Genomic DNA, 72,089 nt, shown 5'->3' on the forward strand with positions numbered 1-72,089 from the left:
TCAAAAATAGCTTCTTCCCTGCTGCCGTCAGACTTTTGATTGGACCTACCTCGCATTAAGATGATCTTTCTCTACGTCCTAGCTATGACTGTAACACCACATTCTGCACTCTCTCGTTTCCTTCTCTATGAACGGTATGTTTTGTCTGTATAGCGCGCAAGAAACAATACTTTTCACTGTATGCTAATCCATGAGACAATAATAAATCAAATCAAATCTTTGGTGTCCACAGCCTCTGTGACTGGATACTGCAAGAAGTCTCACAACATCCTGGATACTGCAACAGTGGAGGTGGGGGAGGCACTTGGTAACGGTGTTATGACATGAATATGACTGTGTTGAATATGAATTTGAGGGTGGCACAGTGGTTAGCCCTGCTGCCTCACAGCGCCAGGGACTCGGGTTCGATTCCCGGCTTGGGTCACTGCATGCGTGGAATTTGCACATTCTCCCCATGTCTACGTGGGTTTCCTCCGGGTGATGCGGTTTCCTCCCACACAAAGATGTGCGGGTTAGGCAGATTGGCCATGCTAAATTGCCCCTTAGTGTCGGGGGGACAAGCTAGGGTAAATGCATGGGGTTACAGGGATAGGGCTTGGGTGGGACTGTTGTCAGGGCAGAATCGACGGGCCGAATGGCCTCCTTCTGCACTGTAGGGATTCTATAATGATTCTGTGACTGTGATAATGAATTTGACTGTTTAGTGTTTATGCCAATTTAGCTGTCGTCACATGACCTCAATTCCCCGCCCCCACACGGCCACCCAACCTGTCAATCATCACCGAGCCCCGCCTCGATAAGCTTCACAGCCTGTCCGGGCTTTGATGTTGACAATCTGCCCCCCCTGCTCCAGCCGGGGAGGTGATGTCTCCATCGCTGCTCCAGCCGGGGAGGTGATGTCTCCATCGCTGCTCCAGCCGGGGAGGTGATGTCTCCATCGCTGCTCCAGCCGGGGAGGTGATGTCTCCATCGCTGGCCCCTCGCAGCATTTCACCCATCTCCATGGCAACGCCAGCCAGACCCACAGGGGGCCTTGTCACAGGTTTGGCCCATTCAGGATCCCCGCCCGCTGCCTGAAATTAATGCATGTGGCGCTCGGTGCTTTACAATGCCATTTCTTTTTTTAAAAGCGTCCATTACAAAGAGTGATCCACGATATCAGTTTGCAGCGTGGTTTCTGAATGTTGCACAATTAGAGAGCGGCGTGAGGTAGCCAGCTCGATCGCGGGGTCCTTCCTTGTTGTCCATGTGCGGAGCGGCGCGGCGGTGATGGGGGGACTGGAGAAGAAGAAGGTACCGTGGCAGAGGGGGGCCGAGCCGGGAGAGAGGGGGGTACCCGGGCAGGGGGCGACCTCGGGGCGGGGGCTACCTCGGGGCGGGGGATTCCCAGGGGAGGGGGAATCGCGGGCCGCGCATCCCCTCCCTTTGCAACGCCAACTCCACAGCTTTTAATCGTGACAGGCCTCAGCCCAGCAGCTGGTATACTGACCCCCCCCCCCTCCAGAAACTGGTATACTGACCCCCCCCCCCCTCCAGAAACTGGTATACTGACCCCCCCCCCTCCAGAAACTGGTATACTGACCCCCCCCCCTCCAGAAACTGGTATACTGACCCCCCCCCCCCGAAACTGGTATACTGACCCCCCCCCCCCGAAACTGGTATACTGAACCCCCCCCCCCGAAACTGGTATACTGACCCCCCCCCCGAAACTGGTATACTGAACCCCCCCCCCCCCCGAAACTGGTATACTGACCCCCCCCCCGAAACTGGTATACTGACCCCCCCCCCCCCCGAAACTGGTATACTGACCCCCCCCCGAAACTGGTATACTGACCCCCCCCCCCCGAAACTGGTATACTGACCCCCCCCCCGAAACTGGTATACTGACCCCCCCCCCCCGAAACTGGTATACTGACCCCCCCCCCCCCCGAAACTGGTATACTGACCCCCCCCCCCCGAAACTGGTATACTGACCCCCCCCCCCCCCGGAAACTGGTATACTGACCCCCCCCCGAAACTGGTATACTGACCCCCCTCCCCTCCAGAAACTGGTATACTGACCCCCCCCCCGAAACTGGTATACTGACCCCCCCCCCTGAAACTGGTATACTGACCCCCCCCCCCCCCGAAACTGGTATACTGACCCCCCCCCCCCGAAACTGGTATACTGACCCCCCCCCGAAACTGGTATACTGACCCCCCCCCCCGAAACTGGTATACTGACCCCCCTCCCCTCCAGAAACTGGTATACTGACCCCCCCCCTCCAGAAACTGGTATACTGACCCCCCCCTCCAGAAACTGGTATACTGACCCCCCCCCCCCTCCAGAAACTGGTATACTGACCCCCCCCTCCAGAAACTGGTATACTGACCCCCCCCCCTCCAGAAACTGGTATACTGACCCCCCCCCCCCCTCCAGAAACTGGTATACTGACCCCCCCCCCCCTCCAGAAACTGGTATGCTGACCCCACCCCCCCCTCCAGAAACTGGTATACTGACCCCCCCCCTCCAGAAACTGGTATACTGACCCCCCTCCAGAAACTGGTATACTGACCCCCCCCCTCCAGGAACTGGTATACTGACCCCCCCCCCCCCCCCCCCCCCAGAAACTGGTATACTGCCCCCCCCCCCCAGAAACTGGTATACTGACCCCCCCCCCCCCCCCCCCCTCTCCAGAAACTGGTCTACTGACCCCCCCCCCCCCCCCTGGAAACTGGTATACTGGCCCAGCTCCCCCCACACCCCCCCCATACAAGAGGCATACAAGATGATCAGAGGATTAGATAGGGTGGATAGTGAGAGCCTTTTTCCTCGGATGGTGTTGGCTAACACAAGGGGACATAGCTTTAAATTGAGGGGTGAGAGATATAGGACAGATGTTAGAGGTAGGTTCTTTACTCAGAGAGTAGTAAGAAGTAGTAAGAATGCCCTGCCTGCAGCAGTAGTGGACTCGTCAACATTAAGAGCATTCAAATGATTATTGGATAAACATATGGATGACATTGGAATAGTGTAGATTAGAGGGGCTTTAGATTGGTTCCACTGGTCGGCGCAACACCGAGGGCCGAAGGGCCTGTACTGCGCTGTAATGTTCTTTCTGGACCCTTTTAGTTCTCTTATACTAATTGTGACCCTTGGTAGTTGACAAACTATCTGTGCCCTGCCCACATTGCAGTTGGTATGCTGACAATGCCCCCCCAAACTGTCTGTGCTTCTATAGTTGGTATTTTGATGGTGTGTGTTAATATTTTGTGTTCTGCGTGAAAATAAAACATTTCCTTTTTCATCAGCATGAAAGAGGAGCTGCCACAAACTACATTACCAGAAATAAAGCCAGGAAGAAGCTGCAGCTCAGTCTCGCAGATTTCAGGTAAAATACCTTGTGGAGTCAGGTTTAGAAGGGGGTGGAAGTTATTCAGAAGAACTGCATTATTTATTCCCCTGATTAAACAATTTTGAAAATGTTTTGCCTGAAGTAAATCAAGATAGGTCACATATGAGATAGCATTGAAACTACTTCCAAAGTGTCGTGTCTAATACTGGTCATCGTGCTGTCGATAGGATATTACTTTTTGTGAGGGTGTTTTTCAAAAGTTACATATCATAGAAACCCTACAGTGCGGAAAGAGGCCATTCGGCCCATCGAGTCTGCACCGACCATAATCCCACCCAGGCCCTACCCCCATATCCCCACATATTTACCCACCAATCCCTCCAACCTACGAATCCCGGGACACTAAGTGGCAATTTAGCATGGCCAATTAACCTAACCCGCACATCTTTGGACTGTGGGAGGAAACCGGAGCACCCGGAGGAAACATATCCTGGAGGAGAAGCAATGAGGCACACACTGTCTTTGCACTGCTGTCCTTTCTTTGATTGTTTGGGGTTTGCACGTTCTCCCCCTGCCTATGTGGGTTTCTTTACCCCAGTCCAGCACTGGCATCTCCACATTATGTGGGTTTCCTCCGGGTGCTCCGGTTTCCACCCACATCCCAAAGATGTGTGGGTTTGGTTGCTTGGCCATGCTCAATTGCCTCCTAGTGACAGGGAGAGTAGGAGGGTAAATACATGAGGTTATGGTGATAGGCCTGGGTGGGATTGTTGTTGTTGCAGGCTCGATGGGCCAAATGGCCTCCTACATAGTGGGGATTTTATGGTTTTAGTGGAGCTGAGTGGAAATGTGACTGGCAATTCAGAATTCACAAAAAAGTGTTTCTAATTTTATGCTAGAGGATTAGAAGGGATCATGTTGATGGTGAAGGGGAAGACCATGGAGGGATTTAAAAATAAGGATGAGAATTTTAAAATGCAATGTTACTGGAGCAAGAGCCAATGAAAGTAATGGATGAATGCAAGTTGGTGCATGTTAGGATATGGGTAGCAGAGTATGTTTGAGCTCTCATTTACATAGGGTGAAAGATGAGAGGGTGGCAAGGGGAGCATTGGAATAGTGTAGACAAAGGCATGAATGAGTGTTTCAGCAACAACTATTGCAAATGCCCATCAAAAAACATTGGCTTATTGAGCCAGTTAATTTTTGCAGTGATCCACTTCTATTTCTAAAAAAACAATTGGATCAAATGGGCGGCACGGTAGCACAGTGGTTAGCATTGCTGCTTCACAGCTCCAGGGACCTGGGTTCGAATCCCGGCTCGGGTTGCTGTCTGTGTGGAGTTTGCACATTCTCCCTGTGTCTGCGTGGGTTTCCTCCGGGTGCTCCGGTTTCCTCCCACAGTCCAAAGATGTGCGGGCTAGGTTGATTGGCCATTCTAAATTGCCCCTTAGTGTCCCGGGGTGCATAGGTTAGAGGGGTTAGTGCGTAAATATGTAGGGATATGTGGATAGGGCCTGGGTGGGATTGTGGTTGGTGCAGACCCGATGGGCCGAATGGCCTCTTTCTGCACTGTAGGATTCTATGATTCTAAGTATGCTTTATTTCTTTCGATAGGCGACTATGCATCCTGAAGGGTATTTATCCTCATGAACCTAAACACAAGAAAAAAGTTAACAAAGGTTCAACCGCTCCTCGTACTTTCTATCTCATCAAAGATATCCGGTTCCTGTTGCACGAGCCTATTGTGAACAAGTTTCGTGATTATAAAGTAAGTTTGCAATCTCTTGTTTCCAGTTTAGTTAAGTGAATCTTATGGAATATGCATGTTTTAGAAACACCCAGCGTAAAATTGTTTTCTGGTTGAATGAATCTTCAGATGCTGTGGTAAGTCTCCAATGATCTATTTGGAATCCAGTTTTTCTATTTTATTGCTGCTGCATCACTTTTTTCAGGCTTTTGGCTGAAAATTGTTCTTTCGGAGAAATAAACACTCAAATCATAAGGGCTGTTCTTGCTCATGTTTTTTAAATTCCTTACTCGGAAAATGTTTGTCTTCTCTGCATCCTATCAATGTGTTTCCTCTGTGCCTTCTATCTTCTGTTAAGTTACAATTTGTAGCGGGGAATTTTTTTCCTCTCTGTCATGCTATGATAGGCTAATGAGTCTGTGACAGCAGGTTTTCTGGTCTCAGTTAACACAGGCTTGGTATGAAACCAGTCGGCAAATTGCTCAAAGTACAGCAGTAATTTGCATTTTCACGTCCATTCTGCCATTCAAAAGTTTCAAACATGTTCTGGTATAGTTTGCGTGTACTTATAAGGTACCTGTAGTTGTAAATGTGAGTTTCGTATATTGTATTTTGTTGTGTTCTCTGGTTAAAAACTTGAAGCTTTGTTTTACTTCAGCCTACACCTTGAACATATTTTCATTTGAAATCTCCGTTTCTCCTAAAGTCCCTTGGATCACAAAGAGCCCAGTTGCCCTGTGTAACTTTTAACACTTTTCTCCTAAAATTATCCACCATTCCAGGATGGTCCTGCAAGTCAAAGATAATTGTTTGCATCTCTCCACAAGCAACTGTCTTCTTAAACCTCTCTCCTCCACCTATCCTTCCAATAACAAGTGCAAAGTCCATCTATCATTAAGATTGAGACCATCATTGAGCTTCAACCCCTTCCTCTAACACTCAGAAAAAAACTGCCTTAGCCTTGAGCTCTTGTCTTCTATTTTCTCTCCTGTTTCCTCCCCCCCCCCCCCCCCCCTGTCCGCGAGGCCCTGCTCCTGTTTCCCCGCCCTTACAAAATCTTCCGAGGTTTGTTTCACTTTTCCAATCCAGAAGGTATGCTTCAGACCTCGAGTTTCCTTTCATTCTTAACATTCCAGCTATTTCTCTGAGGTAAGATTTTTTTGGAGGCCCTTCTATTAACTTTCTACCTTTTCCTCTACCGATCTTGACTGTATTTGCCTCAACTCCCTTGTTTGGGTTGTTGGCAGATATCTAACTGCCTTCCCACAGCTTCCCAAACTAATTCTGCTAACTGTTTTCTGCCACACTGCTCTATGATGACCACTGTAAATTTCTTCCATTAGCTGCATATTAGGCAAATTTTCCATCAGGAAATCTAAACGGAAATAGAGTTTCACCCACAATCCATGTGGTGAATGATGAAGTTAGTATTTTCTCTGCTTGAAATTCAAGTCCAACTGACTATCACTGACTGTTGGCTCTCTCAATCTAGTGAATCACAACATTGTTACGGCACAGAAGGGGGCCATTTGGCTCATCATGTCTGCACAGCATTCCAAATGAACATCATGGCTTAGTGCCATTCTCCTGCCTTTTCCCATATCTCTGCACGTTGTTTCTATTCAAGTAATCATCTAATGCCCTCTCGAACGCCTCGATTGAGCCTGCGTGCATCATACTTCTAGGCAGTTCATTATAGACCCGAACCAATCATTGTGCACCTTTTTCAAATCACTTTAAATCTGTGCCCTCTCGTTTTCGATCCTTTTACGAGCAGGTAATTTCTCCCTATATACTACCTCCAGCCCCTTCATCTCTAACAAATCTCCTCTTGGCCTTCTTTGCACTGAAAACTGTTCCAACCTCTCCAATCTATCCTCATAACTGAAGTTTCTCATCCCTGGAACCACTTTTGTAAACCTTTCCTGCATTCTCCAATGCGTTCACATCCATCCTATAGTGTGGTGCCCAAAACTGTACAAAATATTCCAGCCGAGGTCTAATTGGTGTCTTATATAAGTTCAACATAACCTCCTTACTCTGTATTCTGTGCCCCTATTAATAAAGCCCAAAATACTATATGGTTTATTATCTGCTCTCTCCACCTGTTCTGAAATCTTCAGTGATCTATGCACATCTGCACCCAGATCCCTCTGCTTCTGCACTCTTTATGAATTTTGCCCCTTATTTTGTCTTGTCTCTCCATATTCTTCCTACCAAAATGCATCACATCACACTTCTCCACGTTGAACTTCATTTACCACCTATCATTCACTCCACCAACTTGTCTATGTCCCTTTGAAATTCTACACTGTCCTCTTCATAATGTACATAATGTCATCTACAAACTTTGAAATTGTTCCCTGCACACCAAGATCTAAATTAAGATGCAATTTTTACCACAGCAAAGCTACAACTGTCGCTGTTCCAAAACTGAACTGCTTGTGTCTGTCAGTCAACACGTACAGATAAATTAAATAAGAGAACATTCTAACCATGGTTCCTCCCTGAATCACTATCTCCATGGCAACATGACCTGCTTTGGGATGGTCCAACCAGAAATTCAAATAAATTATTTTACCTTCAACATGACTCTTTGATTCTGCAACTCATTTGAATAATTTCTGTCAGTAATGGTGTTTTACGCTTCTCTCCCAGAATTGCTAGCTTCTAACTTAAATGATAGACACATTGGCTCTGCTAAGAGGTCCAGAAATGGACCATGCATTGTACAAATGCTTACATCTCTCCCTCTCATCTTGTAAGGTAAACATCAGGGAGCTTTTAACTAATTAATTCCCAGCTAGCTGGAATTGCATTCACTTCTGAATTATTATCAGTTCCTCCACCAGGATTTTACATTTATCTTGCATTTAACACTTTAACCTCCAACCTAATAGTGATATTCCTAAAACTAAAAGTTATATTCTCAAACACACGAATCTTAAACTAGGTATTCACAACAATAGCCAGAGTATCTCTGGCAAGGGCTTTAGTTGTTATTTCTGCACTGTACCTCCAGATTCCCTCTCTACATCATCTAGCTTTAGCAAGGCCTTTGATAAGGTACCACATGTTAGGTTGTTGCATAAGATTAAATCTCATGGAATCCAGGATGAGGTAGCCAAATGGCTTGATGACAGAAGACAAAGGGTGGTTGTAGAGGGTTGTTTTTCAAACTGGAGGCCTGTGACCAGCGGTGTGCCTCAGGGATCAGTGCTGGGTCCACTGTTATTTGTCATTTATATTAATGATTTTAGATGAGAATTTAGGAGGCATGGTTAGTAAGTTTGCAGATGACACCAAGATTGGTGGCATAGTGGACAGTGAAGAAGGTTATCTCTGCAACAGGATCTTGATCAATTGGGCCAGTGGGCTGACAAATGGCTGATGTAGTTTAATTTGGATAAATGTGAGGTGATGCATTTTGGTAGATTGAACCAGGGCAGGACTTATTCAGTTAATGGTAGGGCATTGGGGAGAGTTCCAGAACAAAGCGATCTAGGGGTACAGGTTCATAGGTCATTGAAAGTGGAGTCACAGGTGGACAGAGTGGTGAAGAAGGCATTCGGCATGCTTGGTTTCATCGGTCAGAACATTGAATACAGGAGTTGGGATGTCTTGTTGAAGTTGTACAAGACATTGTTAAGGCCACACTTGGAATAATGTGTACAGTTCTGGTCACCCTATTATAGAAAGGATATTATTAAACTAGAAAGAGTGCAGAAAAGATTTACTAGGATGCTACCGGGACTTGATGGATTAAGTTATAAGGAGAGGCTGGATAGACTGGGACTTTTTTCCCTGCAGCGTAGGAGGCTGAGGGGCGATCTTATAGAGGTCTATAAAATAATGAGGGGCATAGATCAGCTAGATAGTCAATATCTTTTCCTAAAGGTAGGGGAGTCTAAAACTAGAGGGCAAACATTTAAGGTGAAAGGAGAGAGATACAAAAGGGTCCAGAGGGGCAATTTGTTCACACAGAAGGTGGCGAGTGTCTGGAACAAGCTGCCTCTAGTAGGAGAGGCAGGTAGAACTTTGTCTTTTGAAAAGCATTTAGACAGTTACATGAGTAAGATGGCTATTGAGGGATATGGGCCAAACATGGGCAATTGGGACTTAATCTTTTTTTTAAAAAAAGAGAGCGGCATGGACAAGCTGGGCCAAAGGGCATGTTTCCAGGATTGTAGCTGTTGCCCCTTAAAAATATCATCTGTATTTGTGTTTGAAAGGAGGGTATGCGCAGGTTCCACATGTCACTTCTGACTATACCCCGCCACTGCTTTTCTCAGTCCTTCTACAGCTTCTGTATTGTCAGATGTCCAGTCTTTATAAGGTGCAATTTCTTGTAGATAAACATTATGAATGAAGGTATTGTCGATGGCCCCCACCACAAACCTCCTACTCTCGCCACTGATTCCATCTTTTTCATGGTTATTAACCTCGGTTTGTAAGCGATTGTTCGGAACTTTAGCATCTTCTTCAACCCAGACTTCGGCTCTGACCTTTTAATCTTCTTTCCATAGACATCCTATTTCCATCTCGCATCGCCTACCTTGGCCGATTTGTTGCTTAAATACCCAACCATGCCTTTGGTATCTCGAGGGTCAACTAGTGCGATGCTCTCCCGGCCAAACACCCGCCCACCACCTTGTGTGAACTTCAGTGCAGCTGAAGCTCTCTTGCCCATATCCGATCCCACGCCAGCTCCTGTTCATCCATCGCCCATGTGCTGCATTCGTGCCTGGTTCCTCAATGCCTCCAGTTTAAAATTCTCCGACTTGGGCTTAAATCCCTGTGTGGCCTCTCCCCTCCCCTATCTCCGTGATCCCTGCTTGTACACCCTTCCCTAAAACCTTTCCGCTGCGATTCTCCATTCCTCCAACACCAGATGTCATGTCTGTTTTAATTCGGCTGGTTATAATGACCGTCTGATATTTCTAACCATTCTGGAATGTAACTGCAGCAAAGAACTTTTTCAAGTAGTTTGTTTTAGATCCGTTGTCCATTCTTTTGCTACCCCCGATGGACCTTTTTTATAAATGGATTTACAATTACTTTAACAGCAAAGTAATAAACTCTGAAGGGAAATTGGCAAATTGCAAAACAAATAAGGGAACAACTGTTCCAAGAACATTTCAGTTTTACTTTCCAGTTCCTTCAAATGCTATTGCTATCGTACAACTCTCTTGATGCTCTGGATTAAATTACATTCTGTTTCAAAGGAAACTTACATCTTGATTATTTTGTTGACTGATTATGACAAAGTAAAACTGTGATACGTGCTTCTGCCTTTTCAGGTATTTGTCAGGAAACTCCGTAAAGCCTATGGAAAAGCTGAATGGGGTACGGTTGAAAGGCTTAGGGACAATAAGCCTGTGTACAAACTAGATCACGTCGTCAAAGAAAGGTAATTTATGGAACAACTCATTCATGTTCATAAAGGCGATCCCTTTCTGTCATTTGCTTTGTTCCTATTGTGCATTAAATGTTTTTGAAATGACTTGAAAGGTGTGCTCCACTTTTTAGTCTTGGATGTGTTAGGTACAGTAAAATTAAAAAGCTGCTTCCCAGCCTCTCAAGGAAGTTCAACACAACTAAATAGGTTAAGTTTCTCCCTTTTTTTTGCTGGTATGAAGTAAATGCATTGGTATGCTGGCTATCCAGAACAAAGAAAACTGCACAGGAACAGACCCTTCGGCCCTCCAAACCTGCACCGACCATGCTGCCCATCTGAACTAAAAACCCCTACCCTTCCGGGGACCGTATCCCTCTATTCCCATTCATGTCATTTGTCCAGGTGCCCCATAAAAGTCACTATTGCATCTGCTTCCACTACCCCCCCCCCCCCCCCCCCCCCCGAGTTCCAGACACCCACCACCCTCTATGTAAATAAAAACTTGCCTCGTACATCTTCTTTAAACTTTGCCCCTCGCACCTTAAACCTATACCCCCTAGTAATTGACTCTTCTACCCTGGGAAAAAGTTTCTGACTATCCACTCTGTTCATGCTCCTATTAATCCCGTAGACTTCTATTGGGTCACCCCTCAATCAAATTTTCAAAAATATAATTTTGGATCCAATTTGATAAATAATGGTGTCGCTAATTTTTTTATGTTTTGCACATACATTACCTTAGGGGAACTCTTCACATGAATTTAGGGATTGTAGCCTGCATTTCAGAATATTATGGGTTTACACTCTGAGGTTTGGGATTTTGTGTTTGTTTTCGAGAAATTACCACATTCCTCAAAGCACAGCTTTTAGTGAAATAATTCTAAAAGGATTATGTTGAAGCATTGGCTCAGTTGTGCTTTACAGCCAGTGAAGTACTTCTCCAGTGTAGTCATGGACATGTCAGCCAATTTGTGCATCGCTAAATCCCACAATCTCCTAATTTTTAGGTAATGACCTCTTCAGCGTTCCACGAGTGTCAGGCTCAACCTTTGTATTCTGGTCCATAGAGTGGAACTTAAGCCCATAACTTTCAGATTTGGGTGAAGGTGCTGTCCACTGAGATACAACAGAAACCAATGAAGTAGTACAGGGCCACGCTTCTGACCTACCAGTGGAAGGGTGATAGTGAAGTGGGGGCGGGGTGCTGGCCTGGAGCTGTGTGCTCTTTGGACATGCACGTCGCTGATGAGGCAGGGTGGCACAGTGGTTAGCACTGCTACCTCAGAGCACTAGGGATCCAGATTCGATTCCCGGCTTGGGTCACTGTGCGGAGTTTGCACTTTCTCCCCGTGTCTGTGTGGGTTTCCTCCGGGTGCTCCAGTTTCCTTCCACTGTCCGAAAGATGTGCTGGTTAGGTGCATTGGCCATGGTAAATTCTCCCTCTGTGTACCCGAACAGGCACCAGAGTGTGGCAACTAGGGGATTTTCACAGTGACTCCATTGCAGTGTTAATGTAAGCCTATTTGTGACTAATAAATAAACTTTACTTTTAACTTTAAGGCGCTGCTAATTTGTTAGTTTTGAACTGAACAATAAGCTCCTTTTCAGGATGCTTTTTGCCTCCATGTTGAGCCTCAAAATTAAGAGTTTGAGGAGAACGTGATTATGAAAAATCGCATGCTAATTTTAGTATTCTTTATATGACTGACATGTGGAAACAGTGCTCAGTCAGCATTTTGGTCCTCTGAAGTATAACTCGAATGTCACTGAAATTTCTGGGATTTCTTTTGCATTGGTGTCCAAAAACTGTTTTTTCCTGGACTTTGCAAAATGTTAGAAACAATGAAAATAAAGAGAGAAGATATTGCAACCTTTAAGTAATAAAGGAATTTTCTATCATGCTTTGTTGTCTTGTATTCTATCTAAGAGCGGAAGAGAGTTGCTGGAAAAACTCCTTCAGATATTGGAGCAGTCTTCAAACAATGCATTTATTTGGACTTTCTAATAAGATTTTTTAAAGTAATATTTTGCAGAGGAAAGAGAAAAACGTGGAGAAAGTGTGGTGTTGACAAATTGAGCAGTGAAATGTTATTGCCATTTGATGGGTGTGGATGAGGTTAAGACATGTTCCTTCAGCCGGTACATTGCAACAAGAATGGAGGTTGTGTGAACGAGGGGGTGCCATTTGATATTAATGAATCCTTTTTAGAAGGAGCAGAGTGGGAGAGGGCAGAGCTCCTAGGAACTGTGCACCCAAATTAATGGACAAAATGTAAATAGACAGGCCAGCGAGTCTGTCACAAATGAAAGGAAACTTAACTATGAAAGAATTGGAGAGGGACCATATAACTGGTAATTTGTTAGAACCTGTTGCAATGTCAAAGCAATAATATCACACAGTTTTCAAAAGCAGAGCTGTAGATGTAATGCAAACCCTGATATCCTTGCAACAGATTAGGGTGAATTTTAAAATGTTTTTGATATTTTTGAAGCTCTTTTTAAAAATCAGCTTTTTTTTGTTAGCTATTTGGTTTATAGCTGTTGTAGTACCTCAGTTAGGTCATGGTGTGGCACTGTTACAGGTGGAATAACATAATTCCTACTACCCGGAGGGACCATTTACGCCTCCAATCAGTGAGTCTTTATTTAACAAAGCCAACAAAAGCATTTACAACTTTCCCACATGACCTCCAGAGCTGTTTAACAGGAAGAGCCATGGAAGGAGAGGTTTCATTGCCTTATGCATTTCCATGTGGCTCTGTATCTTCCTCTGCTTCAAATAATTGCCTACACATTTAAAAGATGGAATGGTTTCTGGCTAAGCCACGTTATTGGAAAAGAATTCCACAAACCATCAATCCTCACTGGAAGTTTTTCCAACCCGCTCCCCAATTCCCTGATCATTTTAAGTTCATGACCTCTTCTCGCTGACTACAAATCAGTAAAACCTTTCTCCGTTCAAAATTACTCATTTTTTAAAAATTCTTTCATGAGATGTGACGATCACTGGCAGGGGCAGCATTTGGTTCCCATCCTGAATTGTGTTTGAGAAAGTGCTGGTGAGCCACTTCGTTAAATCACTGCAGCCCATCTGTGATATAAAAGCCTTTATCAAATCATTTGAACTTCTCATCTGTGCAGTGGAAATAATCCCAGCATCATTTTCCTGAAAACTATAATTGCCAATTGCTGGTAACATCTTAATGAACCTGCACTGTATGCTTTCTGTAGCTTTAATAATGTTCTTTCTATAAGGAGTACTCAAAACTGCTCCGCAATGTGGATTAGCCATCGTCTTGTACAAATTTATTGGTCTCTTTTTGCCCTCAAGTTTTCTACCCTTATTTATAAACTCCATCATGTTGTTGGGCTTTGTTTCATCTCCCTGCAGTTTTAATCATTTCTGTATTTGAGCATAAGAATGAGTAGTAAAGAAAAGACCATGTTCAATCAATTAGCTTTTTGCCATCCAGGTAGTCAGTTAAAGGTTACAGTGAAAATGGAGTTGTTAATTCACCAACCACCTGGACGCCTCCTACACTAACCTGAAATAAAAAAGCTCCAACAACATTGTTGGCTTTACTCCTAAAACTTTTTAATGGCCAGAAAAAATTCCTAATTCAGCCCACTCGGAGAGCCAAGCTTCAAAGGGCAGACCTGAGCCTTTCTTCCTTTCAAATCTAATAATTTATCAATTTTATGAGTAAATTTGTTCCCCCCCCCCGCCCCCCCCATAAGTTTAGAAATGTTTTTAACTGTGTAGTTTAGACAGGCATCATGATCGGCACAGGCTTGGAGGGCCGAAGGGCCTGTTCCTGTGCTGTACTGTTCTTTGAGTGTGACATTCCTTTCTCATGCACTGCAAACATGGTCAAGATTTTTACTGATGTAGGTAAATTCATTGGAGCACTAAATTGTCATGCAATTCATGGTATATCTTTAGAGGAAGCCTTAAACATGGAAAAGCAGATAGAAATTTAATTGTCCCCATTTGTTACTCCTCCCACCCACGACCTAAAGAAAAAGCGAGTTAGTACCAGCAAAATGACAATGGATGAAGTTACTTTTACAATCACTTCTGTTCACTAATAAGATCATTATATTGTGTGTCAGTCTGGTCGTTTGAAGGGTCCACTCATTTAATTGGGAATATCTAAAAGTGGTCTATTCTCATTGACCAGTAAACCTAAAGCTCTTTCTCTCTGTTTTTACCCACGTCACTACCCCTACCCCTTCCCCTTTGACTCCCTGCCTCACTGCAAAAAGAAGCACCCTATTGCATTTCACTTTATAGTACTCAGTGAGTAGACAAGTTAGCTGTGAAAAGGCCTGGTAATTAAGACAGGAGGAAAAGACACACCTTGAGTTTCAGAACTGGCTGTTACTGATAATTCATGGTATATCAGGACTTTAACCTGGTGTTGTTAAACTTCTTACTGTGTTTACCCCAGTCCAACGCCGGCATCTCCACATCATGACTGATAATTAAAACAGGAATGGTTGAAATGGAAACAGTTGGTCAGTGTTTAGGGAGAAATTTAGGTTAATGGTGCTATCTCCTTTTGTTCAGTCATGAAAACAGGGTGAACTTGTTGCACACACAAAGTTCTGATCTTAAAAAAAACAAATGAAGGTGGTTAGGAACATTACAAAGCTGTAATAATCTCGGGGGTTTTGGATAAGCACAAAAGAGCAAAGCTCAAGTGACGTCAATCTGGTGTCCTCAAAGAGATTCCATTTTTGGAAAATCTAATTATCTCCTTGGTGTTTTTCTCTTTCTCTGTCTCTTCCTCCTCTCCCCACCACCCCCACCTCAACTATCATCCAACGTGATACTTCACCAACAGCTTAGCTGCGATTGAAAATGTACAAGTAGCATACCAGCGGTGTACACTTAGTTCCACTGCTCTATACTGCCACAGGTTGCAACACGCTACCTGTTCCAGACTGTCTGAGCTTTCACCTCTCTTGCTTAAACCCCCCCTGCCCTCCATCACCCCGCAGACAGTGAACTTTCCCATTCTAGTTTTTTTTACTGGGAATTGGGCATCTTCTGTTAACCAGCTCCTCTTCAGCACTGAATTTTTCCCATGTGGTATTAAATTACTTGATGCAGAAGGTGTTTTTGTTTTTCTAAAAAATGATTTTGATGCTAAACAAGCATCTCATGGTGTCAGCTGATGCGGAATAATTTTTTTAAAACAACTCTTTCTGGATACTTAATACTTTGTGTATATTTTATAGATTTTAAAAGACCTGTTCAAAATTGTCTTTGTTTTAATGGGGCATGTTGTTTCAATTGAAGGTGCTCTTCAAACTGTTAATGATTGACGAGCCATCTGTTAATATATCCTACATTTGCACGGTTATCTTGGTTTCTGTTTACATTTCAGACAAAAGGATTTGTAAGTATTTCAAACCTTTTAGAAACACAGACATCTCGTGTTTCCCAGTGCATTAAAGCCCACATCCTCACATGTAATTCCATCCATGACCTTGTCCTACCCTTTCTCTGCAATCTCCTCCAGCCACACGTTCCCTCGGATTCTGACCTTCTGTATCTTTTGCCCCACCCCTTCGCCCTGATGTTACTAGCAAAGTTTTCACCCCAGTCCTGCTCTTTCAAAAGCTTTCTCAAAACTATTTGTCCAAACTTTCTAACTCCTACACTTCCCCGTTGCTGCCTTCCAGATTTGGCAGCAATTGTTCCTCCGATTTGTGAAGCATTTTGAGATGTCATGGCTTATATAAATGTTAATAGTAGCAGTGCCATCTAGTTATATCCACAAATCCTATTGGCTCTGAAACTCCAGTCAGTCTTTCTTGTTTTCCAGTGATCTAGACTGTGGAAATCACTTGCCCTGTACCTCCCTCAGTCTTCCAACAATGTATTTGTTTTATTGAAATCATGTGATCGAGAGTTCACCTTCCTCTTTTTATAATCTGGCCCATGAAAAACACATGATTCATGAGAGAGAGACGGGCCTCTGCTAGATTTCTTCCAGTACGTACAACTGTTTTACACCTGACCCCACTCCTGCCCCTCTCTGCCCAGTCTGGATTTACAAGTGACCTGTCCTGGGGGGTGGAAGATGGATTTGGCTTGCTGGTCCCCTTGTAGAAAACTACACATGCTATCCACTCTTTTGATTTGATTTATTATTGTCACATGTATTAGTCTACAGTGAAAAGTATTGTTTCTTGCGCACTATACAGACCAAGCATACCATACATAGAGAAGGAAAGGAGAGAGTGCAGAATGTAGTGTTACAGTCATAGCTAGGGTGTAGAAAAAGGTCAACTTAATGTAAAGTAGGTCCATTCAAAAGTCTGATGACAGCAGGGAAAAGACTGTTCTTGAGTCGGTTGGTACGTGTCCTCAGACTTTTGTATCTTTTTCCCAATGGAAGAAGGTGGAAGAGAGCACTTCCGAGGCAGCAGGAAGTGTAGACAGAGTCAATGGCTGGGAGGCTGGTTTGCATGATGGACTGGACCTCGTTCACGACAATCTGTAGTTTCTTGCGGTCTTGGACAGAGCAGGAGGCGTACCAAACTATGATACATCCAGAAAGGGTGCATTTGTAAAAGTTGATGAGAGTCATAGCGGACATGCCAAATTTCCTTACCCTCCTGAGAAAGTAGAGGCGTTGGCGAGCTTTCTTAACTACAGCATCAGTGTGGAAGGATCAGGACAGGTTGTTGGTGATCTGGACACCTTGAATCTTGAAGCTCTCACCCATTTCTACTTCATCCCCATAGATGTAGACAGGGGCATGTCCTCCACTATGCTTCCTGAAGTCGATGACCATCTTCTTCGTTGACATTGAGGGAGAGATTATTGCCATCGCACCAGTTCACCAGATTCGCTATCTCATTCCTGTACTCTGTCTCATCATTGTTTGAGATCCAACCCACTCCGGTGGTATCATCAGCAAACTTGAAAATTGAGTTGGAGGGGAATTTGGCGCCACAGTGCAGGTGTAGTAAGGTGCTAAGGACACAGCCTTGGGGGTACCGGTGTTGAGGATGATCATGGAGGAGGTGTTGTTGCCTATCCTTACTGATTGCTATCCTTACTTCTCCTTTGTGTAGCAGCTTTAGATTCCTGCTTTCCCCATTCCGGGCGTCTGGCTTCTTCCTCCATTTCTCCCTCCCTTTCCTAACTTCCAATAAAGACTCCTGTTCTCTCTACACAATCAGATGCACTGTATGTACATTCTGGTCATGATGTCACTGCCTAATACGCCATCAATCTCCCCAAAATGTTTTAAACGGTTTTTCGAGATGAGGGCATCGCTTGCAATGCCAATATTCATTGCCCATTTCTAATTTCCTTTTGGCAAGGTGGTGGTGGGCCTACTCTTTGAACCACTGAAGTCCATATGGTGAAAGTGCTTGCACAATTTGTTGTTAGATCAAGATTCTGATCCAGTGACAATGAGAGAATGACAATACATGTCAGATTTAGGGTGGCACAGTGGTTAGCACTGCTGCCTCACAGCGCCCGGGTCCCAGGTTCAATTCCGGCCTTTGGTCACTGTCTGTGAGGAGTTTGCACATTTCCCCCATGTCCGCGTGGGTTTCCTCCGGTTTCTTCCCACAGTCCAAAGATGTGTGGTTTAGGTTGATTGGCCATGCTAAATTGACTCTAGTGTCAGGGGGATTCACAGGGTAAATGCGTGGGGTTGCGGGAATAGGGCCTGGGTGGAATTGTGTTCGGTACAGACTCGATGGGCCAAAGGTCATCCTCCTGTACTGTAGGGATTCTATGAATCAGGATTGTGCTGCTTTGACATTTGTGATTTATAAAGGCAGATTGTTCCTGATTGAGTCATAATAGCTTCAATTGGTAGATTAAACAGTGAACCCTTTCTGAAGGACAATCTCTGTTCATTTTACTTGACAAGTGATGGATACATGGAACACTGCTTTCAGACCTCAAAACAATCAGAACAGTTCCTCACCCCATTCTGACACTTCATTTGCATCCACTGATTTTGACTGTAGCATGAGCAGCAGCACAGACTTGGATTCCAATTTGAGTTGAACACGGGCACCTATCTCCCCTCATGTCCCAATAAGCAGATTCAAGCCTTTTTCTCTCTCCCCCCCCCCCCCCCAAATGTTCTTTGGGAAATGAGATGTGTGTTTTTTTTAACAAAGGTATTTTAGCTAAGAGAAATGTGTTATAATGAGGCCGTGTAAAAAATCTTACCGATATCTGATTTGGTGATCTACATGTTATTCATTAATCTCTTTGAATTTAATGGCTCCTGTTTGTCCCCAGTCACATTTTTTTTAAAAGTAAGACTAAGCTCTTTATTTCCTTTCTCCTTTAAGGTATCCTACCTTCATAGATGCACTCCGTGACTCGGATGATGCATTGTCCATGTGCTTCCTATTTGCCACATTCCCTCGTACGGGTAAATGCCATGTACAGACAATTCAGTTATGTCGACGCCTAACTGTGGAGTTTATGAATTTTGCTATTGCCTCCAGGTCGCTCCGCAAGGTGAGTCTTCACTAAACTGGTGTTGTATGGGATGGTTTCCTGGAATGTAGGCATTTTGAAAAGGGCAAGATGTTAAATTTTTTCCACTTCTGCTGCCAGTTTCACCGTGTACCATACACAGCCCAGCAGGGTGCATGTTCCCAATTTTAACCACATTCAGATGTATTGAGAGGGTGGAAGAACTCTGGCTGTATCAGAAGAAAGCCTTGTAAGTAAATGTGTATTATCGGTTGAAGAGTTCTGGAAAAATACCTGTGTCGTGATTATCAGCGAACATACCATTAAAAATGAGAACACAAGAAATAGGAGCAGGAGCAGACCGTATGGTCCTGTTCTGCCATTCAGTGCAATAATGGCTGATCTTAGACTTCAACTCCACCTTCCTGTTGAGGAACCACTGTACAGAGCTGGTGTTTGAATGCTGACAGCACTCAAACTCATGGAAAGATTTTGTGGAAAAGAAAAATTGGTTTCCTGCCAAAAGATGAAATTGCATTAATTCGGAATGTCAATTTCAAACACTTAATATATCTGAAAGGTCTTTTTTGTTCACCTGTTATATTTTTTTTCGATTGAAATCACTTTGGTAAGCCATGGTTTTACTAGCTATGAATTCAGTACGTTGATCATACAATTATGAATGGCAACATGATCCGACAGGAGAACCTGAGATGCTGGTCAGACTTGTTAGCAACACAAAAATAACAAAGGAGATGAGGTTTTAAATCTAATAGTGCAGATACATGACCGTATAAAGACAAAAAGTTTAAGTGCTGAATTAGCACAGATCCCACTGTCCATTGTGGTGAAGAAATCTAAAAAAGGTACCAGCAGAATTTTTGACCATGTGGAAAGAAAGAAAACCTGACGTGGCTTTCACTGCAATCTCAGGATGGCCTAAAGAATTTCATAGCAAATTAAGTGTTAGCTAAAACAAATTATGGAAACACAAGTGTTAGGCGACTTAGTGGTGACATCTTAGACTGTTGCATTATTATTCTTTGCACCTTGCCAGAAAAAAAACACTGGAAGAGGTGCAAAAAAGAGCAAATAAGATTGATCCCAAGGGTAAAGGATAACAATTTGATGGAAAAGCTAAAGATATTTGCAGGGGAAGAAAGGTGGAGAGAATACTTTTTTTGTTCAAAGTGTTACCCCCATTTCATACACAGATGAATTAAAGCAAATTGTTTTTAAAAGAATCAGAAAAAAATCGTTATCACTGCCCTGTTGGTTCCTGGTCTGCTCCACTGTTGACAGCAGAGAACTTTGGGTAGTTTCTGCCTCCTCGATACATTATTCTGATGGGGGCTATTATGAGGAACTGAGATTCTCCGTTGCAAACCGGGGGGAATGAGACTTCAGACTAGCCAGAGAATCACTTTGTAGGAGTCGCCTGGCTAACATTGCGTGTATTGGTCAATCAGACCCAGCTGCAACAGTCGGATGGGCCAGTATTCTATGAAGCTGTGGCTGTGGAACTACAGCATGGGTGCTTCTGTATAATGTGAAATAACCCACTGCTCTCTGCGATCAAGCGCATGTCAGCTGTGAAACCGTGCTTTCAGAAGCTAAGGACAATAAATTGGCAAAATAATTAAAACATGGTGTCGACAGGTTCTCCTGATGCTCCAAATTAGGACGCTCTTATTCTGTAACAATAGAATTTAACATCAGTCGATAGACGACCAATTAGCTAGCAGATCATTGGAACTGGGTGATTAGAAAAACGCCACAGGATCTGGAGATCGTTTTAAGAAAATTACACAAAGTAAAATTTAAATATAAGCAATTTAATTTACACACTTCAGTTTAATTGTCCCATCCACTCAAATGATGAAAATCGTTTATGAAGATTAATTGTAGTTTGTGCTGCTGAACCCAATATATATTAAAAAGCTGTAATTATATGCTACAATTATATACTAATATACTACTGTTGGAGGTTCAGTTGTGTTGTGTTTTCAAGAAGTCATCGTGCCAGATTTAATTGCGTAGCAATAAGCACATACTACATAATACGGACAAAAACAAGTTATTGTAAGTCACCAACACAGTCATGCTTTGCTCTTTTTTAGTGATGCAAGCTCTTTTCCTGTCGTTTTAATTTGAATATAATTTTTTGCCAGGTATTCATATCTATCAAAGGGATTTATTACCAGGCTGAAGTTCTTGGTCAGCTGATAACATGGATTGTGCCCTACTCATTTGCACACGATGTAAGTATCAAAGGCAGTGCACTGGCAGACTGCAGTTTTGCTATTCAGTAGCTCTTGATTGATCCTTAAAGTAATAACCAGTGGATACGCAGAAATGTGGTGTGTACTGTTGTTTCAGGCAGCCAGTGTTTCTGCTGAATGTCTATAGCATAATAAAAATCCATTAGCTAAGGTTTGTCAACGCTTAATATTTGATATTGAGCTGACCTTGTAAGTTCCATAGTGTTGCAATAATTTTATAACGGCCCCAGCAATGTTTCCTTTGGGGCAGAAAAACACACAGGTAACTGCAAAGTGGCAAAGAACAGGAATCATAGCCTCATATAATCCTAAAGGGCAGCAAGAGGCCATTTGACTCATCAAGCCTGGACCGACGACAATCCTCCCCCCCCCCCCCCTCCCCCCCCACCACCAACACACAACTTTATTTACCCTACAACTAAGGGGCATTTTAGCATGGCTAATCAACCTAACCAGCACATCTTTGAAGCGTGGGAGGGGAAACAGGAAACTAGGGGAGAATGTGCAAGCTCTGCACAGACAGTGACCCGAGGCCGGAATTGAACTCTGGTCCCTGGCGCTGTGAGGCAGCAGTGCCACCATGCCGCCCTTTGTTAGCATACTCTTCCACCTTTAAATGGAGTCTCATCCCAGGTTTAAATGTTCTTCGAGGGAACATGTTTGCCTCACGCATTGTGCACTTTATGGTTAAGTGCTGTATTTTGTTAAAAAAAGCATTAAGCCAATGTTTTGGTTTTGTAGAGAATTATTTTTTCTCCTTTTAAGGGTAGAGTTTGGAAGAAAGAGCTACTTCACGCCAGGTAGTGTGCGTTACGATGGCAGCCGTTCCTATTAAGAACATAAGAACATAAGAAATAGGAGCAGGAGTAGGCCATCTAGCCCCTCGAGCCTGCCCCGCCATTCAATAAGATCATGGCTGATCTGACGTGGATCAGTACCACTTACCCGCCTGATCCCCATAACCCTTAATTCCCTTACCGATCAGGAATCCATCCATCCGCGCTTTAAACATATTCAGCGAGGTAGCCTCCACCACCTCAGTGGGCAGAGAATTCCAGAGATTCACCACCCTCTGGGAGAAGAAGTTCCTCCTCAACTCTGTCTTAAACCGACCCCCCTTTATTTTGAGGCTGTGTCCTCTAGTTTTAACTTCCTTATTCATGTTTCACGTTGCCATATAGGGCATGGCAGGGTAATTGTGAATTAGTTCAGATCCTATATTATAGTTACCGCAATCCAAGTTCAAAAACAGACTGGCTAGATAACATTTGCCACTCCACTGCTAAAGTTGCAAGGTCACAAAGAATAAAAAGCTTGCACAAAAATCATTTTGTAGGGAAGGTCAAATTTGATTATAGTCATAGAATTTTACATGAGGCTATTCAGCTCATCATACCTACACCAGATCTCTGAAAGAACTGTGTTCAGTCCCATTGCCTAAACTTTGTTCAAACAAATATCCACTGATACTGCGCATTTGTGAGCATTTGCTGCCCCTCTTAATTTTTTTTATTCATTGGTCGCTGACTGGCCAGAATTTATTGCCCATCCCTCGTTCAGAGGGCAGTTGAGAATCGACCACATTGCTGTAGCTCTGGAGCCACATGTAGGCCAGACCAGGTAAGGACAGCAGATTTCCTTCCCTAAAGAACATTAGTGAACCAGATGGGTTTTATCAACAATGGTTTCGCGGTCGCCAGTGGATTCTTAATTCCAGATATTTTTTATTGAATTCAAATTCCACCATCTGCCGTGGCAGGATTCGAATCCAGGTCCCCTGAATATTAGCTGAGCTTCTGGATTAATAGTCTAGGATAATACCACTAGGCCATCGCCTCCCTCTTCCCCCAGTCTAAACTATTTTCTCCTGAAGGTTTAATACAAACACACAGTTTAGTGATTTAATTCATCAAGTATTGTTTGAAAATTAGGAAAAACTAACTAGTGTATTGTAAAGCTGAAAGAATGGGAAAGGTTTGGTAAATTCATTTTAGCACCAATTTGCAATGCGCATAAATGTTTGGATTGTATATTTTTTCCAGACCTTTCCAACTGCGCTTGTAGCACTAAGGTGTAGCTTTTCTTCATACGTGAAACTGTAATGTCTTAAAGTAGCCTAGCAGCAGCACTGTCTTGCTTGCTACCAGATGTCTGAAGAGTGCTGATTAATGGATTTCTTTTGATTCGGGAGAAACTACAGTCTCCCTGCAAACTTGCACATGTGCTGTCTGTGGGTTGAGTGGGAGTTCACACAAATCTTCATCTAGATACCAACGGCTGCTAAAATGTCTTGAAGCTGACTTTTTTGTATTATATCATTTATACCAAGTAAAAATGTACTCCAGTCTTTTTGTTCGGAACCTGGGATCCCAGTTGACCTTCAGAGTATGAGCAATTTTGTCTTAAGGTGATTTTGGGGTGGCACAATGGTTAGCACTGCTGCTTCACAGCGCCAGGGACCCAGGTTCAATTCCCAGCTTGGGTCACTGTCCGTGTGGAGTTTACACGTTCTCTCCGTGTCTGCATGGGGTTCTTCCGGGTGCTCCGGTTTCCTCTCACGTTCTGAAAGACGCGCGGGGGCACCGGACTGTGGTGACTAGGGGAATTTCACAGTAACTTCATTGCAGTGTTAATGTAAGCCTACTTGTGACTAATTAATTTTAACTTTAGCTTTCTTGATTTAAAAAAAATTGTAATAAAATTGATCAGAATTTTTCTCTCTTTTAAAAAAAATGATCGTATTAACAGCCAATGTACAATTCAGAATCTCTATCTATATTAGGCCTACATAAAGGGATTTTTGCATTTAAACCAGGAGCGACTTGTACAAATGGCATGGTCAAGTTTTAATTTAAATTCATTCTTTGCCCAAAACTACTGGGAAATTAAATTCTTGTGTTGCATTCTTCAGAGTGTTGGGCAGCTACTCAACTCAGACCACTATTTGCCTGTCGTTTGTTTAGCCAACTGCTATGCTGTAGGCGTTTTTTAATATTTTAAAAGCTTTCATTTATTGAAAAGGGTCCCTTGTAACATTGGAATGGGGCACTGCAGCTGGCTTCTAGCAATAAAGCCTCCATTATGCCCTGGTGGTAGATGAACAAAGAACTTTGTAATTCCTTCTATTCATTGTTTGAATGGTCCAATATTTAAATCATGTGATATTTCTTAAGCTTAGTGGAACTGCTGTTCCAAAAATGAGCAGTCTGTTTCTGGCAGCCCAGCTCATGAGATGGGGACATTAGTCTCCTTCTACCAAATTGAGGTCCGGTAGAATGAATAGTATTTCACTGAAATTGACATAATATGCTTTTCTTTAGGGGATTGGATTGCATTGTCAACGCACTTAGCCTTGTTTAACCAGTACCACTAACCAAATCTGTAGTTCAATGCAATGTCATATTTGCTCATTACCAAATGCTTAATCGCGATCTTCATGTTTTGATAGAGATTTGCCTGCTGTAAGGCTGATTCTCTCTAGGTTGCAGAATGATGGGTTGAAGCACTCCTGATTCTGGGTCTCCAAGTGAGCCAGAGGGATGTCTCCTACTGTATGATCAGGACCTTTGAATCACGAGGGAACACAGTTGGTCACATGCCACATACACCACAAATCTATCCTGATTTTTGTCATTGAAGAAAGACACAAAATAAATTTCAGAAGCTTTCCATCATAAATTGCGGCAGCTGTTTACAGCAGCCAAGTTTGAAAGTGAACAGTTCTGAAATTGTTAAAACAGTGCCAAATAAGTTGGTGCCATCTGGCAAGATCAAAGGATAAAGCTAGTTATGAGTAAAGAAGTTTCAAATTTCTTCTGCCCAGATGAACTGTTTGTTACAATTTCAAAGCCGCAAAATGGTAATCAGTCAATTTGCTGGTGGAGATTTTTTGTAGCAGTGCTAGCCAATTCTGTGGCATTGCTGAGGTTTAGGGCACAGATGTGGTATTTAGCTGTTACTCTGGTCACTGCTCAGTACTGACTTATTTAAGTAGATCCTAATGTCAATTTAAAGGCAAGTTTGCAGTTTGTAAATTCCTCACTCCTGGTCTTGCCTTTCCTTTACAGTTACACAGCAAATATCTGCAGCAGATGGCTTTGAAAGTAAAGTGTTTTGTTCTGCAATAATGCCTGTGAGAAAGCTGCAAACACTTTACTTCCAAACCTTGCATTGATCATAACCTTTCAATTTCTCTGATAATTTCAAAGAATTGAGGTTTGTAAATTGTGTTGTTTACTGCTAAACGTGGGGGCTGCTCATTGTTAACTTCCTTTGATTGATAAGTATTTCTGAGAGGCTGGATAATGCGGTCGCTCAGCTTACTTGCCTTTGCAATCCAGGTTAAAATCCAGCTAGGACTGATGGGATGAATGTCTTTCGTCTGACTCTAAGATTTCTGCATGAAATGACTTTTCCAACATGAAACCAGTACCTAATGTGTGTGGAGCAAAGCTGACCATGTTTTTGTGCTTGCGTGCTATTTCATTCAGGCCAAAAGGATGGCTAGTGTGACAAGTGGAAAAGTCCTCCTTGGTAGAATGGGATCATTCTCCTGTGAAGTGGCTGAAGCATAGCTGGAGCTTTGGTCTGCATTTAGTTGAGCTGTAAATTGCTTCAGAAAAAATTGGATGTTGATTCCAGATGCCCAAAATGACAACATTTTGTACCTTTATCCTGATTAACACAAACGTTCCAGAAGAAATGATTTATTATCTGCTTGTTTGAATAATTATTTTTAATTTGAGAGCATGACAGCAGTTTATTAAGACTGAAATTATTTTGGGCATTTTTTTGATTTATTTGGCTTTTTAAACCAAATTAGTGCTGTATTTGCACATGCTCATTTTGTTTATTCTGAGACAGTAGTATAGTTGACTGCATGGAAAACTGTTAACTTCCCTATTCCTCTGCTTTACATGCTTTTTGAAGTGTGACACTTCTTGATATGAGTATGATCTGGTTTGGTTTACAGCAGAGTCATGCAGGTGCTTTGGATGTTTTGCCCATTTCAGTATATTGTACACACCGCTGAACTTGTTATGAAAATCCCTTTTCACTTTTGGATTTTGCTGTTCCCAGGTGGAATCAAGTATACTGTTTTTTTTTATTTTTCAAAACAGATATTTTTATTTAATTTAAAAGGCTTTCTGGGCTGTCCAGTTTTAAGTTATGCGAATTAACTACAATTTCATCCTAGAAATTATTATTCTTGTGCCTGATAAGCTTCTTAACCTGAGCTCTAAAATTACGTTATGTGTTTCCAGCATCCAACAGATGTGGACTACAGAGTGATGGCGACCTTCACGGAGTTTTTCACAACCCTTCTCGGGTTTGTCAACTTTAGACTCTACCGGAGCCTCAATCTTCTTTATCCTCCAAAGGTAGATTACATTTCTGTTAAGTAATGTTAACATCTTTGCAAGTGCCCAGGAGATGATTTGGAACTTAAACATGTGTGAACAATCTGATTCAGATTATGCATGATCCCATTTTCCTCCTTCAGATTTCTTTCCACTGTGCATATTTCTGCTTTTGGTGCTTAGTAGGCCTAGTTTGATGATGGCTTTGCACAACGTCCATTATTAAATCATTGTGCATCATCAAGCATACAAAGTAATGTTATTCTCCATTTCACTAGCTTGAAGCCCAGAATGATAAAACTCCTGCTGAGTAAATGTTTCAAATAAGTAAAACTTTTTACTCGAAAATAAAATTGGAGAATTCTAATAAATCAACAAAGGTCAAGTCCTACCTTGACTTTCCACACATATAGCGGTTATCCATTAACTATACTGTTCATAATGGGTCTACTTTGGTATTTAATGTGGGCTAGTTCGAGAGCTTAAAAAAATATAGTGTAATTATACTTTTCAGATGCTGCCAGACCTGCTGAGATTTTCCAGCATTTTCTCTTTTGGTTTCAGATTCCAGCATCTGCAGTAATTTGCTTTTATACTTTTCTAATAGTGGCCGTTTTTCCAGAATAAACCCTTTTGGAATGTTAATTATAGTTGTAATGTTTGCCAGGTACACGTGGTATTCAGCACCTTGAGAAAATTTGTTGGCAGTTAGCCACCAAAACACTTCAGCACTGCCCTTAAATTGGCAGCTAATAGACAAATAACCAGTGTGGCCTGAGAGATGAGGGATTCTTCCTGTGGAAAGTTGCTTGCTACTTTGTAAGAAATGTCCACAGCTGCACAGAATTCAATAACCCACTATATGGGGAATCTTGAGCACGAAGCAGCATTCTGCTGCTTTGTGAAATAACCCCTTGAAAGACGTACTGCCTGATCCGGTTAAGTAAAAGTGTTTTGTTTTCACATTGAACTGTTGGATAGCACATACAAATACTGTTCTGTTGGAATATGATGCATTTCTTTCAGCCCCCTTATTGGATGTATGCACATTCCTCCTCATGTGCACAATATTCTTGTTTCACTTGCATTTGTGACCTTTTGAATTATGAGCTATTCACATTCATAAATTAGGAATATGCCGCTGCTGATGTTTGGTCAGATCGTCTGTTCTTTGAAATGTCCTCCACAAAATAAATCAGAACTGATTTGTCATTATTTTTAACACTACAATGGCTCAGAACCTTTTCACTAGTGACGTTCGATTCTTAATAAATTTCATCTTTTGGAGAAATTGCTATTTAATTTGCACATTAGCTCAAACAGTTTTGATTCAAAATACTAGAAAGGATTTAATAAATAGCTTCCCTATTTCCAAAATCATTCATCTATAATTCATGGACTAACTAAATTCGATGTAAGAATTTGGTAAATTTAAGTTTATTTCTAAATTCTGAATGTGTTATGTTAGTGGTCAGGTTAAATAAACTAAAGACAGGAAAGAAAGAAAATCTGATCTGGCTAATCAAAATGTAGAAACACTGTCTCAATTTGGGAAACTAATCACTGCAATCCAAAAAAGACTTGAACCATTTAAATGAAATTTTGAGCTATTGTCTGCAAACAAGAGAAATATCCAATATCATCATATATATTTATGCTTAAGGAACCATTTTAGCAATGCTGTATATTGCTCCTTGGGTATTTGTCAGTTTTCCCTGTCCTGCTGATACCCCATAAATGTGGCTCGTCTGTGTATGCGGCAGTATTCACTCTTAAAGCAGGAAGTTTTTGTTTGAGGTTGCTAATTATTTTACTATATCTGCGTGTCATTGTCACATACTTTGTAGTATTTTGCATGCTGCATACTATGTTGTAACTACCATAGTTTGTTTCTTCATTCCTTCATCGGATGTGGCAATGCCAGCACTTGTTGCCCATCTCTAATTGCCCTCCAACTGAATGGCTTGCAAGGCCATTTCCAAGTAGAGTTAAGAGTAAGCCACACTGCCATAAGTCTGGAGTCACATGTAGGCCAGACCAGGTAAGGCTGGCAGATTTCCTTCCCAAAAGGACATTCGAGAACCAGATGGGTTTTTATGACAATCGACAACGGAAACTCACTTTTGATTTCCAGATTTTATTAATTTAATTTCAGTTCCACCAAATGTCGTGGTGGGATTTGAACCCGTGTCCCGGGGGGCATTAGCTTGGGCCCCTGGATCACTAGTCTAATGACATTATCACTACACCACTATCCCCACAATTCACTAAAGTTTTGTGGTCTAAAATATCTGAAGGGTTTGTATCCTTTTATTTGTTTAGCATAACTAACTAAATTGAACATTTATTTTCAGCTTGAAAACAAGCCTGAAGAAAGCGGGCTGCAGCAAGATGATGATGAAAAATACGCAATGGACTCTGAAAGTTATATGGAGGTAAGTAGTGAACCTGACAGAAATCTCGCCTTCAAAAGATGAAATTATATCCATTGTGCTAATTTGAATTTCATGATTCCTGTAGAAACTGGCTGCCTTGGGTTCAAGTTTAGCTCGTGTGGTACCTTCCAATGAAGAGGATGATGTGGCACTCGATGAGTTCCCTACAGATGAAGTAAGTGTCAAACTATAGCGCTCATCATATTGAACAGTGTGCTTTTCAATGAGAGGGGAATCTTCTTTGTTGCTCAGCTAGATTTTTAAATAGTCTTGTAATCAGTTTGACTTTTGCTTCAGATGGTGGGGGAGTCTGGAACCAGAGGTCATTGTCTAAGGATACAGGGTAAACCTTTTAGGAATGAGATGGGGAGAAATTTCTTCAGCCAGGGAGTGGTAAGCCTGTGGAATTTTCTACTGCAGAAAGCAGTTGAGGCCAAATATTGTATGTTTTCAAGAAAGAGTTGGATATAGCTCTTGGGATAAAGGGGATCAAAGGATGGGGGGGGGGGAAGATGGGATCAGGCTATTGAGTTGGATGATCAACCGTGATCGTAATAAATGATGGAGCTTGCTCAAAGAGGTAAATGTCTGACTCCTGCTCCGAATTTCTATGTCTATCTTTCACTCTTATTTTCATGATGGAAAATTGGGTAGCTTGGTACACACACTACTGCTCCATGGGTGGCCATAAGAACTGTCCATCAATTCTATGGTTGTAGCCTAGACCCCTTTTATACTAGTACAGTCAGAAAATACATTTCTATCTGCAGGGCGAATTGTTAGTATTGTGTAGGTGGCATTCAAAATGGGAAAAATATAGGACAATGAATTTGTGGTTGTAGGCCATTCGTCAACAGTGATTCGCTAAATTGCCAGAACGTATCCTTACCGAATACACCAATTGCATGCTGAAAGAGAAAATACCTTACCAGCCATTTAAATGATGCAATGAACACGGATTTTAATCAGCTTTGAGTTATTCTATGAATCTTTCCCCTTCTAGCTTTTAAATTGCAAAGGATCTGAATTAACTTGAAGAGAATACTGCTGACTTTGATGCTGAAAGACTGTAGGATCAAGACAAAGCTGCTTGACTTTGTCCTTCTCAAGGGTAGTTGGGGCTAGGCAATAAATGCAGACCTGGCCAAAGACGCCCACATCCCATGAATGATTTTTTTTAAAAGAGCATTGGAGTGCCAATGAAAGGCAAACTTAGTTTAAGGTTTGGAGATTTTCAAAACCTCCGTGGTTCCGCCACAATAATTTGTGGATGTTCGCTGTTGAAAATGGAACACAAGTAGCAGCCGTTTGACTGAGGAACCCTAACAGAGCGTGAAGTCAAACCTTCAGGAGAGGTGGGAGGGAAATTTAAAGAAAAATAAAAAATATTGTTTAATTTCCCCAGGGCACAAAAACACAACAGAATAGTGCACAAACAAGCACGCTTACTCCAAAAATAGTACTTCCAAATAAAATTGCCTTTTTATTGCCAAAGAAAATTTGCATATCCTTTTATATGACCTTGTGACATTTTGAATGATTTGCACCTAGATTGTGCTCTTTTTCAGGACATTTTATGAGCTTCCACGTTTTCATTTGTTTGCACTGAACCGGTTTGTTTCTTAAAAATCCACTTTCAGCATGTGTTTAAACTTCCCTAAGTATTTCTATCAGCTTTCATCTCGTTTAAGCATTTGTGTTGTTACTAGGGAAAGGAATACTAAGTGCACTTTGAATTTTATTGCCGATTGACGTATCAAGAATAGACGGTGTAATACTGTTTTCAAACTTAGTTTGACCATGGGTTAGCGTTTTACACCACAAATGTATTAACAGTGAAATACAAAGTGATGCGTTCCTACCTTAATGGTATCTGTATTCCTCTTTCGGTTGAAGTTCAAACTGATATTTAAGTGTTTTGTCAATCTGCTAAAACAAAGTATTTACCAGGTCATCCAGCCAACGCGTTTGAGATTGTTATTTATGGACTTATTCTCAGCAGCAGCAATTAATAATGTACCCTGGAGTAACTTCTGTAATTTATTCAGGAAAATGCCATGCTGCTTGAAGAGAGGCAAAAAGAGCAACAAATGTTAGAAAAGCAGAAGAAATTGTTTGAGGGGATGAAGTTTTTCTTGAACAGAGAAGTGCCACGTGAATCACTGGCATTTGTCATAAGGTACGTGCACCAGGTTGTATAATAGACAAGTTTAAAACCTTCAGCCCCCTCCATTGCTGTCGGCTATTCTCTGCTGTTCTCTTCTACCTGTGCACATTTCCACCTGAAACCCTCACTGAATTTTCTTATCACCTCTCTCTGGCCCACCTTGCACCCATGGCCAAATGTGGCCCATGCTGCCCCAAATGAGACATCAAACCTGACATCTTCCTGCTCTGTGTGACTCTGCTGTTTGTCTGATAAAGTTGCTCAACCAGCCATTGACGTTCATTAGCTGCAATGACTGTCACTTCTTTCTAATTTCAACGCTGTTTTCCTTTTGGGGCCCCTCGATTTAGAATTTTGCTCGGGTATAGTTCCGCGGTCTGGCCATTTTTATATGTAATCAAGTCCAGGCTCTAAGGGTGCAATCTTAGGAGCTCGTCCTGCCCAACCTTCGGTGAGGTGGTAAGATCGGGCAAGCGGTGAAAAATGAGAAACGAGCCCGGTTTCTCACCTCCCTCGATTTGTACCAGCCCTGTTTTTGCCGGCGGAATCGGCTGCGTGCCCAGAGAGAGGGGGACGACCCCCCCCCCCCCCCCCCCCCCACTGGCAAGAATTGCACCCTGGCACTCTTTTTGCACTAAGTGCTATAAGATTGCTGCTCACCCAAAAAGCTGGCGCTATTCTCTCCTGTTCCCTCGCTCGTTCGACACTTAGAATTTTTTTCGTAACATTGCGCCCTGTTTGTCGGTGAGTTATTTGATTATGTAGGAGAGCGTAATCGAGCTCGGTCTGGTTCTTGCTCAGTATTCGCAAATACGCAATTTGCAGCAGGAGTGACTGGGTAGGAGGGTGAAATGGGAATTGTGACTGACGTTTCTCTCTCTTTGTATATTTATTCATCACTCAAGAGAATGCTGCTTTAGGGATTTTTCCAAACCATTTTCAACTGATTTGTTTTATCAATTCTTTTTTTAGGTGTTTTGGAGGAAAGGTATCGTGGGATAAGTCACTTTGTATAGGTGCATCTTATCCTGTTACAGATGAAACCATTACTCACCAGATAGTGGACAGGCCAAATCTTGATAAACAGCTTATCAACAGGTATGATTTTATGTGAAATTAAATTTTAGGTTCAGTAAGTATTGAGTTACGTTTTGTTACCAGTCCTAGCTCTGTTAAACCTGGTAATGAAAAACTCATTACATGTCCTCCACATGGCATAGGAGTAGCGTCTCAGTTGCTAGGTTAATAACTCGAGCACAAAATATTGCAGATGCTGGTGGTCAAAAGCAAAGGTTGTTCCCGATCATGGCACATACTTGCATTTTGCAGTACCAGGACATGTTACCCTGCTCCATTTTTCCATGCCAGAAGCTGTCACGTAGTTTTAGACATTGGCTGATCGCCCTAGAAACCATCAAGTAAAGAGCAAATTCCTCCTTTTCATGCCCCACCCCACACCAAAAGAAATGCAATTAATTATGTTGGCTTTGGTTCTTTCTGCATTGGCTGGCCAGGCTGAACTTGATTTAAAAATTATTACTTGTTTTGAACAATTTCATCCATTCTTTTAACTGAGATTTAATCGTTCGCTTTAAAATATAATGCAAAATACGTGTATTGTACCCTAACTGATTCTTCAGTGTCAGTTGTTTTCCTTGGACTTGCTGGGTAATTTAGTCAGTGATTGAATAACTGCCTGCAATTTTTAATTTCTGAAAAATAGCTAAATTCTTGCTAGTGATTTGAGGAAAATGTAGAAGTTAACCAGGGCACCATCTGCTTGCCTAGCATCACTCGTAATGAGCAGCACGTCATAAATATATGACTGAATCCCAACATCAACTTTTAAGATCAGCTAAGCAGTTTATTAAATAGTTTTCCCCTATTTATGTTCCTATATCTGCTTTTCACCTCCTTTCTTGAAATAGTTAGTCAAAGGTGTTGCAGTCATGATCATATTCCTCAGCCAGCAACTGAACTCAGATTATTGGATGTTAAAGCTTTAATTACTTTTCCTTTTCTCCTTCACGTCAAGTGTAACAAAACCTGCCCACCAAGGCTTGGAATTCAATATTGCAATGGAATTTAAATCTCTGTTCCTTCCTTTTGTTGCCGACGTTCTACGGTTACAAATGATGAGAGGCTCTGAAATAAGTCATTTGGAAAAGAAAAAGTGAAATGTTGTTGAATACAAGCATACCGCATTAGGAGCAGGAGTTCGCTCCTCGAGTCTGCTTCGCCATTAAATAAGATCATGGCTGATCTGACTGTAACGTCAACTCCTCATTACAAGGGGGTGTAAGGTTATACCCTCCCTATAACCTTACACACCCTTGCTTCTCAAGAATCTATCTACTTCTGCGTTACCATTCACGCCACACTCCTGCTGCAGCAAGGTTGGAGAATTTGGCACCCAGCCAAATCTCTGTTCAGTTTAACGCTTATTAGCTTCACAAGTAGGTTTACGTTAACACTGCAATGACGTTACTATGAAAATCCCCTAGTCGCCACACTCTGGCACCTGTTCAGGTACACTGAGGGAGAATTTAGCATGGCCAATGCACCTAAGTAGCTCGTCTTTCAGACTGGGAGGAAACCGGAGCACCCGGAGGAAACCCACGCAGACATGGGGAGAACGTGCAGATTCCGCACAGACAGTGACTTGAGGCCGGAATTGAAACTGGGTCCCTGGCGCTGTGAGGCAGTAGTGCTAACCACTGTGCCATCGTGCCTTCTACTGTAGTGGGATGGGAAAATCTTGCCGGTGTGAATGGTGGTAACATTCTGGCCAAAGACTGCTGCACTACCTTTTGAGGAAGAAAATTAAAACGATTCCTGACCTTTGGAGAGAAGAAGATCCTCCCCATTTCTGTCTTTCATGTGTGTCCCCTTTATTTTTAAACTGACCCCCGAGTTCTAGATTCTCCCACAAGAGGAAACATCCTCTTCACGTCCATCTTGTCAAGACCACCCCTCCCCAAGATCTTACCTGTTTGTTGTGCCTACCTTTGGTCTGCTGATCTGTAAGCAGCTATGTGTAATTGCCCTCCAGTGCAAATTATTTTTATCATTGCTCAGCATTCTATTTTTAACTTGCAGGTATTATGTTCAGCCCCAGTGGGTTTTTGACTGCGTTAATGCCAAAACACTGCTTCCTGTAGAAGATTATTTTCTCGGAGTGACTTTACCACCTCATCTGTCCCCGTTTGTAGAGGAGAAAGATGGCGACTACATTCCACCAGAGAAACTCAAACTCTTGGCCATTCAGAGGGGCGAGGATACATGTAAGCTGGTTGATGCATGAATTCACGTTTAGTTCATTTCTGAGTGCAAATATCCTCTGGGATCTATATCAGATATATCCTTATTGTTTTCTTAAGCGTTATACATTTTTGTGATGTCATCTTAATGGATTTATGGTTTAAAGTTTACAGAATATAAAATTCCCTGAGGGTTGTGCCGTACCCCTGATTTGGAAAAATTGGTCATCATTGATTGACCTGAAAACCAAAGCAGTCTTGCCTACAACGCTTGCCACTTCGACTTTATAATAAGAGCAAAATACTGGTGATGCTGGAGATCTGAAATAAAATCAGAAAGTGCTGGAAAAACTCTGGCAGCACCTGTGGAGAGAGAAACAGAGTTTACATTGAGGCTATGACTTTTCAGAACCAGAGAGAGGTAGGAGTGTGATGGGTTTTATGCTATTGAAAAAAGGAAGCGTGGCAGGTGGAGCAAAATAAAAGTTCAAGGATCAGAAGGCAGGGGAAAATAAATAACAAAGATGTCACAGAACCAAACCGAAGGGAGTGGTAATGATGTTATTAAAGAAACAAAAGTTTGGTCCAGAGTAGGTGCGAATGGCAGAATAAAGGTCAGTGCTGTCTAAAAGTAAAAATGTAAGATCAAAATAGAAACTCACACTAGGGGGGAACAAAATTCAAAATGGAGCACCGAGGTCATGGCCTGAACCTGTTGAACTCGATGTTTAGATCTGAAGGCTGTAAAGTGTCTAATTGGAAGATGCGATGCTATTTCCCCAGCTTGTGTTGGGCTTCACCGAAATATTGTCACACGCCAAGGACACACACATGAGCATGAGAGCAAGATGGTGAGTTAAAACGGCATGCTTGTAGACTGAGTGGAAGTCTTCCACAAAGTCTGCGTTTGGCCTCCCCAAGGTAAAGGAGGCACAAAATCCAAAGTATCTGCTCATCTAATTCTAGCCATGTCACATTGGAAAATTAGCAAAGGTAACTCCTTTATTCAAGAAGAGAGGGAGGCAGGAAACTACTGGCCAGTTAGCCTAACGTTTCATAGGGAAATACTACAATCTATTTTGTCTTGAGTTTTTGTGGAAGAGAAATCGGATTTGACTAATTTCTAGAATTCTTTGAGGTAGTAACAAGGAGCGTGGGTAAAGGAGAACCTGCAGATGAGGTGTATTTGGATTTCCAAACTGCGTTTGATAAAGTATGGCATCAAAAGTTACCACAGAAAATTTGATCTCATGGTGTTAAGTTGTGAAGAGGACCTAGAGTCTGCAAAAGGATATGGGTAGGTTGAGTGGACAAAAATTTGGCAGATGGAGGATAATGTGTGCTTGTCCACTTTGGCAAGGAGAATAGAGAAGCAGTATATTATTTAAATGGAGAGAAATTCCAGAACTCAGTTGTACAGGGGGATCTGGGTGTCCGAGTACATGAATCTGAGTGAGTATGGAGGTCCAACAAATGAAGGCAAATTGAATGTTGTTGGTTATATCAAGGAAAATGGAATATTTTGGGAAGTTTTGGATCACTGGAGTATTTTGTACAGTTTTGGTCTCCTTACTTAAGAAAGGATATAATTGCTTAAGAGGCAGATCAGAGAAGGTTCACTAAACTGACTCCTGGGGTGTAGGGGTTAGCTTATGGGGAAAGGTTGAGTGGTATGCATTGCAGTTTAGAAAAGTGATGTTCTGAAGAGTGAAATACAGAGGAGACTTGACAGGGCAGATGTTGGAAGTTGTTTCTGCTTATGGGAGAGACTATAACTCGAGGGCACTGTTTAAAATAAGGTGTCTCCCATTTAGATGGATATGAGGAGAATTTCTTTCCTCGGTCATTAGTTTGAGGTATCCTCTTTCACACAGTGGAAGCAGGTTAGTAGAATATTTTTGATTGACAAGGGAGTCAAAGGGTATTGGGAATCAAGAGGAAAGCAGAGTTGAGGCCACAATCAGGTGAGCCATGATCTTATCAAATGGCAGAGTGGGCTCCAGGGGCCAAATGGCCTTCTCCTGCTCCTAATTTTTGTGTTCACTTGAGCACCCCTGATCCTAATTACTCCACCATTGGTGCTTGCGCTTTCAGTTGCCCACGGCAATCTTGGAATTCCTCCCCTACATCTCTTCATCCCTCCATCCCATTTTCCTCCTTTAAGATGCTTCTTAAAAACAAGCTTTTGGTCATCTGACCTAATATCTCCTTATGTGGTTCAGTGCCACATTTTGTTTTGTATTGTGTTGCTTCTGTAAAGCACCTTGGGACATTTTATACCATACAAGTTATGAAGCCCAAACTCTGACTGAAAATCTCTGCTGGTATCCTGCTTTATCGAACCAATTGGAGTGATTGGGGTTAAATTTTTTAAAAGGGCAAAGGGTGATAATGGGATGGGGAGGGAAAGTTTACAGTTTATTTAAAAAGTGAGAGATTATATTTAGAAAAGGTAGAATAATTAAAATTTACTCACCAGAGTACAAGTTTGTGATTTGGTGTCAAAAGACAAGAGCATTTTAAAAAGAGGTTTATCTTACCCGAGGTGATTACAAAAGGTAATAGTGCCACCTGATACCTGTGACCCTCTGATATCTCCAATCAAACAAAAGCCAGCAGCTTTCTGAGAAATTGGACTTGGATCTACCAACCTTTTGTGAGCCTGTATAAAAGACTGGATCCAATTACAGCAACAGTGTGTGAGGCCTTTCATGTAACTTGTTCTGAATAATCTTTATATCGTGAAACTTTAGTTTCCTGTTGTATTTATTACAGATGAAAACCAAACTGAGTCTGAGGAGGAGGAACAGAGTGCTGAAGAGTCTGAGGAGGAAGAAGATGAAGATATGGATGAAACAGAAAAGCAGGATGAGGAAAGGCTGAAGAATATGGAGGCTGAAAAAGTGAAGAACAAAGTGAGTTCCAGTAGGAACAGTTTTGATTTAAATTTATGTAAAATTCGGTGTTTCATTATCCCATATCTACATTATATTAGGCGCGATGGAGGCATGGTGGTAATGTCACTGAATAAGTAATCCAATGACCCAGGCTCTCGAGACGCAAGTTTAAATCCCACCATGGCGACTGGTGAAATTACCAGTAAATACCTATCTGGCTCACTGATATCCTTTAGGGAAGGAAATCTGCCATCCTTAGCCGATCTGGCCTACGTGTGACTGCCGATCCACAGCAATGTGGTTGACTCTCAACTGCCCTAATGGAATGGCCCTAACAAGCCACTCAATTCAAGGGACAATTAGGGATGAGTGATAAATACTGGCCTTACTAACGACCCCACATCCCATGAAAGAGTAAATATTTTAAACTCCAGCCTGTGGAGTTAAAACTCAAATGTAGCAAACACAACACTTGGTTTTTTTTTTTTATTCATTGATGGAATGACAGTGTCGCTGGCTAGGCCAGCATTCATTGCTCATCCCTAATTGTGCTTGATAAGGTGGTGGTGAGCTGTCTTCTTGAGCCATCGCAGTCCATGTGGTGTAGGTACACCCACATTGCTGTTACAGAGGGAGTTCCAGGAGTTTGACCAAGTGACAGTAAAGGAACAGTAATATATTTCCATGTCAGGATACTGAATGGCTTGGAGGGGAGCATCCAGATGGTAGTGTTCCCATCTGTCTGCTGAACTTGTCCTTCTAGGTAGTAGTGGTCGTGGGTTTAGAAGGTGATGTCTAAGGAGCCTTGGTGAGCTGCTGCAATGCATTTTGTAGATGGTACGCACTGCTACCCCCATCCGTCCGAGGTGGAGGGAGTGAATGTTTGTAGATGGGGTGCCAATCAAGTGGGCTGCGTTGTCCTGGATGGTGTTGAGCTTCTCTAGTGTTATTGGAGCTGCACTCATCCAGACAAGTGGAGAGTATTCCATCACACTCCTGGCTTGTGCCTTGTAGGTGGTGGATAGGCTTTGGGGAGTCGAGAGATGAATTACTCACCGCAGGATTCCTAGCCTCTGACCATTTGTAGTCACAGTATTTATGTGGCTATCCAGTTCAGTTTGCCTTGTTATGAAATATAGGGGAGAAAATTAGTTTGGGTAGCTCTACTTTTCAGGCAGTGCTGTGAAGTGTATATAAATATTTGAAGGGCCGGCAGCACCACGGGCTGTGCAGGTATTGGCCAGCAGTGCTATCTCTTCCACAGAATCAGTACAAATCTATGTAATGCCACTTGAAGTGGTACAATGCAAACTACTTTTCCCCTCAGATTGTTTTCAGTTCTGTGGTCCAGTCAAGAACTGGCAGTCACACTGAGAGGGAAATCAAATTAATTCCAGAGATGACATTAGATTAGAAAGGAATTCCTTAGTGTTTGGAATGATAGTGATCTCTAAATTTTTGCAAATAAATTTAACCCATATAACTCAGACAAATAGTATCTCTCGCAAGTTGATACCTTTTTTTGAGACATGGGCGTTGCTGGCTATCCAGCATTTATTGCCCATCCCTAGTTGCCCTTGGCGGATAATTGAGAGTCAACCACATTGCTGTGGCTCTGGAGTCACATGTAGGCCAGACTGGGTAAGGACAGCAGATTTCCTTCCCTAAAGGACATTAGTGAACCAGATGGGTTTTTCTGACAGTCGACAATGGTTTCATGGTCATCAGTCGATTCTTAATTCCAGATATTTCTTATTGAATTCAAATTCCACCATCTGCCGTGGCAGGATTCGAACCCGGGTCCCCAGAACATCAGCTGAGTTTCTGGATGATATCACTAGGTTATTGTTTTCCTACTCCGCACCCCCCCCCCCACCAAAAAATACCGGAGCAAAAAGATGAGGTTTGATTTTTAAGGTGCAGCTTCAAACTACACCAGGTGCTTCAAGACTGAGTTGCTTTGCTTTTGTCGCAGTTTTTCTAATAAGAGTTCAGGAGGTACAAAATTGGTGTAATTTTACTTGAGCCTTTCAGCATCTTCCCGCGTATCCTTATGAAGTGTTGAGCTGCGCATTGCTTGTTTGTGAATGTCACAAGTTAACAGCCCTTTGATATATTCCTTGGGTCGCTGATTCAATGTTGATGTTGTTTCCACAGCCACTAAATGTGAAGGTAACCGCAGGATCCGTCAAGGTGGAGAACAAGACAGAGGTGTCCCAGCGAGAACAGGCTGAAGAAAAACGCCTGGCCATCATGATGATGAAGAAAAGGGAGAAGTATTTGTACAATAAAATCATGTTTGGCAAGAAGAGAAAAGTTCGTGAGGTTCGTGTTTCAATCAGTTCTTGTTTCCGTTATCTAAAAAGCTACGCGGTTCTGTGTGGAGTGCTGAAGAGATTATACTGTAATTGTTTACAGATATTTAGGAATTTTTAAAAAGGTAATGGAAGGGTTATATTTAAGATTTAAGGCTTAGTTCTTGTTTCTTAACAAATTTGGAAGGGAATTAAGCCATAATACAGAAATGGGTAATTGATTTTACTTGGAGAGTGTTGGGAGCTAACAGTGGTTTGTTTTAAATTACAAGGGTTTTTTTGATTCAAAGTGTCTGCTATTGTTTAGTTTTGATAACCTAGTAGAAAGGACACAGGGCATAAAATGAGTCTAAGACTGAGGAAGGGAAGCTTATAAAGCTGTTTGAGATATTATTTTGCTGGCAAATTGAATCATGAGCCTATAAGACCAAGTCATGACAATAGAGGAAGATGGTACAAGCTAATATAAAGAATCAATTTAACTGGAATGGCTCTGTACCAAGACTGAGCTAATGTGAGAATGTGCTGTAAGTCACTCTTTTGAGGCTGATTAGCTAATTTTCCTTTGCGCTGCACTGCCTCCAGGCTTAAATGTCTACCTTGTGTACATTGACTGGAGCATACTATGGTTTTAGTGTACAGAATAATTGGGAGCAGAATTTGTCTTTATTGAATGGGCCAGTGAAAAGCCACAAGAGATTTCTCAGTCTTCTCACAGATTTTTGTGTTGCTCTATGTTCCAGTTCAATTTAGTTGAAAGCTTCGGCTGTGGAGTTGAACATAATCCTCAATATGTACTCGCTGTTCTTTGACCTTCATGTAACCTTTTGTAACACAATACCTGAAGTTTATTTTTGCATAAAATAAAGTCTTTATGCGTTTATTTTTTTTAAAAAGCATATGCCCACATTCTTATTGGAAATAATTGAAATTCTTATGATTCTTAAGCCTTAATAGGCCCAACTAGTGGGAATAAAACAGTCTTTCATATTCGCTATGTTCAATTCACATTCCTTTTCTTCTCTTCCCTCCCTCCGCTCCAAAATATGACTGTTATAAGGCTGGCTGATAGCTGGGATGAGAGTTACTGATGGCTGTTTTTTCCATAGGATATTGGCCAGCATCTGAATAGCTTAAACATAGGGTTACACGGTATATATGACACAGTTACAGACCAGTCAGCCCAACCAGTGCACATCAGTGTTTCTGCTCCACTCGAGCTCCCTCCCATCTTTTCTCTTTTCATCTAAATCCACCATTGTAAGCATTTATCCTCTTCTCTCATATGCTTGTCCGGTTCCCCCTTAAAGGCATCTTTACTATTTGCTTCCACCACTCCTTGGGCTGGCAAGTTCCACATTCTCACTATTCTTTGAAGAAATTTCATCTGGATTCCCTGTTGGATTTCTTCGTGACTGTTATATTGATGACCTCTCCACACAAGAGAAAGCATTCTCTCCATATGCACACTATCAAAACATTTCATTAAGGTCTCTATTACCTGACCCTCACCTTCTTTCCAAAAAAGGGACCCAGCCTGCCAATCCTTTCCTGATATCCACACATTCCTGATATGATCCTTGCAAATCTTATCTGTAGATTATCTGTGGATCTATAGATGGATTCCTGATCGGTAAGGGAATTACGGGTTATGGGGATCAGGCGGGTAAGTGGAACTGACCCACTTCAGATCAGCCATGATCTTATTGAATGGCGGGGCAGGCTCAAGGGGCTAGATGGCCTACTCCAGTTCCTATTTCTTATGTTCTTACCCTCTTCAGTGCCTCTATATCCTTTTTATAAAATGACAAAGAGAACAGCATGCAGTTGGCTAAACAAGGTTTAATACTGCACTTTTCAGTTCTATCCCTCTAGCAATAAAGCCTTGATTTTGGCTTTCTCTTTTTTTTATGTCCTTGCTAACCTGTGGTACAACTTGTAGTGATTGATGCATTTGTATTCCAAGATGCCTTTTGTTCCTGCACCTTCGAAGTATTAAGTGATCGCTCTGTTCTTAAACTGTACTACCTCCCGTGTACCTGTGTTGAACTTCATGTGCCATTCTGCAAGTTAATCAATGTCCTGTCATTTGTTACAGTCCTCCTAAGTATTGTTCATTCACCATTCCACCTTCCCAATTTGGCATCATCCGCAGATCTAGAAATTATTTTTGATTCCAATAATCGTTGATGTAAATTGTGTACACCAGTGGTCCCAGCACTGAACCTCTTGGGACAGCGGTCCCCATTTCCTGCTACTCTGAATAACTACCCTTTATTCCCACTCTCTGCTTTCCATCTTCAAGCTAGCTAGCAGTCCATTCTGCCACTTGTCCCCGACTCCATATCCTCTAACTTTGGCAGTCTATTGTGGGACATTTTTTCAAAGATCTCTCCAGACACAATACATCTTTTAAAAAAACAGACAAAAAACAGTTTGCTGCGTTTTGATCAGGAAGTTTGAATTGAGGCAGCCCAGGGGTTCAATTTGATCTCAAGATTGTGAGGTGAAATCTCCAAATTTTTATTATTTGAATTGTCTAATATTTGAATACTGATATTTTAACACCACCTTACACTATCCAACCTGCATTTTGTTTGCCTCCCTCTGCAGAAAAACAAGTTGGCAGCTAAGAGGAAGGCTCATGATGACGTACTTAAAGCTGAAAAAAAGAAGAGCAAAAAAATTAAATCGCAATGAAGTACTGAAAATATTGCATATTGGAGATTTTAAACTAAATTCCGTGAACGGCGATGAGCTTCAAGATATTGTTCTTTCACTGCCCCCTCTTCTGAGGCAGTTTCATTGTATGCTGGATTTCATGAGCTGCACCCTAGCCAAATAGAAATAACTCTGACTGTAAAAAGTTATTTAAGGCTTGCTACAAGAGTACTTGAGCAACGCAGCATTAGAGTGTTGCCTTTACAGGGCATGCCTTACGATTTTTGATTTCTTGTCCTATTGTATAGAGGGCTTTATTTTTAAAAATCTGAGTGCGCCATTTTGGCATCGTGGACCTACTGTAATCGGAACAATGTTGGTCTGTGGAAATATGTAATACATTGTGTGCAGCTGAAGTTTGCATTGAAGAATGGGGAAAAGTCAAAAGTGGAATCATACTTTAAAAAAGTGTAATCTGTGGTACGTTTTGCCATTCTAAATTTGTTTCGTGTACAGTCATAAGATTAAAACCTTTCATTTAATTTGAAACCTTTTCATTGTGAATTTTTTTAATTTGAAAATTAGCAACTCAAGTAAACCAGAAGCTATTAAAAGGATAGTCATCAAAAAGCAAATTATAGCCAGGGGAAAAAAGGGTGGCACAGTGGTTAGCACTGCTGCCTCACAGCGCAAAGGACCTGGGTTCAATTCCAGCCTTGGGTGACTATGGAATTTGCACATTCTCCCAGAGGGTTTCCTCTGGGTGCTCCAGTTTCTTCCTACAGTCCATGTCGATTAGGTGAATAGGGTTACAGGGATAGATAGGGTGGAGGGAGTAAGATACTCTTCAGAGAGTTGGTGCATACTCGCTGGGCCTATTGGCTGCCTCCTGCACTGTAGGGATTCTTTTAAAAAAGCACAATCGGTGCATTTGTTCATAAACTTAAAGTTCTTAAACTATGAAATGGAAGCACAAGCAGCCCATTGAAGGTGAGCTGGAATCTCCCTCTTTCTGATCATTGTCATTTACATCAAGGCTAGTATCAAAATCTTTGGAATGAAAGGTTTTTATAACCTGCAGAGGAACACCATATATAAAAAAAAACTAATGTTACTGCAGATGCTGGAATCTGAAACAAAAACAGGATGCTGGAAAACTCCGCAGGGCTGCCAGCATCTATCGGGGAAAACAGAGTTAACATTTCGAATCATAGACTCTGCTGGCAGCCTTGCTGAGTTTTTCCAGTGTCTTCCGTTCTTGTCTCTGCCAGAACTTGTTTTATTTTACTGTAAAAGGAAAGTTGGGCTGCCATTTTTATTGAGCTCTTTCCAAAATGTTAGCCAGTGCACTCTGTATTTTTAAAAAGTTATTTTTTTTTGTGCTCATTGAGACATGAAACATTGGCACCAGAGAATGGAACAGGTCTTTTATTTTCATTTCAAGTACTTGGTGTCTGCATTGTGCACTTCCAGTCGCATTGTTGAATTCTCACCACTTTGCCCTTAATATTACCATTCTGAATATTTCCATTCCTCCCACCAAACTTGTTTACAGGTGTAAGATTGACATTGAATTGACAATCAGTTTGGTTTGTGCTGTGGCTCACACTGCTCGGGCTTGGGCTGTGCTGACATGTTTATTTCATATTTTAGCATCCTTGCTTCTAACAGAATGTAACAATGCATCTGGATGAAAAAAGAGATTGAAAAGAGGACACATGTGCCCAGTGTAGTGTAGACCTTGAGCTTCAGGTAGACCCAATTTTCGAATGGCACTTTCTGCTGATGTGTTTGCACTTTTCATTAAGTCTCAGTGTACAATTTCTGTACATACATTTTTGAATTTTATGATATTTGGTTTCTGATGCTTAAAGGAGCACCAGAAGGATGCTTAAAGGAGCCATAGTCATAACTGCTTAGAATATAATTACTTACACTTGGAGATCTCAACTTTGATTTTCCTTCCTTTCACTTAAAAGTGTAAAACCCAACTCATAAGTCTGGCACACAATACCAGGAGTAAGATCAGTCTAGTGTTTAGAAAATTGTTTGGGAGATCAGAGATGTGAAATGTTGAAATAACCTCTACTCTGGTTCCACGCGAACGTACCTGATTTTGTGCGAACATCTCTTAATCTAGATGTTTTCAGTTCTGTCAACCGAAAGAGGCTGAAGTGCTCAATTAAGCACTGAGATCGAGATCGCCTTTCCTTGCATTCACCCATTTGCTGGATTTTTAAATGTTTTTGTTGGGTTATGTGTGTGCGTACATCAGGGATACAAGACCCCAATGTACTGTTGTCGTTGGGCAGATAAGTGCAAATTATAAATCTCCCTACCACATCCAGTACAGAGGGGAAAACATTTGATGAACTGCACGATCCTTCAAGAAGTTGCATTGACAGATTTTGGTGATATGTTTTGGGGGGAAAGTGCGATGGTTACTTCGGAATATCTTCCAAAACAGCCAACTCCTTTTGGCCGAGCAGTAATAGCTATTACTAAAAGTCTTTGACCTTCAGTCCGCCAATAATGAATACAAATATGGTGCAATTTCTGTGTAACTAAAGAAGCAGAAATTTGAACTTTTAAACTATTGTCATGCTTTCTGGAGTATTAACATACAGGGGGATCTGGGCATGCAAGTCCACAGTTCCCTAAAAGTGGCAACACTGGTGGCCAAGGTGATTAAGTAGGCAAATGGCATGCTTGCCTTCATCAGCCAGACTATTGAGTACAAGAGTTGGCAAATCATGTTGCAGCTATATAAAACCTTGTTTAGGCCACGTTTGGAGTATTGTGTGCAGTTCTGGTCACCACACTGCCAGAAGGAAATAGACGCTTTGGAGAGAGTGCAAAGAAGGTTCACCAGGATGTTGCCTGGACTCGAGGGCGTTGGCTTTCAGGAGAGGTAGAATAAACTAGGATTGTTTTCACTGGAAAGATGGAGGCTGAGGTCAGACCTGAAAGAGGTCTACAGAATTATGAGAGGCGTAGACAGGGTGGATAGTCAGGGTTTTTCCCAGGGTGGAAGTGTCAATTACACGGGGGGCACAGGTTCAAGGTGAGAGGGGGAAAGTTTAAGGGAGATGTGCAGGGGAAGTTTTTCACGCAGAGAGTGGTGGGTGCCTGGAACGCGCTGCCAGAGGAGGTGGTGGAAGCAGGCACATTAGCAACATTTAAGAGGCATCTGGATGGATACATGAACAGGGAGGAAATAGAGGGATATGGGCCGAGTAAGGGCAGAAGGTTATTTTTAGTTTAGGGCATCTTGATCGGAACGTGCTTGGAGGGCCGAAGGGCCTGTTCTTGTGCTGCACTTTGTTCTTTGTTATATGAATTGGTGCCATTAAATCCCGATGTAAACAAAGAAATGTCAACAGAGATCTTGCGCCAAACATGCCTGGTTATTACAAATGTCAATACAAAGATGCAGTGTTTTATTTGAACTTAATTATTTTTTAGTATTGGCACTTTGTGCTGCAAGATGTAATTAAATCAATCAACTATACTTCACATTAATGTGTTAAATTATTTACTGAGGTTTCAAACACACTATACCTTGAATAATTAAAATGTTTCATTTGGGAATGTCTAGCTAAATTTTCTCTTAGCCTAATGCAGTATTTTAAGTTATCACAATTTCATGTCCCGATCTCTTTTTTAGACACTTGTATGACAAGTGCAAAGCAATCTCTTGAATTTATGTTCAAGTATTTTCAGGTGTTGCAGTTTTTTGTGCAACTTGTTTATGTACTAGACTACTGTGGTGCCATAGGGACTAAATTATGTTGCCAAGAATACTATTTCCAATTCCAATCTTGAAATGAACGTCTCAGGTGGAGGGATCTTATTCCAGAATAGGAAGAGTTACAAAACCATTGCTGTTGATGCAAAGCTAAGCAGTCTTATCTCACACACTAAGCTGAAGATTTCCAATAAGTTTCTGCAAGTTTAGATGCATAACCATTTTGCCTAGTCTTAAACTTTGTGCTATGCTGTCACATTATTTTCTGTCTGACAATTGATATCCTGGAATGGACAACCCTATTTGTGAATTTTTATATCATGGGTTACATTTTAATATTCCTAAAAGGATACTAAGCCTAACACAACTCCCTTCTTCAAACAGTATTGATGAAGTCCCACATTTTTATCCTTGTTATGCTTTTGCTTTTTTTATTCATTCATGGGACATGGGCATCGCTGGCTGGCCAACATTTATTGCCCATCCCTAGATGCCAGAGGGCAGTTGAGAGTCAGCCACATTGCTGTGGCTCTGGAGTCACATGTAGACCAGACCGGGTAAGGACACCAGATTTCCTTCCCTAAAGGGCATTCGTGAACCAGCTGGGTTTTTCCGACAATTGACAATGGTTTCATGATCATCAGTAGATTCTTAATACCAGATATTTTTATTCAAGTTCCACCATCTGCCATGGTGGGATTCGAACCTGGGTCCCCAGAACATTAGCTGAGTTTCTGGATTAAGAGTGTAGCGAAAATGCCACTAGACCATTGTCTTACTTTAACAAGTGAGAAAGAAGCAGGAACCAACAGTAAAGCGCGCAATGATCAGAAACATGTGCACACTGCTCATCTTGTTATTTTACCAACTAACCTGCAAAAAAGGTTAAAGTAATTTACCTATACAATGTGTGGGTGAGATCACATGTCCAATAATGGTCTATTACTTTTTTAATTTACTAATTAAAAAGCCAATTAGACATATTTGGATTCTCAATAAGCCACATGAGGCGAGTTGCTAACTAATTGGATAGTACTGATATGTAAGGAGTGGTCTGGTCTATATTTAGTCTATACGTTTGCTGAACAATACCATATAACAAGCCAATATCTTAAGGATTACACAAATAGTCACAGCGAAAGTGCTGTCTGCATTTGAAACTGACAAGTACATATTTATAAGGTTTGAGCAAGAAATTTGTCTTTGATGTCTTGCATTAATTTAGTTCTGTTACTGGTTTTTTGTGTAACTGCATTCTGTTTTAGATGTGATGTACTACATTCACCTTTTTAATAATGTGAAGTGAATAATGGGTGTGCTGCTAATATCGGTTTTGCGATATAAATAGAAATGAATGTGTAACGTTCTTGCATCTGTGGAGCTTTCAATCACCTATTTACCCTATGTAGCTGTGCAACAGCCTTTAAAGGTGAAGACTGTTTATACCCTGTCCTCATTACAACTAAAATGCAAAATCCCCAAGATAATTGAAGCACCTACCATCCAGACTAATGCAATTCCCAGCTGTGGATAACTAAGGAGCGACCTCCTGATGTTTTTAAATTGGTTGTTGAAACTTAGCACATCTCCGACTCCCTAATTACATGATGAATAGCATTTTTTGTTTAAAATGCTATATACGTATGGTCCAACAAATGTGTATTTATTGATGAATGAAGTGAATTTTAACAGATTTTAAATTGTGAATTTGAAACCCCCATGATATTTGCTGAGATAATATACTTCTATCATAACCAGGTAACGACCTACACTGCTTCACTGGGCAGTATTTGGACAAAATTGTAAAGAATTGTCATTTGAAAATGAATACAGATTAATTTGGAAATATAGTACTGCCTGGTGATCACTTGCATATATTTATTTTATTGACTAATAGCTTGCATCTAAAAAGCGCCCATTTCACTGTCGACAATTCACTCACCTCCGGAAAACAGCAAATGTTGGCAAGTTTTTTTTTCATATTTTGTGTTTACAAATTTGCACACATCACACTTGGGACACCTTGAATATCTTGTTGCTGTTCATCCCACTGAAAAATCCCGAATTCTGTTCTCTTGACACTTACACATCTGAGAGAAAACCAAGCATTGTGAATGTGTGCATATTCCATTTGCGCTAATTTAATTGGAGAAAAAACATAATGTGATGTCTCTCTGCTGCTCTTTCACCTGAAGTACCAAGGAATTCTGCTACATATACTTAAGCAAAATACAAATTTCCTGATAAAACATAGGCCAGTGGTCCATTTAAAGGTTTGGTTAAACAATGCTTTGGCTCCTCCGCTTTCGTGCTGTGTTTCTGAACCCATGCTGATGCCAAAAGCTGTACGCTTTAATGTAAATGTTACAATATTAAAATGAAGTGCTGCTTCAGACTTTGCACCCACACGCATTAAAATCATAGAATGGTTAAAGCCCAGAAGGAGGCATTAGGCCCATCAGTCCACGTCGCTTCTGCAAGAACAATGCAGTTAGTCCCACTACTCTGCCCTTTCTCTGTAACTGAACATTTTTATCTTTAGGTACTTGTTAATTCTCTTTTGAGAAGTCACAATGAATGTGTCTCAACCTCCCTCTCAGGAATTGCATTCTAGATTCTAACAATTGCTCTTTAAAACAAAGGTTTCCTCGTTGCCTTTGGCAAAATAAAAAATCACCTTGAATCTGTGTCCTATAGAATCGTAGAATTGTTATTAAATAGAAGTCTATTTGTCCTGTGGTGTCTGTGCTGTCTCTCTTGCAAGAGCAATGTATCTAGTCCCACTCTCCTGACTTTTCCCCATAGCCCTGCAAAGTTTCCATTTTCAAATAATGATACAAGTCTCTTTAGATAATTACGATTGAATCTGCCTCCACTATACTCTCAGGCAATGAATTCTAGATCCTGATAATTCAGCACATAAAGAATTTTTTCCTCAGGATGCCATTGCATCTGCCAATCACCTTAACTGGGTTTCCTCTGGTTTTCAATCATTCCACCAATGTATAGCTTGCAAGAAACAATACTTTTCCACCGTGTCCAAATACATGTGACAATAATCAATTCAGTTCAATGCGAACAGCTTCTCCCTATCCACTTTCCAGACACATCATAATTTTGAATATCTCAATCAAATTTCCACTCAACCTATTGGTAGGTTTGATGGGCCAAATGGCCTCTTGTACCGTAGGGATTCTATTCTACTCTTCTCCAAGGAGAGCTTCCTCATCTTTTGTACTCATGTCTCTACTTATTAAGACCAGCGTACTGTATGCTTTATTAACCACTCTCAACCTGCCCTGCTACCTTCAATGATTGTGCACATGTATACCTGTTCCTGCACCCTCTTTAGCATGTACCTTTTAATTTATATTGTCTCCTCATTCTTCCTACCAAAATGAATCACCTCACACTTCTCTACATTAAATTTCATCTGCCATGTGTCCACCCATTCAACCAACATGTCTGAAGTTTACTACTTTCCTCCTCACAATTCATGGCACTTGCAGGTTTTGTGTTGTCTGCAAATGTAGTTGTTCCCTGTACACCAAAACCTAGGTGATTAATATTTAAGGTCCTAACACCAACCCTGGGGAAGCCCACCATAAACCTTTCTCCTGTCCCAAAAACAACTGTTCACCACGACTGTTTTCTATCACACGACCAATTTTGTAGCCTTGTTGCTGTTGTCCCTTTTATTCCGTGTGCTCTAATTTTGCTCACGAGTGTGTTGTGCAGCATTTTATTGAATACTTTTTGGAAATCCACATCAACCACATTCCCTTCATTTGTCCTTTCTGTTACCTCATCATAAAACTCAAGCAAGTTAGTTAAACATGATTTGCCTTTCACCCAAATTTGCCCAGGGGGCTGTTAATTTTGTTCATTTTTAAAAGCTTCACCGACACCAAGGTTAAACTGACAAGGCTGTAGTTGCTGGGCTTATCCTAACAGCCTTCTTTAAGCAGGGTTTAAAATTAGGAAATCTCCAGTCCTCTAGGACCATCCCTCCACCTAAGGATGATTGGTAAATTATGATCAGTGCATTCACAATTTCTGTGCCTATTTAACTCCGTATCCCTGAATGCATTTCATCCAGTCCTGATGACTTTTAGGTACAGCCAGAGCATCGAACATCTCCTTCTTATCAATTTTTAACCCATCAAATCTCTCAAATACCTCCCATTTCACCGTGACTTGAGCAGCAACTTCTTTCTAGGTAAAGGCAAAGCGTTCATTTAGTACCTCAGTCATGCCCTATGTCTCACTACTTAAATCCCTTTTTGGTCCCTAATCTGTTCTGCTCCACAACCTTTTTACCATTTATCTGCAGAGAGAAGACTTTTGGAAATCAATTGTTAGGTTAGCTCACATCTTCATCATTGCCAAAACATCTTCTGAATTTAAACCTTGCCCCAACAGCACTAGAAAACCATCCTATGAGAATGGTGCTCCTGTCCCTGTTGAGATCTGGTCTGTACACATCCCTGCTCCCTCAGAACCGGTCCCAGTGTCCCAGGAATCTTCAGCTCATTCTCCTGCACCATCTCTCCCGCTGTACATTCATCCCACTTCGGAGTCAGTTGGCTGGACAGCTGGTTAGTGATGCAGAGCGACACCAACAACATGGGTTCAATTCGCTAAGGTTATTCATGAAGGCCCCGCCTTCTCAACCTTGCTCCTTGCCTGAGATATGCTGATCCTCAGTCAGCTCTACCCCTCACAGGGAAGAACAGCCTATGGTCATCTTTGACTATGAACAACCTTACCTTTCTAGTTCTATACTCACTACCACGTGGCACGGAGTGTAATCTGGAGATTGCTACCTTTGAGGTCCTTTTATAGTTTCTTCCCTACCTCCCTAAAATCTGCTTGCAGATCTTCAACCCTGTTTCAACCCTTGTCATTGGTTACTCATATGGCAGGACATCTGGTTTTACACCCTTCCCCATCAGTGTTCTGAGTGACATCTTTAACCCTGGCACCAGGGAGGTAATATCCCATCCTGGATTCACCACCACATAGACACTTGTCTGTTCCCCTAACTGTGTAGGGGAATGCTGTGTACAGTTCTAGTCACCCTATTATAGAAAAGATGTTAAACTCGAAACAGTGCAGAAAAGATTTACTAGGATGCCACCGGGACTTGATGGTTTGAGTTATAAGGAGAGGCTGGATAGACTGGGACTTTTTCCCTGGAGCGTAGGAGGCTGAGGGGTGACCTTATAGAGGTCTATAGAATAATGAGGGGCATAGACAAGGTCAAGTTAAGTCATAGATAAGATAATAGTTAACATCTTTTCCCAAAGGTAGGGGAGTCTAAAACTAGAGGGCATAGGTTTAAGGCGAGAGGGGAGAGATACAAAACTGTCCAGAGTGGTAACTTTTTTCACTGAGGGTGGTGAGTGTCTGGGACGAGCTGCCAGAGGCAGCAGTAGAGGCGGGCACAATTTTGTCTTTTAAAAAACATTTAGACAGTTACATGGGTACGATGGGTGTAGAGAGAGATGGATCAAATGTGGGCCATTGGGACTAGCTTAGTGATAATAATTGGGCGGTATGGACAAGTTGGACGAAGGCCCTCTTTCCATGCTGAAAACCTCTATGACTCTAACTGTAACATCCCCTATCATTATTGCTTTCCTATTCCTCCTCTGGCTCCCACTTACACCTTAGCCACCCATGCTGCTGTGGAATTGGCCTTGATTGCATGCCCTAAAGGAACCATCATCCTCACCAGTATTCAGAACTGAATATAGTACCTGCTGGAAAACGAGGTGTACTCAGGAGGCTTCTTTACAACCTGTCTAGTCTTTCATGGTTGCCTAGTGGGCATCCATTCCCTTTCTGATGCATCTGGCGGGGGGGGGGGGGGGAGTGTGACCAAATCCAGGAGCATGCTATCCATGTACCTCTCAGCCTTGTGTGTGTGTGTACTGCAGTAACATCAGTTGTTCTTCAAACTTTGAAACACAGAGCTTAAGCTCTTCCATCTGATAACGCACATGTAATTGTCCAGTCATGAAAAGAGTCCTGGAGTTCCCACATGGTACAGGATGTGCACTCCATGGGACTGAAATATCCTGGCATGCCTCTATTTATTAGACTAACTGAAGTCTGTGGTTATTTCTGTTAAATTATAATGTAGAATTTTAACAATATATCTAGTTTATTAACTTAATAAAGTAAGTTACAGATTTATAGCCCTGAATGTGATACGCCTCCCTAGCTTTAAGAAAAATAATAAAGCTGCAAAACTCACCAACCAATCATCTGGCCGCTGTCTTGTAAAAATTCCTCTCTTTTATTGTTGAGTTACGATTTGGTTTTGAATCCTCAGTGCTGTGGTTGCTGCTGCCGTCATTCTGTTAATATTTTCAGTCCTTCTCCACAGTTGTTCCACTGAGACTTGTACATGTTTTTATCTTCAATCCTCTTCCACCATTGTATAATTGGATCAAATGTATTATACCAACTCATTCAGGAAGCCGAACTTTGGTTAGTTTAAAGATCGCGTTACATTTTCTTTTGCAAAAAGCAGACAACATTAATAATGTAAATTAAAACCAAATGAACAGGGTCTCCACTCTAAAACCTTGTCCTCAAAAGATGGATAGGGCTCATTCGCACCCCATTGTTTGTCTGATCCCATCAACCTAGAGGACAGTCCACACATTCCACCTCCCCCCCCCCCCCCGCCCAACCACCCACCCCGGGACGGTGCGGTGGTATAGTGGTTAGCACTGCTGCCTCACAGCGCCAGAGACCCAGGCTTGGGTGACTGTGTGGAGTCTGCACGTTCTCCCTGTGTCTGTGTGGGTTCCTCCAGGTACTCCAGTTTCCTCCCACAGTCCAAAAGACGTGCTGGTTAGGTGCATTGGCCATGCTATATTCTCCTTCAGTGTACCCGAAAAGGCGCGGGAGTGTGGCAACTGGGGGACTTTCACAGTAACTTCATCGCTGTGTTAATGTAAGACTACTTGTGACACCAATAATAACTAATAATAATAAACATTCCTGGTGATTCTTCTTGTCCAGTAGCCCCCACCCCAACTTTTCCAGTCAGAGCTCACGTCTCAAATGAACTTAAATTGAAAGTGGGGGCATATTCAGGCTGTCCCACCAAGGTCAAATTCAACTCTTATCATTAGCCAGTCAACAAATTTTACTTCCTCAAGCACAATCTGTAGACTGACCTCTTCCTTCAAAGCACAATAAAAATTCAGTTACATTTGTCTTGGCAGCCCCCCAACGTATCAAGTACTATAAAACTCAAGAAAACAGGCTGAGTCATATGTTCATTTATATTAATTCTAATTCTTCATTTGCTTCACAACTTCTAAAGTTAATAACAATCTGTACAAAGTCATTTAACGTGTTCCGAGGTTGTGAAAGTGAACATTATATTTCTGCACAATAAGAATAATCCAAACTTTTGAAATAGGAAACTTGGAAAGCTGTGATGGCAGCCTGAATTTAAACTATTACATATTTCATGGTTAGACACGTGGATTGTGTTTTACATAATAGAAGTAATTGTTCTGTGTTTCTGCAGAAGTACATTAATATTATTAGTTTCAATGCTATCTCTGCTCGGATTGCCCACAACACAAGTTAGTCCAGAGAAATTACACACATTAAATAATAGGATGGCCTTCTCCCATTGACATCCATTTTTAACAGGTTCTTCCTACACCTCTGAAAGTACTGATTCACATTTGGAAATTTTCCACAGGAACTAGCAGTTCTCCACTACCCTTTTCCTAATGGAATATGAGTGTCACCAGCTAGATCAGCATTCATTCCTAATACCTAATTGCCTTGAGAAGGTGGTGGTGTGCCACCTACTTGAGCCACTGCAGTCCATGCGGTGTAGGTACACTCATAGAGCTGTCAGGAAGGGAATTCCAGGATTCTGACCTAGCCGCAGTGAAGGAATGCTTATATCATTCCACATCAGGATGATGTGTGGCTTGCAGGTGGTGGCGTTCCTATGCATCTGCTGCCCTTGTCCTTTTAGATGGTAGAGGTCATATGTGTGGAAAGTGCTATCAAAGGAGTGTTGGCAAGTTGCGGCGGTCCATTTTATATATCATGGAATCATGGTATTCTGACAGTGCAGGAGGAGGCCATTTGGCCCATTGAACTTGCACCAACAACAATCCCACCCTGGCCCTGTCCCCATAACCTCACCTATTTACCCTGCTAATCCCGTAACACTGAAGGGCAATTTAGCATAGCCAACCAACATAACCTGCACATCTTTGGACTGTGGGAGGAAACCAGAACACACGAAGGAAATCCACACAGACATGGGGAGAACGTGCAAACTCCACACAGACAGTGACCCAAGGCCGGAATTGAACCTGGGTCTCTGGCTCTGTGATGCATCAGTGCTAACCATTGTGCCACTGCACAATGAAGGGAGTAAATGTTTAAGTTGGCGGAAGGAGTGTCAACGAAACAAGCTGCTTTGTTCTGGACCTACCCAAGTGATCATTCGTCATGACTTAGATTATGTAGTGTGTCTGTAGGCCACCGAACCTTGACAGCATTACTGTGATTTAGCCCATTGTTCTTCACATTCATGGACATATACTACGCACATTCCATGAGTGGTAACTTGATAGCAGGAGCTCTTTCTTTCTTTCTCTTCCACCCACCCTGTCAAAGATCAATTGTAGCCGCATCAGCTAACACAAAACTTGGCAGAAGGGTTCAGACCCGAGATTTTCCAGGTCTGCATGGGATGACTATCAGACTGGGTGGTGCACATCTGGACATATTCGAAGGATTAGAATCTGGTCAGGAGCCTTGCCTGTTGGGTGTGCAGTTTGGAACTTTGACTGTGTACTGCCCACATTTTTTTAATCAATAAAATAGTCAGACGTGTATGCTCAGAATTCCACTCTCTGCCGACTGCAGGTAAAACTCCCTGCTGAGATTGCAAACTCATAACATTACCTCAGACTTGTCAAATCACAGGTGCTCTAGTTAGCTGCACTAGATTCATAGAATCCCTACAGTGCAGAAGGAGGCCACTTGGCCCATCGAACCTGCACTGACAATGATCCCACCCAGGCCCGATCACCATAATCCCACGTATTTACCCAGCTACTCCCCCCTAACACTAAGAAGCAATTTAGTATGGCCAATCCACCTAACCTGCACATCTTTGGACTGTGGAAGGAAACTGGAGCACCTGGAGGAAAACCCACACAGGCACAGGGAGAATGTGCAAACTCCACGCTAACAATGACCGGAGGCTAGAATTGAACCCGGGTTCTGGCACTGTGAGGCAGCAGTGTTAACCACCATGCCACTGTGCTACCCGTTCTTGAAGATTATTCAGTCAGGCACCTTGGAACTATTCATCCTCCAGGGGGACTAGCAGATTAAATATGTGTGGCTGCAGGGATAGGGGCAGAATGGGATTGTGGTCAGTGCAGATTCGATGGGCCGAATAACCGCCTTCTGCGCTGTAGGGATTCAATAATTCCATGATTTGAAAGTTGAGTTAAGAGAAATCAAAAATGGGAGACCAGAGGACATTTCACAAGCACTGATTTTGTATGCTTCAGTTATTTTCTCTTTGACCTGTGTTAATGAATATTCTATATTATCGAAGTCCATTGCGCCACAAGCTAAATCTACCCCAACTGTGCCATGGGCAAAACTGAAGATTCATAGTTTTTAGTGATTTAGTACGAGAATGTACACTCTCATACTAAACTATAGCATACGAAATATGTATACTTGAAAAGATTTTTGTTCCTTTTATCATTTTGGGAAACTGGAAGGCCAGTATATTTAATAATCTTTCATTTTGTAGAATTTCCAGCAGAGAACGTCAGTCTAATCATTAGGTGTGTGTTGCATATGCTGTTGATAATGATGTGTATCATGTTCACAAACTAATTTATTTATAACAGGTTGGCAAAAATAGCAATGAATGGTTCACGGGTCATTAAACCTGACTGGAATAAAGTTGTTTACACATGCTGCTGCTGAGTGCCGGTTCTGTCAGGCCCATCTTTACATAATGTGACATTGAGAGTACAGATGTCACATTTGTCTTCTGTAAGATATTTTTTTAAGTACTATCCATCCAGATAATGTCCCCTCCTGTGAATATTTTCTGCACTGAATGTTTCTGCCATACGCATTACTTGGAAAGTTAGGCAGCATCTGTGAGAAAGTCGGTCAGTCGCATTTCAGATGCAAGCCCCCTCCTTAGCACTGGACAATGTTGCAACATTTCAACAATTAGAAGAACGACAAGCGAAAGAAAGGGAAAAAGAACACACGTCGGAAAAGAAATCAAGTGATCCGCGTGTGTTTGAACAGAGAACAGGAGGTGATTGAACAGCAGAGTGATATTAGTAGATAGAATTAGACATAATTAAAGAAATAAAAGACATCTGAGACACAATGTGTGAATAGCTGAGGAGCAGGAAGAGAACAATTAAAGCTGGCAAGCAGAATGACTCCTGCGTACAGGGAGTCTGGTGTGAACCATCAAGGACAGATCAAATTTAGTTCAGCAAAATGAAATATTCCCAGTACAGGAGCAGCAAGTTACGCCCTCAGAAGCAGACGAGGTGTTAGATTCGAGTGAGCCCAAAAGAGAATGCAATCTCAGTAGAAATGAACAGCAAAGATGGAGGTCACAGGTAAAACTCAGAGCCAGCAGTGAAATGAATGCACCGTCCCCTCTCAATTCTGTGCATGTCTCCTGAAATTCCCTGCACCTGCCAAGATGGCACTGGAGCGGGACGACTTCTTGCGAGCTGTGCCCAGCATACCCTCTAATTCTATCTTTTACTCTTGTTCTATGCTTTTAAAACTCTACTCTAACTTTTTTAAACTCTGTAACAATGCTTCAATTCAATCTCTTACAGATTTGGTGATCTTTTGCTACACCATAGCTTTGACTGTAACACTACATTCTGCACCCACTCCTTTCCTTCTCTATGAACGGTATGCTTTGTCCGTATAGCGCGCGAGAAGCAATAGTTTCACTGTATGCTAATACATGCGACACTAATAAATCAAATCAAAATCAAATTAAAAGTTTTTATTCCTGAAATTGCCTGCATGAATGCCTCACATCTCTGAAAGAACCTGAATCAGAATTATAAATGGCTTTCTCTGTGACCTTGATCATGGTGTAACATCTTTCTTTGACCTCTCTGCAGCCTTCAGTACAGTTAATTACCGAATCCTCTCTGATGACATTCCTCTGCTGTTTAGCTCTGCAGGGTTGTCCTTGCTTGTCTTAACTCTTATCCTTTCATTGGCCCCTCCACTACCTCATCTGCACATTGCACATTGGCAATCTCACCTGCAGATGTTGGATCAGTTCCCATGTGATATCCAGCTCTGATCTTCCACCACATCTCTTGTTCCTGTGCATTCACATGATTATTTGGCATCCAATCTTGGTTGAAAATCAACTAACCTTCAGCTAAACACTGGGAAAGTCATAGCCCTCACTGCCAGTCCCTGCTTTAAACTCTCCGAACCTGGCCACTGTCTCATTTTGTGCTGCGCAGGGTTTGTGTGGTCTTTCCGTTCATTGGGCACCAGGATGCACCTTCCTTACCCTCTGCCTCATTTTCTTTCCGCCACCCTCTCCTGCTATTTCATCTTTAAAATGGTGAGCAAAGGAATGTCTATTAGACACTTCAACGCACCAGCCTGCTCTCCTGTCCACATGTCCGTCCTTAGCCTTTTACAATGTTCCAGCGAACCCCAACTGAAAGAACAGCACCTCATCTTCCGATTGGGCACTTTAAGGCCTTCTGGACTCAACATTGAGTTCAACAATTTCGGAGGATGAACTCTCCCCTCCACCTTCACTCCATTTCCATTTATTTTATTCCATTTCATTTCATCTCATTCATCCATTTTATCAGCCTTCTTTTTCACTTCTGATTTTCCACTTCTCCATTCCAACTCTCCTTCTTTCCACACCCTTCCTCACCTTCAGTGCAACTGCCACATTTTTCAGGCAGTCCTTTAGCAATCTGTATCTCTGTTCTGCCATTCTTGCATTCCGATCACTTAATGGACACTCTTAGCACCTTCTCAGCCTTCTGTATCCTCATTTACATTTCCTTCGTCCAATCCCACACCCCCTCCACCCCCAACCCAATAGTATAAATCTCTGTTGATTCTCTTTGCTCTTAGCTCTGATGAAGGATCATCTAGACTCAAAACGTTGGCTCCATTCTCTCCCCACAGATGCTGTCAGATCTGCTGAGATTTTCCAGCATTTTCTGTTTTTGGTGTGTTGAATGCCTATTAGAAATCCTATGCCTGGTCCTCAGAACAGTTCACTGGTGGTTGTGGCAAAAAAATATCCAGATGATTCACCTAAACAGGCAAGGTTAGTGCTGCCTGGGAGTTTGGGAAGTGGGGTACGGAGAAGAAGCAAAAATAAAATATCCCAAAAGTTCTTTCCCAGGTGCAGGAATTTCACAGTGAACCCCTGCACTCTTTAGACTTGGAGGTTCCTCACTTCCACCAGTTTTGTCTGATTCCGAGAGCAGGTACACCCGATAGGTCCCAGTCAAAGTTATTGGTTGAGTATAATGGCTGATGAGGGAAAGGAATTGGAGAATGCAGAAGGACTACAGTTCGATAAACACATTTCGCCATTCCTTCACTGCCACTGGGTCAAAGCCCTGGAACTCCCCTCTTCACAGCACTGTGGGTGTACCTACACCTCAGGGACTGCAGCAGTTCAAAAAGGCAGCTCACAACCACCTTCTGAAGGGCAACTAAGGATGGAAAATAAATGCTGGCCAAGCTAGTGACATCCACATCCTGTAAATGAATTAAAATTAAGCACGTCAAGGGCGACACGGTGGCTCAGTGGTCAGTACAGCTGCTTCACAGCTTCAGGGACCCGGGTTCAATTCCAGCCCCGGGTGAGTGTCTGTGTGCAGCTTTGACAAAGGGTCATCTGGACTCAAAACGTCAGCTCTTTTCTCTCCTTACCGATGTTGCCGGACCCTGCTGAGCTTTTCCAGCGTTTTCTCTTTTGGTTTCGATAATTTTCACATCCTCTCCAATCCCTTTGAAAATGTGGCCCAAGAGACCACTGGAAACTTTGTGAAGAGTCCGGCAGTTTTATGCTAATGTTGTGAGCAATGCTAAAGACAATAGCATTTGTGGTTGAATCATTAACGTGGGTTTATGCAGCCAGTCAGATGTGGTATCTCAGGACTGCACTGTTGACTTGGATTCACCACAGAAACTTCCAACAATCAATTGTTTTATGATAGTTTCATCTGAGCTGAAGAATATGGCAAGAGCCAGCATCAAGATCCTTATCCAGTAACAATTTTAGATATGAATGTGCTATCTCAGTTTTAACTATATATCCTTCTCCCCATGAAAATGTTTGACAGAGAGCTCCCAGGTTGCCAGTAGTACATTATATCTCATGATTATCGGAAATACTTAGTCAGACTGGAAAGAGGATTCTTTTTAAATCCTTTTTGTCCTTCAGCCATTTGCTTTCATTTAGGAAAGAGCCAATATGAACTACTGTTGCACGGAAAAAAACAATTTGCATAGAATTACAATTCAATCCTTTCAGTGCATAGTAACATGCACTTTAAACAAATCTCAACTCATGCAGTGCCAACACCAACACAAAACATAAGTCACACGTTCATTGGGTGATACTAAGTACAAGGCCATAGTGCCAAGTTTCAAATACAAGAATTGAATTTGCATTCCAGCACGCCTTTTCTTGGTCAGCTGGTTGTAATTATAACTGAATATCAGGGAAGCAGCAAGCTGATTGATACAGGAGGAAAAATTTAAAAGGGCCTTTTTCTTATTCGTTGTGGCAATCAGGACCCTGACTTTCCAGTTGCTGCCATTTTGACACACGATCCTGCTCCCATGCCCACATGTCTGTCCTTGGCCTGCTGCAATGTCATGATGTGGAGATGCCGGCGTTGGACTGGGGTAAACACAGTAAGAAGTTTAACAACACCAGGTTAAAGTCCAACAGGTTTATTTGGTAGCAAAAGCCACACAAGCTTTCGGAGCTCTAAGCCCCTTCTTCAGGTGAGTGGGAATTCTGTTCACAAACAGAGCTTATAAAGACACAGACTCAATTTACATGAATAATGGTTGGAATGCGAATACTTACAACTAATGTTCCAGTGAAGCTCAACACAAACTGGAGGAACAGCATCTCATCTTCCGGCGAGGCACTTTACAGCCTTCCGGTCTCAACATCGAATTCAACAACTTCAGATGATTTGCTCTACCCCACCTCCACCCTCATTCTATTTTTTTTTTACTGTTCTCTACCTTTTATTTTTTATGGTCTTTCTCCATTTTTCTTCCTTCCCCCACCGCCCCCCCCCCCCAACTCCTTCCTTCCCCCTACTTCATCCCCCTTCCCTTACCTTTTCTCCCCCCCGCTTACCCTTTTCTACATTCTACCTCTGTCCCATTTCCCCCACCTCCCCCCCCAACATCTCCATCTGTCACAGCTTACAGTTTCTCTGCCGTTTGGCCATTCATGCCCTTTATTCTCTCTGTGGACAGCTATTAGCAATCTTTTCCCCTGGTTTCTATGGCTATGACTCATCTTTCATTCCCTCCCCCTGTAGTATAAACATCTCCCACTTTCTATGCCTTTTATGATGAAGGGGATAGATAGAGTGAACGTTCAAAGACTATTTCCTTGGGTGGATGGAGCTATTACAAGGGGGCATAACTATAGGGTTCGTGGTGGGAGATACAGGACGGATATCAGAGGTAGGTTCTTTACGCAGAGAGTGGTTGGGGTGTGGAATGGACTGCCTGCAGTGATAGTGGAGTCAGACACTTTAGAAACATTTAAGCGGTTATTGGATAGGCACATGGAGCACACCAGGATGATAGGGAGTGGGATAGCTTGATCTTGGTTTCAGATAAAGCTCGGCACAACATCGTGGGCCGAAGGGCCTGTACTGTGCTGTACTGTTCTATGTTCTATGTTTTAGCTTTGACAAAGAGTCATCTGGACTCAAAACATCAGCTCTTTTCTCTCCTTACAGATGCTGCCGGACCTGCTGAGATTTTCCAACGTTTTCTATTTTGGTTAGCACAGCTGCTTCACAGCTTCAGGGACCCGGGTTCAATTCCGGTCTCGGGTGAGTGTCTGTGTGGAGTTTACACATTCTCCCCGTGTCTGCGTGGGTTTCCTCAGAGTGCTCCGGTTTCCTCCCACAGTCCAAAGATGTGTAAATTAGATGGATTAGCCATGGGAAATGTGCAGGGTTATGGGGATAGGGAGGGGGGAGAGAGTGTAGGTTCATACTCTGTCTGAGAGTCGGTGCAGATTCGATAGGTCATATGGTCTCTTCTGCATTGTAGGGCTTCTATGATTCTAAGAAGAGTAAGGGAGCTATTTCTGGTGTCCTGGTCAATATTTATCCCTCAATTAGCATCACAAAAGCAAATTATCTGATAATTAACACATTCCTGTTGGTGGGAGTTCGATGTGCACAAATTGGTTGCTTTTTTTTACCTTACAACAAACAGCGACTACATTTCAATGTACATCATCATTAGGAAAGTGCTTCAGGATGGAGGGGAACTTCCAGGTGGGGTGTTCTCAAACATCTGCTGCCCTGTCCTTTTGGATGGTAACGGCTGTGGACTTAGAAGGTACTACCTAAGGAGCCTTGGTGAGTTCCTGGAGTGCATCTTGTAGATGGTATACATTGCTGCCACTATGCGTCAGTGATGGAGGAAGTGAATGTGTAAGTCATACCAATCAAGTGAGCTGCTTTGTCCTGGGTGGCATCCACCTTCTTCAGTGTGGTTGCAGTTGCACTCATCCAGGCAAGATGAGAATACTCCATCGCACCCTTTGCTTGTGCATTATAGATGGTGGACAGGCTTTAGGGGGGTCATTAGATGAGTTACCGCAGGATTCCAAGCCTCTGACCTGCTCTCTAGCATTTATATGGCTAATGAATTCAGTTTCTGGTCAATGGTAACCCCCAGGGTATTGATAGTGGGGGATTCCGTGCCATTTAATATCAAAGGACAATGGTTAGATCAGTGGTTCCCAATTGCTGTGCCATGGCACACCAGTGCAGGTGTACTGTGGAACCAGTGTTTCCACACATGCACCCTTGCATCAAGCCACCGACAAGTCCCAACATTCACCGCAGGATTCCTTCAACTGGGGCTGCAGTCACACCGGTTATTTCTCCCTGTACTCAGAAACTTCTCCCCAAAGGGGTATCTGAAAGTCAATAAGGAGTGACGACCAGACAAAACTAAACAGTGAGGTAAGTTTGTGCCTTCTCACAGCCTCATTTCCCCTCTGCATAATATCAAATATAATATACGCTGATTTTTAAAAAATGTCTTGTATGGCTGATGTAAGTTATCTCACGTACAAGGTTAATTTTAGGTGCGGATCATTTCATTTTGAATATCTGCAGAACATTGCAATCTCGATCAATCTCCCTGAATCAACAGAGAACCCAGTTCAAGATTGGAGATCGTATGTGGTATAATGTTGGCAGAGTGTTGCATTTAGGCATTATAAATTGACAAAAACGTTTCAGTCTAATAGTGACAGCAAAACTTTATGTCAATACTAACCCCCACTCAAGAGCCCAAAGCAAACTACAGTCATTATCTAATGTTAAATAAAATGTTATCATTTGGCACATATTTGGGATATGTAACAGAGCTACAGCGTGTTACACAAAATGATGTCAATGCAAACCATGTGTCATTAAAGGAAAGCAAATAAATACTGTGTGTGTCTTTTTAAGGACTGTGAAGTTAAATATACGTCTCGGAATTACAAGCACATACAATGCCTTACAATAAGCTAGCTTTGGTGTTTAGATTTGACATTTAACATGGTTGATTTTGTATAGTATGGGCACCAGTTATATTTACAGCGCAACAATATGATTTTCTTGTTTTCTGGTTGGCATTGATTGGTATATTCATTCGTGGGACATGGGCGTTGCTGGCTGGCCAGCATTTATTGCCCATCCCTAGTTGCCCTTGGAGGGCAGTTGAGAGTCAACCACATTGCTGTGGCTCTGGGGTCACATAAAGTTTAAAGTTAAATTTTATTTATTAGTCACAAGTAGGCTTACATTAACACTGCAATGAAGTTACTGTGAAAATCTCCTAATCGCCACACTCTGGCACCTGTCTGGATACACTGAGGGACAATTTAGCATGGCCAATGCACCTAACCAGCACGTCTTTCGGACTGTGGGAGGAAACCGGTGCACCTGGAGGAAACCCAAACAGACACGGGGAGAACATGCAAACTCCACACAGTGACCCAAGCCGGAAAATTGAACCAGGGACCCTAGCGCTGTGAGGCAGCAGTGCTAACCACTGTGCCACACATGTGGACCAGACCAGGTAAGGATGGATTAGTGAGCCAAATGGGTTTTTCCGACAATCAACAATGGTTTCATGGTCACCAGTAGATTCTTAATTCTAGATATTTGTTATTGAATTCAAATTCCACCATCTGCTGTGGCAGGATTCGTACCCGAGTCCCCAGAACATTAGTTGAGTTTCTGGATTAATAGTGTACCGATAATACCACTAAACCATCGCCTCGCCTGAATATCTTCATGTCTAGTACTTATTAACTGGACTTATTGCTGCACTGAATATAATGGCTTTAAATTAAACTGTTCAGTCTCAATGCTGATTTCAATTGAGCACACAGGATGAACGGCAGCACAATGAGGAAACTGTAGCAGATTGCTAAATTGTGGCCCACCCTCTTCCCCACTGTTTGTATGTGATTGGCTACTGTCAATTCACTGCTACATTGTGGGGTGTTTGTGAGCGATCGATTCAGCTGAAAGAAAGTGGGTGTGCCTTGGAATTGTTTGCCTCATTGAAGTGTGCCGCGTTACTGGAAAGGTTGGGACCCATTGGGTTAGATCCTCTCTTGTTGGAGATGGGCATTGCCTGGCACTCGTGTGGCATAAATGTTACTTGCCACTTATCAACCCAAGCCTGGATATTGTCCAGATCTTGCTGCATTTGGACACAAACTGCTTCAATATCTGAGGAGTTGCAAATGGGCCTGAACATAGTGTGGTCATCAGCGAACATCCCTACTTCCGATCTTATGACGTAAAGAAGGTCGTTGATGAAGCAGCTGAATATGATTGGGACACCCTACCCTGAGGAGCTCCTGCGGAGATGTCTTGGAGCTGAGATGATTGACCTCCAACAACCATCTTCCTTTTTGCCAGGTATAACTCCAACCAGTGGAGAGTTTTCCCCCGATTCCCATTGACTCCAGTTTTGCTAGGGCTCCTTGGTGCCGCGCTCAGTCGAATGCTGCCTTGATATCAAGAGCAGTCACTCTCATCTCACCTCTGGCATTCAGCTCTTTTGTCCATGTTTGAACCAAGGCTGTAATGAGGTCAGGAGCTGAGTGACCCTGGCAGAATCCAAACTGAGCGTCTGTGAGTAGGTTATTGCTGAGTAAGTGCCACTTGATTGCACTGTTGATGACCTCTTCCATCACTTTACTGATGATCAAGAGCAGACTAATGGAACGGTAATCAGCTGGGTTGGATGTGTTGTCCTATTTCTACCTGGGCAATTTTCCACATTGCCAGATGGATGCCAGCGTTGTAGATGGGTTTTTAACGACAATCGAGAATAACGTTGACTATTGATTTTAAATTCCACCATCTGCCATGGTGGGATTCGAATCCAGAGGATTGCCTTGGGTATCCAGATTACTGGTCCAGTGACAAGACCACTGCGCCACCGCCTCAATGGTGCCATTGTACAGACATGTGCATGAGAAAGAGGATAGAATGATATAGCACATTGTATCTTTGCCTGTAAAACTTCATTAAAGCTTTCTTTACTGTTCTGATTTCGAACTGTTAACAAGAATTCACTTCAATCTGTTGGCTGCTACTTTGGGTTTTAAAAATGTGCCTGTTGCATTGTTTAACAAATGGTTTGAAAATATAATTATAGCCTTCCTTACAAAGAAATTCTAATAAAAGGTATAGTTTATATGCCATATGCAACCCAAAGCAGCTGGTGCAATTCCCGACAGGTGACAGGGGAATTAAAGGAACGCAGATGGCAAGGCAACCCTCCAGACAGTCATTTACAGAGCAGCCTGGGAGCAATGTTCCCGATCAGTCAGAGGTGAGGTGTAATTAAGGATGAGGGAGGTGATTGCAGTGTGGAAGACCACAATCCTGTGTCACAATCAGCTGGAGCAACACTGAGTTGGGTTCTTGCATTTCCAATATTCCTAACCGTCCCTATGTAAAGTGTGCGGTGTCTGAGAAGAACCCATCCCAATTTATTAGAAGGACCATGCCGTGCACACATTTATTCCATGACAAAAAAACAGTTGAGGAACGTCCTTTTGAATTTGTCAGAACATAAAGGTTTCTTTGTCAAACAGTGTCGAACCATACAGCGCAGAAGTTTGTTTTTATTAGCGTCACAAGTAGGCTGACATTAACACTGCAATGAAGTTACTGGGAAAATCCCCTAGTCGCCACACTCCGGTGCCTGTTCGGTTCACTAAGGGAGAACTTTAGTATGGTCAATGCACCCTAACCAGCATGTCTTTCGGACTGTGGGAGGAAACCGGAGCACCCAGAAGAAACCCACGCAGGCACGGGGAGAACATGCAAACTCCACGCAGACAGTGACCTAAGCCAGGAATTGAACCCGGGTCCCTGGCGCTGTGAGGCAGCAGTGCTAACCACTGTGCCACCGTGCCGCTTCACAACTACACATGGGTTCACACATGCATGTGTACACATACTTCCAGGCATCTGGGTGCACACATGCACACACACGTGGGTTTAACACATGCACTGTAATTTTGAAAAAACATAACTTAAAATCCAAGTAGTAATTACTGCAATCTATATAAAATCTGATTAGTTTGATGTGATTGACTTTTTGCGACCGATAAGTTACAGTAAGCGATGCTGCAAAGTGGTATTTTACAGAGTGGGCTATTAGAACTTCAGGGATTCTGACTGATGCACAATTTTAAACCAATTTTAACAGAGGATTTCTCTAAAAGACCTGCATTTTTATACAGCACCTTTCACAACCTCAAGACATCTCAGTGCATTTTACAACCAATGGAATAGTTTCTAGAGTGCAGTCACGGATATAATTAATGCAGGAAGATTGTCTGGCTGAGTTGATGCAATGGGAATCTCTATTGAGGTAGTAATGTCTTTACTTTCTGATAAATGATCCCAGTAGTAACTTTGAGATGGAAGATTTGTCCCAACCAAGAGTCAAAATATACATATTGGAGGCAGAAGATCATTAAACAATTAAAGCCCCCAATTAAATATCTACAAGGCTAAATTATGAAACTGCTTTGAGATGCCAGTGATAGGTCTGTAAGTTTGAAGTAAACGATAGACGGGGTTTGGTAGTATTATAGTTGATATGCATATCTAGATATGCATATTTTGGATTGGCCATGCAATTTAGCATGGCCAATCCACCTAACCTGCACAAAGATGTGCAGGTTAGGTGGATTGGCCGTGTTAAATTGCCCCTTAGATATGTAGGTTAGGGGGATTAGCGGGGTAAATACTTGGGGTTACGGGGAACAGGTCTGGGTGGGATTGCCTCTTAGTGTCAGGAGGATGACATGGGGTTACAAGGATAGGGCCTGGGTGGGATTGTTGTCAGTGCAGACTCGATGGGCTGAATGGCCTCCTTCTGCACTGTAGGGATTCTATGATTCATTCTATGATTCAGAGAGTGATATCCCAATTATATCAGAAGTCTGCCACTGATGATTTATATATGAGCAGAATGGGAATAGTAGTAGAGAAACTGCTCAATTTATTATGATGTGGAGATGCCGGCGTTGGACTGGGGTAAACACAGTAAGAAGTTTAACAACACCAGGTTAAAGTCCAACAGGTTTATTTGGTAGCAAAAGCCACACAAGCTTTCGAGGCTCTGAGCCCCTTCAAGAAGGGGCTCAGAGCCTCGAAAGCTTGTGTGGCTTTTGCTACCAAATAAACCTGTTGGACTTTAACCTGGTGTTGTTAAACTTCTTACTCAATTTATTATTACCAGATTACCGTGTTAATTGTAACTCACTAAAGACTGTGACAAACACGTGTATGAATGAAGAATAGGGCTATCCACACAGGCTAGTGCCTGTTAATTGGATTGACTTAACTCTGCAAGTCTGGATTTACCCTCCCTCCTTCAAAACATCGTCTTAATCACACCCCAGTAAAGAAACACTATCGGCCAATTAATGAACAGAATTGTTCGGTCAGTGTCAGACTTTCCAAGATTAAGAGCTCAAATAATCAATGGTTAACTAATTTTTAAGATAAGATAAAAGGTGCTGAACTTTACCTTTCATTTCAATGAATCTATTCAGATGAAGGAAAACAAATAGTTTCATTACAATGGGCCTTCTCAGAAATGGTTTTGACTCTGTGGCTACACATTAATGCTTTCAACTCCTGTGATCATCGGCCTTTAGGCTAAGATAAAGGGTCAGATGAAGTCCTTGTTAGCGTTGGTGATGTCATGAAGTCAGATCTCACATGAAAGATTCTGATGGGGATTGGCAGGTAAGAGACCGAGAGCAAAAGTAAAATACGTACTGCAGATGCTAGAAATCGGAAATAAAACAGCAAATGCTGAAAATACTCAGTTGGTCTGGCATAATCTCTGTTAGAGAAACAAAGTTAACAGTTCATATTAACAGTGACCCCCTGATCTAGACAGTGCAAGGTTGTTTCAGCTGACTGGGGAAACCAGAACACAGAGGTATAATCTGAGCATAAGATTTGAATTGATTTATTATTGTCACATGTATTGAGATACAGTGAAAAGTATTGTTTCCCACACGTTATACAGGCAAATCATACCGTTCATAGAGTACATAAGGGAAAAGGAAAGGGTAGTGTGCAGAATATAGTGTTTCAGTTGCAGGTAGGGTGAAGAGAAAGATCAGCCTAATATATGGTAGGACATTTAAAAGTCTGATTACAACAGGGAAGAAGCTGTTCTTGAGTCGGTTGGTACGTGTTTTCAGACTTTTGTATCTTTTTCCCGATGGAAGAAGGTGGAAAAGAGGCAGCAGGAAGTGTAGACGGATAGGATGGGAGGCTGGTTTGCGTGATGGACTAAGCTACATTCACAATCCTTTGTAGTTTCTTGCGGTCTTGGTCAGAGCAGGTGCCATACCAAGCTTCACTCAGAAGGTTTTTGATTTGATTTGATTTGATTTATTATTGTCACATGTATTAGCACACAGTGAAAAGTATTGATTTTTGTGCATTATACAGACAAAGCATACTGTTCATAGAGAAGGAAAGAAGAGAGTGCAGAATGTAGTGTTACAGTCATAGCTAGGGTGTAGAGAAAGATCAACTTAATGCGAGGTAGGTCCATTCAAAAGTCTGATGGCAGCAGGGAAGATGCTGTTCTTGAGTCGGTTGGTACGCGACCTCAGACTTTGTATCTTTTTCCATATGGAAGAAGGTGGGAGAGAGCATGTCTGGGGTGCATGGGGTCCTTAATTATGCTGGCTACTTTTCCGAGGCAGCGGGGTGTAGACAGAGTCAATGGATGGGAGGCTGGTTTGCGTGATGAACTGGGCTACATTCACGACCCTTTGTAATTTCTTGGGGTCTGGGGCAGAGCAGGAGCCATATCAAGCTTCACTCAGAGGGTTGAGAATCATTGGAATTGTCTACCCTGAAGGCTGTGGATTCTCCATTAAGACTGAGGTTGATAGATTATTGACCTCTGAGGGAATCAAGGGAAACAGAGGATCAGCCATGATTCTTTTGAATGATGGAACAGGCTCGAGAGTACAAGTGACCTATTCCTGCTCCTATTTCTAGACTGGAGTTCTCCGGCCGCTCACGACCCGCCGCTGCTGCCAGAGAGGATGGAGAATCGGGCGCTTAGCCAAATCTCTGTTCACTGCAGTGTGGCACCGGGAGAATCCCGCCCCGAATGTTCTTAATTTGCCAGTGGTGATTATTGAGAAAAACTGCTTTTTTTGAGTGCCTTTTCAGCAGCTAAAGCATCCAAAAGCAGCTCACAACTAACTAAGTGCTTTTCAAATGTAGTCACTAAAAAATGTACAAGTCAATTTGTACATAACAAACCACAGTGAGACCAATGAGCAAGTGAGATATTTTAGTGATGTTAATCTGAGATGTTTTGCTACATTTACTGTATTCAGGAGGCTAAATAAATGCAAGATATTGCAGGTTGAGGGATAAATATTGGCTAGGACAATAGAGTTATTCTCCCCTGATCTTTGAATAGTGTCATTGATCTTTTATGTTCACCCAAGAGCAGGCCTGCCTTGGTTTAACGTCTCATCTGCAAGATTGAACCTGAGAGTGAGAAAGAATTTATATAAAATATAAATCCTTCTTGTTTCTTTCTTATTAGCAATTAACTGTCAGAATGTATTGTAATGCTAATGCATAGTTCCTGTTTGCCACTATGACAGGGTAGCTTCCATATCAAAACATTCTGGAACAAAAAGGCCACTATTACAATTATCTGTGAACAAAGAGCATTTGCAATAACTAGTATCAACATCCAAGAGGGGAGATAGAAGCAAAGAGGTTTCAGAGCTGCCAATACATTCCCAATGGCTGACCAGCTATCTCTATATGAGGTGGGTGTTAGGATTAAGTCTGGGGTATTACATTCCAGGAAGGGAAATATCTGATTTGACTCTTTCTCTGAACCAAGAATGTTGAAATAGAAAGGGATACAACTGTTGAGAAATGCTGACAGTCATACGTACGTAGGGGGCAATTTGGCCATTTTTTTTTTCTAAGTGCTGAGCAGACTTGAAACTGGGAGGGTTTCAGTTCTGTCTTTTGGGCGTGTTTTCAGCCCCCCCCCGCCCCCATACACACTCTGCCTGCAAACGTCTGAGCGAGCCTGTTGCTCGCTGCAAAAGCCTGTGGGCGAGGCTTAACTTACCTGCAGAGGGAGGTAGTGTGCGTGTGCAGCCTCTGATGCTGCACATGCACATTAGCAGTTGCAGGGGACTGACAGAAAAGAGAGAGCTGTCAGGCCCCTGCTAGTGCAGACAGCCTAAAGCAGCTCCCCTCCCCCGCAATCGTGGGGCCCGCAGCCCGAGATATAGCCCCCGCCAACCCCCCTGCTGCCCAGACCGATCACGGACCCCCCCCCCTCCCCCACTGATCGCAGACCCGTGGCCCTCTTCCCACCGATCACTGCAGCGTGGCAGCAGGCCACCTCCCTCTCCCTCCCGGCCCTCACTGATCATTGCAGGGTGGCAGCGGACCCCCCTCCCCCATTAGCCCCTCCCCATTAACCCCACCCCATTACACCTACCCCCATTAGCCCTATCCCCACTAGTCCCGCCCCATTTGCCCCCGCCCTACTAGCGCCTCCCCATTTAGCCCCGCCTTTGGCACTACCCAGTGGGCATTGTCCAGGTGGCAGACTAGAGGTCATAGAGGTCATAGAGGTTTACAGCATGGAAACAGGCCCTTCGGCCCAACTTGTCCATGCCGCCCTTTTTTTTAAAACCCCTAAGCTAATCCCAATTTGGCCCATATCCCTCTATACCCATCGTACCCATGTAACTATCTAAATGCTTTTTAAAAGACAAAATTGTACCCGCCTCTACTATTACCTCTGGCAGCTTGTTCCAGACACTCACCACCCTCTGTGTGAAAAAATTGCCCCTCTGGACACTTTTGTATCTCTCCCCTCTCACCTTAAACCTGTGCCCTCTAGTTTTAGACTCCCCTACCTTTGGAAAAAGATATTGACTATCTAGCCGATCTGTGCCCCTCATTATTTTATAGACCTCTATAAGATCACCCCTCAGCCTCCTACGTTTTAGAGAAAAAAGTCCCAGTCTATCCAGCCTCTCCTTATAACTCAATCCATCAAGTCCTGGTAGCATCCTAGTAAATCTTTTCTGCACTCTTTCTAGTTTAATAATATCCTTTCTATAATAGGGTGACCAGAATTGCACACAGTATTCCAAGTGTGGCCTTACCAATGCTTTGTACAACTTCAACAAGACATTCCAACTCCTGTATTCAATGATTTCAATGTTCTGACTGATGACACTAACATTGCTCAGATGCCAGGGTGGCACTGCTAGTCTGGCACTGCCCAAGTGACACTCTCCCCTTGCCCTCCCCGGAGGGCCTCAATGGCCTCCGGTTCCACCGGCAAAGCCACATTGACTGCTCCCCATTCATGGGGAGCATATCTATTCCTCGCTGGCGAGAACCTTTCCCGCCGAGGTCATAAGGTGGGGTGGGCCGGGCTCGCTAAGCAGATGTTAAACAGCAGTTAAATAAATTTAAATACATTAACCTGCCTCTCTCCCATTTCCAGTGAGGGGCTGACCGCGCCAGAAATCCAGCACTCGTAAAATGGCACTGAGCGCAAATACCGGCGCCAATAGCGCTAAGCGCTTTGTGCCCCACTTTACCACCGTGTTACGACCAAAAACAGGCGCAACGCGATGGTAAAATCACCCGCTTAGTGTTAGTGATGCTGAAGAAAACTAAATAAAGTTACCACGTAGAAGGTGAACTGTGAGTAGCTCAATGGAAAGACTTCCATTGGAACATTTCCCTGGGCAGAGAAAGTAACATTGTGATTGTCGCATGCTGTGTGAGGAAAGATGATCTCAATGCAAAAAGTGGTGAGATAATCCTCTCACTGTGATTTTGATAGAAATAACAGCAAAATGGACTATTATTTAAATAGTAAAATATTGCAGCATGCAATTTTTGGGCAATTTTTTGCAGAGGGATCTGGGTGTCCTTGTTCAAGAATCACAAGGAGTTGGTTTGCAGGTGCAGCAGGTAATTAAGAAGGCAAATAGAATTTTGTCCTTCATTGCTAGAAGGATGAAGTTTAAAAACAGCGAGGTTATGTTGCAGCTGTATAAGGTGCTGGTGAGGCCTCACCT

The 72,089-nt window shown here is 42.5% G+C and overlaps 1 protein-coding gene across 1 annotated transcript; it reads left to right on the top strand.

The window, feature by feature from the left end:
• The first annotated feature begins 1,061 nt into the window (after nucleotides 1–1,061).
• Nucleotides 1,062–42,879, top strand: pes (pescadillo). The gene is made up of 15 exons (XM_078227417.1): nucleotides 1,062–1,293; nucleotides 3,292–3,371; nucleotides 4,953–5,106; nucleotides 10,386–10,495; nucleotides 18,824–18,995; nucleotides 21,125–21,214; nucleotides 26,500–26,616; nucleotides 28,950–29,030; nucleotides 29,116–29,205; nucleotides 31,079–31,209; nucleotides 32,170–32,295; nucleotides 34,297–34,481; nucleotides 37,233–37,372; nucleotides 39,512–39,679; nucleotides 42,283–42,879. Exons 1-15 carry the CDS (start codon nucleotides 1,270–1,272, stop codon nucleotides 42,367–42,369), a joined length of 1,755 nt encoding a protein of 584 aa, XP_078083543.1. The 5' UTR covers nucleotides 1,062–1,269; the 3' UTR covers nucleotides 42,370–42,879.
• Nucleotides 42,880–72,089: the final 29,210 nt, after the last annotated feature.

Source organism: Mustelus asterias, chromosome 13 (genome assembly GCF_964213995.1).
Source record: "Mustelus asterias chromosome 13, sMusAst1.hap1.1, whole genome shotgun sequence".
NCBI lineage: Eukaryota > Metazoa > Chordata > Chondrichthyes > Carcharhiniformes > Triakidae > Mustelus > Mustelus asterias.

Coding starts and splice junctions, on each gene's coding strand:
- pes (XM_078227417.1), top strand. CDS start 1,270: ATGGGGGGACTGGAGAAGAAGAAG. Junction 29,206..31,078: donor ATGAGTTCCCTACAGATGAA/GTAAGTGTCAAA, acceptor TAATTTATTCAG/GAAAATGCCATGCTGCTTGA. Junction 32,296..34,296: donor GATAAACAGCTTATCAACAG/GTATGATTTTAT, acceptor TTTAACTTGCAG/GTATTATGTTCAGCCCCAGT.